The 60948-nt window shown below is 39.5% G+C and overlaps 1 protein-coding gene across 5 annotated transcripts; it reads left to right on the top strand.

The window, feature by feature from the left end:
- The first annotated feature begins 16390 nt into the window (after positions 1-16390).
- PCTP (phosphatidylcholine transfer protein) lies at positions 16391-41934 on the top strand. Of its 5 annotated transcripts, none has more exons than XM_008997329.5 (6): positions 16391-16607; positions 31938-32052; positions 35687-35766; positions 38322-38493; positions 39384-39451; positions 40659-41934. In XM_008997329.5, exons 1-6 carry the CDS (start codon positions 16467-16469, stop codon positions 40722-40724), a joined length of 642 nt encoding a protein of 213 aa, XP_008995577.1. In that variant the 5' UTR covers positions 16391-16466; the 3' UTR covers positions 40725-41934. The 5 variants fall into 5 exon arrangements, with proteins under 5 accessions (XP_008995577.1, XP_002748447.1, XP_008995574.1 ...); XM_002748401.6 differs by having other exon boundaries at positions 31935-32052; XM_008997326.4 differs by having other exon boundaries at positions 16391-16840; positions 31935-32052.
- The last annotated feature ends 19014 nt before the right edge of the window (positions 41935-60948 follow it).

Below are 60948 nucleotides of genomic sequence, written 5' to 3'. Positions count from 1 at the left end.
TTCCTTTTGTACCTCGACCATTCCATCACTGTTGCCTCTGTACTATCCCAGCACTGTGGTAGGGTGCTTTATATACAGTATATCTCTCCCTGCTATTACAGAAATAATTAGCTTCCAGATTGTGGTTAGCTGAGAAGGACCCCTGTTGCATGGAAATGTGGACTGTGCTTCTCCCTGCGCCACCATCAACCCCCACCCCCGACCAGCTGCAGCTGGCCAGGCTTTCTCGTTAACCATTTCATGCTCCAAACACTTAGAGTACAAAAGCACTTAAAAGCTGTAAGATTCTATGCAAAGGCATCAAAAAATCCTAGACGCATATACTGACAGTGCAGCGAAAAGGCTGGGAAATCTAATCTAGCTCTTTCACTTTAGTCTCAGGAATGGTTAAGTGACTTACTACCATTTTCTTTGCTGTTTCTAATCATCTCAAAAAGCCAATCCGAATCATTCTGTTATCTTTTTAGTGTATCATGACTAATCTTTATTTTCCAATCTTTCCTATATTTCATGGATCTGCTCTTTTAAGCTGAAAATAATAGGCTCCTTTTAGTACAAGGTTTGGAGATGTTTCATCTGAAAAACGTGATAGATGTTGTTTTTAAAACACTGAGTTCTATGTATCTGTTTTTACAGTAGCACAAGGTTTAGAGTCATTAACAAGTTTTTATTTTTTGCATAGATTTAGCTATGGGAGAATATATATCCATGTTCGGATTTACTATGGTATATCTATTTTAAATTTTCATTGAAAATTTCATTTCAATCTACTTAATTATTGTAGACTATATTAGAATTGAGTCAGTTTTCTATATTATCCAGTAAAGTAGATTCACTTTGAAAAAAATTTTCAATCTCCATTTGCTATATTTTTCCTAGAGGCATGTAAATTCTTATTTGAATATTTCATTTTTAGCTCATTTTATTAGTCTTTTCGCACGCTGCTAATAAAGACATATCTGAGACTGGGAAATTTATAAAAGAAAGAAGTTTTATTGCCTCATAGTCCAGCATGACTGGGGAGGCCTCAGGAAACTTACACTCGCGGCAGAAGGGAAAGCAAACATGTCTTTCTTCACACGGCAGCATCAAGAATGAGTGCCCAGTGAAGGAGGAAACTCCTTATAAAACCATCAGATGTCATGAGAACTAACTCACTCATTAGAACAGGATGGGAGAAACTGCCCCTGTGATTTAATTATCTCTGCCCGGTTCCTCCCATGACATGTGAACCACAATTCAAGATGAAATTTGGGTGGGGACACAGCCAAATTATATCACTTATTAATTTTAATACATCATTTGTTATCCTTTGAAAAAAATCCTTCTCAAGGCTGTTAATCTATTAATAACTTACAATTAAACTTTTCAAAACAAATTTTAAATAGGAGACTGCAGTGTGTAAAGTATATGTCAGTGCCTGACATAAGACACTGTAGTTTCCTATACCCACTAAAATTATGTGTTTTGACTTTCCCTATAAAATAATGCCAAACATTTCACGATGTGATAGCCAAATTGAAATTATGCTTCTATGATCTTTGAGAAATGTTCTTGGATAAATTAGTGAAAAGGAAATAAAAATAACCTTTACGTGCTAGGAAACCTTTCAACCTAGCTACGCACCAGTTTTACCCACTCACTTCCTGCTCTCTTCTGCGGCCTCTATCGACTACTGGCTGCAAGTCTGTGTTAAATTAGCAAATTTAACTGTTTCAAACATACAAAAAATGCAATTTCCCCAGCCTATGCCTGAAAGTCATAAAACACAAATTATTGCTTTTAAGAATCATGATGTCTTTTTTCTTTTTTTTTAGTGGCACCAGCAAAATCTAGCTACAATGTAAAAAATGAGATAATATGGATAAACCTAAATAGAAAATAAAAATCACGTTAACTGTCTTCAATATAACTATCAACACTTTTTGTATCTTCACTCCATCTTCTCTACACAATATGTACAATTCTTTTCTTATAAAAGTAGGATCACATTGTATATAATTTATGTAAACTTTCTCTTTTTGTATTAACCATCCATGACAAACTCTTTCCAGGTCAATAAATGGATCATCAGAAATGGCTACATCATGTTCCATTGCAGGAATGTCCTACAATAGCTTTACAGGCCAACATTAACTCTGCTTCCAGCTTTTCTTGTTGCCTTTTTAAAAAAATTTCCTCTCATGTCTCATCTTCTCCATGAAAATATGTTAGAAGCTAGGGCCAATGGTGATACTAATTAATTTTGGTGGCTACAAATGACACATATCTCAATACACATAGTATGTTGTTAAATACTTCTCCTGCCTCATTCCATTTCCTGTACTGCTTTTCCTTTTCCACTCAATTGCATCAAAATAAGCAGTATTAGTGCACATTCAGTGTGCACACAGTAGTGAACATTTTGTAAATATTTAAATTTTTTTCTCAATAAAATTCAAGAAGACTTTTCACCTCCAAAAATAAGAGTTGATAGTCATGAAGAATCTGAATACATAAAAATAATGAGAGAAAAAGATAAGGAATGAGGACTCCTAACCCAAGGGAGTTAGTTTATGCAAAGTAGAAAATTCCAGAGAATATTATGGAACTAAAAGAACACAAGCAAAGATGAAAACAGTAGAAGAACATTTTGAGCCAAAGGAATATTTGAATTTGATACTTAAAAAGATTAACTGAAAAGAAATGGGAAAAAAATATCCCCACCTTTCTAGGTATATCCAGGCAAAATTCTTGAATATAAAAGACAAATAAAACTTTCTATAAGAATTGCAACTTTTAAAAGCCTCATCATGTATTCTAAAAGGAATAGAAATCAAGCCATTTTCCTGAAAGCTGAATGCCAAGCAGTCAATGTTTACAGAATTTTGAGCATGAAATCAAATTAACTCATGAATAGTGAAGATGTAGTTCACAAGTACTCAAAGTCAGCAGTAAAGTCATGCTTTACAAACATTTTACAAAGGTAAACATGTAATTCTTTACAGAGAACATGCATGTTTTAAACCACAATAATACTAATCCAGATTTTTATTCCAAGGTAATATAAGCAAATCCAGGAAATGGCAGATGTTAGTGAGCGAAAGTATAAACTTTCTATATTTATTTTACACAGAGGAAGTCAGTAACAGTTTGTTTCTTGATACTAATAAGCATGATATATCTATTCAAAAACTAAAGGTAACTATCATATGCAGGAATAGGTAACTAAAATAGAAGACATATAGGATATTATATGCAGGAATAGACTGATATATCTTATGTAAGATCTCTTATATATATATATCTTATATAAGATATATCAGTCTATTCCTGCATATAACAAACCACCCCAAATATCAGTATATATATATATGTGTATATCTTATATATCAGTCTATTCCTGCATATAATAAATATACCACCCCAAATGTCAGTGACTTAAAAGGACAGTAGTTACTTATTTTGCTTGTGAATCTGTAATTTAGCTCAGGCTCAGTGGTGACAGCTCATCTCTGCTCCAAGTAGTGTCAGGCAGGGCAGTCCAACAGGATTGGATGGATGGGCAGGAGGATCTACTTTCACGAGGACACCTTTATATGGCTGGCAAGTTGGTGCTAACTGCAGCTGCGCAGCCCAGCCCAGGCTGTTGGTCAGGGGTCTAAGATGTCCTCCAAGACATCCTCTTCACAAGATGCTTGGGCTTTCTCCTGGGATAGTGTCTGGGTTCTGGGCTCTAAAATGACATCTGAGTTCTGACTTTGTAGGCAAGGAGTTTGAATTGTATTTAATGCACAGTCAAGTCACTGGAGAATTTTAGGTGGGAAGTGGCATGATCTCTGGGTTCTGAGAAAGCTCCAAAAGAAGCAGGAAGCTGTATCATCTTTTATGACCTAGTCTTGGAGGTCACAGAATATCTCATCTGACGTACTCAGAAGTCTGCTCCAATTTAAGCTAAGGGGACATAGGCTATATTATGTCCTATGTCTGGGGTGGTATATTATATACTGATATATATGATTTTTTTATGTGGGAAGAGAAATACTGCTGTGGCCATTTTAGAAAAGAACAATTAGTTTGTCTTCAAAATGCTAAAGAAAAAAAGGCTTTCTTAAAATTAAAATTAAAATTTTATTATGTATGTTTAGAGATAGGTTTCACTCTGTTACCCAGGCTGGCACCTGGGCTCAAGTGATCCTCTTGCCTCAGCCTCCTGAGTAACTGGGACTATAGGCCTGAGCCACCATGCCTGGCAGAAAAAAGTATTTTTAAAATCCCCAAATAGATGCCCTTGTTTGGCTTGGTGGTTATGAAAAATTCCTTGGAATAGAGGGATCGGGATTTGTATACCATTTGTAATATTTACTTTCTGTCTATCTGTAGAGATTCCTTTAGTCTTCTTAAATCATCTGTTAAATGGAAATACAGATACTTAACTCATTGGAATCATAGTAATATAATATACTTTTAAGCACTGAGCATAGTCACTGACACATATTACACAATCAATAAATGACCAATAAATGGTAGTTTTGTTTCCTTTTTTTTTTTTTTTTCTTGAGATGGAGTCTCACCCTGTCGCCCAGGCTGTAGTGCAATAGTGTGATCTCAGCTCACTACAACCTCCACCTCCCAGGTTCAAATGATTCTCCTGCCTCAGCCCCCCAAGTAGCTGGGATTATAGGCGTGCACCACAGTGCTCAGTGTCTTTAGTAGAGATGGGGTTTCACCATGTTGGTCAGGCTTGCCTGGAACTCCTGACCTCGTGATCCACCTGTCTTGGCCTCCCAAAGTGCTGGGATTACAGGTGTAAGCCACTGCACCCTGCCTAAATGGTAGTTTTTTAAAAGGCAAGAAAGGCGACAATACTCCTGTTTACATTGCTCAGGATTTCTAGCCCAGTGATTGTCAAGCTTGTTTTTATGAGTAGAACCTTTTGCCTCTCTGGCCAGATGCAAGGCATGTAATCCCAGCACTTTGGAAAGCCAAGGTGGGAGGATTGTTTGAGGCCAGAAGTTTGAGGCCAGCCTAGGGAACACTGGGAGATCCTCATCTCTACAAAAATAAGTTTAGAAAAACCTCTGCTTCTCGTGAACTCTTCTTCAAAGTCTGAATATAGAAAACCAACAACTTAGCTTTTATTTGTAAAGCAAAGATGAGCAAGCCTATAGCTCTCTACCTGCTAGTTTACCCTACCTGCTACAAAGACACCAAGAGCATCTGCTGAGACAGTATGAAAACTATTGGTTTCAGCCCAGCTCATTTAATAGCATGGGAAAGAAAAATGATTGGTACAGCTATTAGAAAAACTATCGTAAATTATCTCTTTTTTTCCCCTTAACAATCTGATTGTCTGTTTAGAAAACTGAGGAGAACAACTTAAAAACTAATAGAACTAACAAAAGACTTTAGTTTGGTGACTAATACATTCATCATTTATACATAAATATGTGTATATATCCACACACGTACATATAGCTGTAGATCCAAATCTCTCTCTCTGTGTATGTACATATATATATATATATTTTAGATATAGATCCAGAATTCTTATATTATTTTACCCAACAGATATTTGCATACTTATTACATGCCAGGCGTGTAGCTAGTGACCAGGGAGGCAGGGGTGAATGGGGGAGCAGGTCTCACAGTCCAGCTTATGCTTTAATGTGGGAGACAGACACTTAATTACTAACTAACTGAGATTAGTGTTGGAGAGCAATTAATATTTATTTATTTACTTTTTATTGTTTTCCTCCTACCTCCACTGGTGTACAAGTCCAATAATAAATGTTATAAATTTCATACAAGAAAAAAAGAAAAGGCTGAAATTTTAAACAAGAAAGAGTTGGGGGAGGGTTGGGATTGAGGGAGGAGAGTCTATGGAAGGCGTGCTTAAGCTGATACCTAAAGGGTAGGGATGGGTGAAGTGCTGAGGAGGACGGGTGAAGGGGAGAGAACAGCCTGGGGAGTGGAGGGGTTGAAAAGAGAACACAGGACTTTGTAGGCAAGGAGTCTGAATTATATTAAAGGCACTGCAAAATCACAAGGGAGGATTTTAGGGAGGGAGTGTCATGATCTCCTTAGCATTTTAACACAGCTGTCTGTCTCTGTGTAGGGAGTGGATCCAGCAGGGAGATGTCAGAAGGTCACTGAATCATTAGGGCAACATTGATAGTGGCGTCAGCTGGGTGGGCAGTCCAGATAGAAAGAAAGAAACAGATTTCAGCTATATGGGAAGTAGAAATGGAAAAATTGTTGACAAATCAGATGTACGGTTTGAAGAAAGCAGAAAAGTATAGTCGAAAGGTTTTCAAACTTCCAAACAAATCTGATTTGTCCTCATGGACATACAACCTTAGTGAAAAAGCAAGTAGAGGGCACCCAAATAAGTTTTCTTCCCTGGTGGAAGTGGTCTGTATTCAGTCTGCTGAAGTCACCCAGAGCATAGTGTACTTTCTCAGAGGAAGACAGCCAGGACTCTCATCCAAACTTGAGACCTCCATTATAAAGAGAAGGTTTTGGGTGCAGGAAAAAAGGCACTGATATTTATGCTGATTAGTATGAGGGTGCAGTTCTGTAGTCTGGGGATCACAGGCCAAGTGTAACTCTAGACTTTCGGGCTAAAATATCCCGGTGTTGAACTTGGATCTCCTGCCATGATGAATCAGAGAACGGAAGGGATTTCGTAATAGAATACATCCAGCTTGTCTGTGGAATCCCTTTACTGGAAGAAAGGTGAATGATGACTTTATTCTCTGATCCCTTCCAGGATTCAAACAAACCTAGTGTTCTGAACGGTCAATTTTATTTAGTAAGTTTCACATAAAGAGTTGTATTAACAGACAAAACTGTAAACTCATCTTTCCTAACATCGGATTTTCATGTTCTTATTTTACTTACATTAGCATGCTAAATATACTATGGAACCTCAGTTTCTATGGTTCTATGACAACATGGTTTAACTAACTGAATAACAAAGTTATTATCCAATGTATCCTCGTGCCTTACTTCCCTCATGTGTAAAATGAAAGTGGTAGACTCAATAACACATAACATGTACATAAAATAATTTCTCTAATTCGTTGTTTGTGTTTACATGGAGCATTGTTTAAGAATGAGATTTCGCATCTGATACATCTTTGCACTTTACAACAGCTATTATGGCCGTGAAACCATAAAAATTCATACTGAAGGAGCTTTTGGATGTAGCCTTTAATGTATTCTTTTATCTATTAGTGTACTCATTCATTTGACAAGTACGTATTAATGCTAAATACGTACTTGTCAAACGAGTACATAAATAAGAAAGAGACTACATTAAAGGTGATTTCTGAATTCTTTTTCAGCATGACATTAGAGTATAGTTTTATGGCTATCATAGTTCATAAAAAATCTTTTAGTGGCCGGGCGCGGTGGCTCAAGCCTGTAATCCCAGCACTTTGGGAGGCCGAGGCGGGTGGATCACGAGGTCAACAAATCGAGACCATCTTGGTCAACATGGTGAAACCCCGTCTCTACTAAAAATACAAAAAATTAGCTGGGCATGGTGGCGCGTGCCTGTAATCCCAGCTGCTCGGGAGGCTGAGGCAGGAGAATTGCCTGAACCCAGGAGGCGGAGGTTGCAGTGAGCCGAGATCGCGCCATTGCACTCCAGCCTGGGTAACAAGAGCGAAATTCCGTCTCAAAAAAAAAAAAAAAAAAAAAATCTTTTGGTAATGAAGACCTTTACAAATATAATGGGGTTAGAACCTATGTTCACTGCTTCATGCCCGCAGATTCGACATCCATAATAGGGGCCCAAAACAGGAGAAAGGGGCTTTAAGTCTCACAGAACTGACTCTAAACCTCAGCTCTGCCTTTGACCTGCCCATGAGACCTTGGACAAGTTAATTCACTTCTCTCAGCCTCAGTTTCTTCCTGTGCAACCTGAAGATTATACGAGAATTGACTTCGCAGTGGCATTGTTGGGATTAAATGAAGACACTTAGCATAGTTCCTGGTCCATAATGAGCACTCAGAAGGCTTAAACTATTAACTGACTGTTGCAAGTTATTTTATAAGCTTTAAAGCGTATCAAATGACTGGTTTTTCTTTGCTTCTCCATTGCCCTACCACGATAAAGTTCCAGTGCTTTTTTTTTTTCTTTCTTTGTTTCTTGTTTTTTTTTTTTTTTGGTTTTTTTTTTTTTTTTTTTTTTTTTTGCGATGGAGTCTCGCTGTGTTGCCCAGGCTGGAGTACAGTGGCGCGATCTTGGTTCACGGTAACCTCTGCCTCCCGGTTTCCAGCGATACTCCTGCCTCCGCCTCCTGAGTAGCTGGGATTACAGTTATCCTAGTGTACTTTACTAGGGGTAGACATTCAATAGTACAAGTTGAATAGAACTAAACTGATTTGGATGGCAATTGAAACATTAAAATCGGCTCTGCTGCAGCATTTAGAAATGCCTATCACGTGTTCACTCTCACTTTTCAGAGTGCTTTTGCTTGTATTATCTGTTTAATCACTGCAACAAATCCTCAAGATCAAGTATTATTATTTTTATAACACTGGTAAGTAAACAGGTTTAAAAAATTAAAGTGACTTGGTTGGTTCTTAAAGTGCCTAGAACTTGTCCTTGGCTCTTATCTTGGGAATCCACATACTAAACTGATTTTGCAACATGAAAAACACCTTTAGGGAAAGTGAGAAGTTCTAACCTTACCCAGATGTTTTCTCTGTGATAACACGTATTTCATTTATTTCTCAATTGCTTGGTGCATAGTAGCTTTTACTAGTAAATAAGAATATAAAGTAGCCTCCTCCTTAACCATGATTTCCTTTTCCCAGGTTTCAGTTACTTGTCAACTAAGGTCTGAAAGTATTCAATGAAAAAATTTCAGAAAAAAACAATTCATAAGTTTTAAATTGTGTGCCATTCTGAGTAGCATGGTGAAATCTTGCACCACCTCACCCCTTCCACATGGGACATTAATTATTCCTTTGTCCAGTGTATCCACTCTGTCTACATTAAGTGACTCACTTGCTGGAAAGCAGCCAGCTCAGTTATCAGATTGTCATGATACTGCAGTGCCTTTCTTCAAGTAACCCTTAGTTTATTTGATTATTAGTTATTGTTAATATTTTACTGTGCATAATTTATGAATTAAATTTTAGCATAGGTATGCATAGGTAGGGAAAAGCATAGTATATACAGGGTTCAGTAAAGAAAAATCACAGTGTATGTGGGGTTCAGTACTCTCTGTGGTTTCAAGTACTCACTGGGGTTCTTGGAACACCACCCCTGAGGATAAGGGGGGGACTACTGTATACTTTTAGTATTTCAATTTTTTAAAAAAACATTGATCAACAGGTAATGTATGTGTGTTCTCTATGTGTGTTCTCTATGCACTTAGGCATCTGTGAACATTCATTCATTCATTTTTTTAATAGCATTCCAAAATGGTGTTTTTAGTCTGCTTTTTTTTTTTTTTTTTTTTTTAAATTTTTTATTGGATTATAGGTTTTGGGGTACATGAGCAGAGCATGCAAGACAGTTGCGTAGGTACACACATGGCAGTGTGCTTTCTTTTCTTCTCCCCTTCACCCACATTTGGCTTTTCTCCCCAGGCTATCCCTCCCCACCTCCCCCTCCCACTGGCCCTCCCCTTTTCCCCCCAATAGACCCCAGTGTTTAGTACTCCCCTTTCTGTGTCCATGTGTTCTCATTTTTCATCACCCACCTATGAGTGAGAATATGTCGTGTTTCATTTTCTGTTCTTGTGTCAGTTTGCTGAGGATGATGTTTTCCAGATTCATCCATGCCCCTACAAACGACACAAACTCATCATTTCTGATTGCTGCATAATATTCCATGGTGTATATGTGCCACATTTTTCCAATCCAGTCTGTTATCAATGGGCATTTGGGTTGATTCCAGGTCTTTGCTATTGTAAACAGTGCTGCAATGAACATTCGTGTACATGTGTCCTTATAGTAGAACGATTTATAGTCTGCTTTTTAATTACAATTATACCTTTATTAGAATTTTTTTAAATTTAAATTATGCGTAATTCAAAAATACCAAAAAGAACAGATGGTAATAGAACATTCATGAACCCACCACTTAATATTATGCCTTATTTACTTCATAATTTTTTAAAGAAATAAAATATTACAGCTACTGTTGAAGTTAAGCTGGATCCTTCCTATTTTACATTTTAAACATTTCAGGGCACATGTATAGTTTATAAACACTATACATTTTCTTGCCCTATACATACTTCTGTGACCTGCTTTTTCAATTTAACAGTTTTCAAGATTTATCCGTGATATATAAGTAGATTTTTAAAAAATTTCGAAAGCTATCAGATGAACAGATTTATGTGTTTGTTTAATTATTTATTTGTTTACTCTGTGGTTGGTGGATATTTATGTCGTTTCCAAGTTTTTGCCACTAAAATAATGTGCATCCTTATGTAATATTATCAGTTCTCTCAGGCATACTCAAAAGCAGAACTGCTGGGTCAAACAGTGTGTGTATTCTCACATTTAATAGGTCTTGTCAAATTGTTTTTAAAACCATTGGCACTTTAAGCAGAATGTTTTCTGTTGGAGCTTTCATTTCCCTGAAAATTCACCAACACCTAACATCAGAGTTTAAAATTTTTGCCAATTTTCTGTTAATGAAAAGGTACAGTTTATTTTGCATTTCCCCCATTACTATGTAAGTAGAACAGCTTTTCCTTGTTTATATGATCTTTGGGTTTTTTCCACTGCTCATATTTTTAGTTGCATTATTTGGGCTTTTTTATTGATTTCTAAAATTATGTTGTATATTTTCAATATCGATCCTTGCTTGTCTGTGTAACAAATGTCTTCTACCAATCTATGTGATAGGTTTTAATTTATTTATAGTTTATAATTGAACAGGAACTCTTGCTTCTTAAAGTAGGCAATAATTAATCATTTATGGTTTGTCCTGTGTTATGTCTTTAAGAAATTTGTTTTCTAACTTTTAGGTCATAAAGGTTTAATCCTATATTATCATTTTAAAGTTTCCACATTTTGCCTTACGCAGTTGGTTCTTTATACATCTGAAATTTCCATTTGTGTATAATATGATACAGAAATATAATTTTAAAAATAAGGAGAGCCAGTTGTTCCAACAGCAGCTTTAAAATTGTCCATTTTTGCTTATATATGTTTCAAAATGTACATGAGTTGATTATGGATGGAAAGCTGTTACATTGGTTTCTTTTTAAATTATTTTTTCCCTACCCCTAGGTCATTATTGTGTTATTTTCTTTATGATAAATCCTAATATCTAATAGGGAATATTTTTTCTTTTTTCCCGCCTACTTTAAAAAATTGCTTTCCTATGTTCTCAAATTGCTTGACCTTTAACTCTTTCTTATAAATTTTAGAATTTATAAGAATTCTAAAAGGAATTCAAGTTCCTTGAACACCCTTTATGGAAATTTATTTAAATACCATTGGATTTATAGTTTGGATAGATAGAAATGGTGTTTAAAGCATTAAATATCTTAAGCCAGGTATATAGCATTGGTCAGAGGTCAGTGCAGAAAACACACTCTCTAGGTGTCTAAGCAGAAATAAATTTGATACAGGGAATTAGTTGTAGGCTAGTTCCTAGAGTAAGTATGTATTTGTTTTGTTTTTTAGTTTCCAAATGTATAGGGGGGTAGAAACTGGATATTTTTGTTTATTTGCTTCTTCTTCCCTTATTATTATTATTATTTTTTAGCATTGTCATTGGAGAACAATATTGATTCTTCTGCATTTGTTGAAAACATCCTTTGTGGGTTACAAGACTGCCAATTTTAATGAATGCCTTATGAAGATTTGCAAATGTTATGTGTGTTCTACTTATTGAGTATGAGGTTCTATATATGACCTTTAGATCAAGCATGTGAATTATATGCAGAAATCTTCCATATCTACCATTATTATTTGTCTGCTTAGTTGGTTTCCTAAAAAGGAGCCTTAAAATGTTCCACTGTAATTATTAATTTACTGATTTCTCCTTATGCTGATGATAATTTTTGCCTAACGTATTTAAGTTGTAAAATGAATAAATACAAACTTAAGCATTCTGAATACCTGAAGAGTTGTCCTTTTATCATTAACTCAGAAACTTCAATTAACTTTTTTAAAGTCCATTTAGTCTGATATTTTCAGAGCCACACAAGCTTTCTTTTGTTTCAGATTTACTTGTATATATTTTCCATATCTTTATCTTCACATTTCTGTGTAATTATGTTTTAGTTATGGCTCTTATACATACACATAGCTGTGGTTTACCTAAATTTTTATTTTGAATAACTTCAAATATGCTGAAAGGTTGAAGAAATAGAAAATGAAAGCCAGGCTACCTTTCATCTAAATTTATTGATTATTTATATTTGTCACTTTTGCTTCTCTTTCTATCTATATGTCAATTGCACTTTTTTAATGGAACCATTTGAATGTGAGATGCAATTATCATGCTGCTTCACCCCTAAATAATTCAGCATTCATTTCTCAAGAATAAGAACATTCTTCCTCTCAACCACAATATTTTTTGCACCTACAAAGTTAACAATAATTTTATAATATTTTATAAAAGTTGTGCATATATGAATACCTCCAATTATTCCAGAAATGTCTTTTAATGGCTTTTTCCTAATCCATGGTGCAAGATTTATGCATGACACATAGTTCCTCATTCCCTTGACTTTTAGAATAGTTTCCTCCATATTGAATTATTTTACTAGTTATTTTGAGAAATTTTCCACTTTCTGGATTTGTCTGATTGGGTTCTTATGGCTACTTACTAGTTAGACATTTTGGCAAAAATGTTTAGGTAATATAAACGTATTGCATCATATCATGGAGGCTGTGATGTCAGTTGTCCCACTCTTTGTGATGCAATCGATAGCTTGGTTAGGTGGTACCAGATCTTCCCACTATAAGGTTACACTTTTCTGCCTGTAAGTAGTAAGTAATCAATGGATGATGCTTTGCAATCAGATGAAAAGTTTAATTTCCATGACCTTTCACCCAGTGGTTGCAACATTCATTAATGATCCTTGACTATATCTATCAATTATTCATCTGGGGGTCAAAGAATGCAAGTTTTCAAATTTTGACATTCTTTTTACCCAAATTATTTGGCATTCTTTTCTAAAGAAGAAGTTTTCTCCTCTCTGCCTTCCCTATTTTTCTCCCCTACTTTTTTTTTTAATTGTGTAATACTGTGGAGACATGGATTTTTTTTTTTTTTTTTTTGAGACAGAGTTTGCTCTTGTTGCCCAGGCCAGAGTGCAATGGCACAATCTTGGGTCACTGCAAACTCCGCCTTCCTGGTTCAAGTGATTCTCCTGCCTCAGTCTTCCAACGAGCTGGAATTACAGGCATGCACCACCACGCCCAGCTTATTTTATACTTTTAGTAGAGACACAGTGTCATCAGGCTGGTCTCAAACTCCTGACTTCAGGTGATCCGTCTGCCTTGGCCTACCAAAGTGCTGGGATTACATGTGTAAGCCACTGCACCTGGCCTGGATTTTTTTTTAAGTCAATATTTTATAATCTATTACTATAACTATTCTTTGTAATCTCAAATTTTCTAAAATTTGAAGAGTGAGAACTCTTTCAAGTCAACTCCCATATCTATACTGTGGAGACATGGATTCTTTTTTTTTTTTTTTTTGAGACAGAGTTTGCTCTTGTTGCCCAGGCCAGAAATGAATGCTGAATTATTTAGGGGTGAAGCAGCATGATAATTGCATCTCACATTCAAATGGTTCCATTAAAAAAGTGCAATTGACATATAGATAGAAAGAGAAGCAAAAGTGACAAATATAAAAGACTCTATTTGTCTTTGAATGTCTCCTTATTCTCAGGCACAGCATGTTTTAGGCTTACTTTAGAAGTTCTCTGCTCAAGTTCTAGAATCAGTCTACTATGCAACTTAGGGCAGATGAGAATGCATATATCCTACGAGTAGACAGGTGTCAAAAAGGAAGAGCCAGAAGGGTTGATCTAGACATGACCAGTAGTTATTTCTCCTAAACTCATCAACTATAGTCATGAATGGCATAATAACATTTTGGTTAATGTTGAACTGCATATATGATGTTAGTCCCATATGATTAAGCACCATATTTGTATTTTACCTTTTCTGTGTTATGTTTAGATACACAAATACTATTGTGTTACAGTTGCCTTCAGTATTCAGTACAGTAACCTGCTATACAGGTTTGTAGTCTAGGAACAATAGGCTAAACCACATAGCCTATGTATGTAGTAGGCTCTATCATCTAGGTTTGTGTGAGTACACTCTATGATGTTTGCACTGGGATGCAATTGCCTGACAACATATTTCCCAGAATATATCCCTGATGTTAAGTAATGCATGACTGCATTTAAATTACCTGACTTCTGCAGAGCAGGAGTTGAGCAAATGAGTGAGGCCAAACATTTCCCTAATGAAAGTTCCTCCACAGGGACACATTGCGTGATGAGGTGGGGTGAGGACCAGTCATCCATTCTAAGAATATCCAAGAGCTGGTGTTGTTGGCTTTCATTCTCTCTTCCCTTTCTGAAACCTGGAAGTACCCCTTTTCAGCTAAGCTATGTATTTAAAACCGTTTTCAGCATGTTTTAGCCAACATTTCAATGTTTGAAGCCAGGAGCTTCAGCTGCCATTTTGCCAGAAGGTCTTTCAGAGAGTTTTTTTTCACAAAGGAAACGGGCTATTAAGGCAATTGCTCAAGAACAGGCCTTCCTAGATTCCATTCCAAGCCATTTTTAGACTTTGAGATACCACAAAATATTTCCTAACATTATTCTTTCGTTAACTGTAATAAAATAATTGAATGTCAATATCAACATATTCAAGTGTATATTTTTCTCCTGAGTTTAGTAGGCAACACACTTTAAACACATACAATAGATACAATTTGAATTGCATGCCTTATATCTTACGTCTTACATGATGCCATTTGTGCTCTCATGCTTGTCTCCATTAGCCTATTGGTATAGAGTAACAGAGCTTTACCATATCATAACTCTATAATGAATTCCTTGAAGATATCTGAAAATAATTCGTAGCCATTTTTTTTACACAATTGCTTTTTCAAGCAATGAATTTCCATTTAAATAAAATACAGATTTACCAAAAAAATGGAAAACTTACAAAGCATTATAAAACAGTGGGAAAGTATGTCCCTAAACTTTTGTGCATTTTTTCTAGGAAAATCTCACATCTCTTTTTCCACACCTATAAAACAAAACAGAATCAGCTCTGACCTCAAGAAAATAATAATTTATCTCTACTCTGTCTAGGCAACCTGCCAAATGTGATCATTTCCCTAATTGGAAATTCGCAGAAATGAAGAATTTGCCATCAACTTTCTTTCAAATAAGGAAAGAAAAACATTTCAATATAGTCATGCAAAACAAGTGAAAACTTTTATTGAACATTTTCTTGGACAAGCAATGTGCACAATTATTCTGCGTCCAATCACCTCCTCAGCTGTGACTGGTGGCACAATTGTTGACCCATTTTACAGATTAGGAAACATAAGTTTCCAGAGTTTATTGACACTCATGTAGCTGTTACGTCGTTTTGATGTTTAAATGACCTAATTTATTCAAAGCCAGGTACAACAGTCAGCTGGTGGGAAATACAGTATTACCCAAGGGACCTCAAAGGAACAAGTAGATGTTTGAGTTGCACAGTGAGCTAAATTATGCAAGCGGCAGAAATCCTAGGTGGATATTATGTTACCTTTCAGATCAGTTTCTACCCTGTAAGGTGGCAATAACCTTGCAGATCCATTATGGATTAGGTTTCTAAGCTGTTTTGGTTTCATGAACCTCTTGAGTTTTCTAGTGAATCCAATGGACCTTGTCTCAGAATAATGTTTTAAAATGTATAGCAGAAAGAAGAGAAATTACATTGGAATACAGTTCCAGCTGTTGACCCCCTAGGATTTTCCCAGCATTTCTACTCTGCCTACTTCTCCTCTCATGTCTACCAAAGAGGCTTTCTCTACTTTATTCAGAAAGGCAAAGGAGAGACACCCAAGCAGGTCTGTAGGTTATGGGGGTAGCAAGGAGTATGGCATCCCATACTCCTTGCTACTGTGGAGGTGTTTTTGAAGTGACATCACCGTCTCCCATCCTTTTCCCTTTCCCTTCCCTCTGGAAGCCTCCTCACTTCTCTAGCTCTTCCTTCCTTTCCCACACCAAGTTCAACTTTTCTCCTTTTACCTCTTGTCTATCTCCTCACCCCTTGCTCAGCCCGCCCACTTTTCTAGGCCCGCCCCTCCAGGCCGCCCCTCTGGTCTAGGCCCTCAAGCCGCGCCTCCTGTCTAGGCCCCGCCTCCTCCTCAGTTTCCTGCCAATGACGCTGGGGCCGCCCCGTCGCCCGGCCCCGAGGCCCACACCAAGCGTGTCCGCGGCCTGTCCTCCCGGCGGAGGAGCCTGGACTGCGGAAGGATGGAGCTGGCCGCGGGCAGCTTCTCGGAGGAGCAGTTTCGGGAGGCCTGCGCCGAGCTCCAGCAGCCCGCTCTGGCCGGGGCCGACTGGCAGCTGCTGGTGGAGACCTCGGGCATCAGCATCTACCGGCTGCTGGACCAGGTAGCGGCCGACCCGCTGGAGGATCGCAGGGCCTGGAGTGCGACGGGGTCGACCTCCCCGCCGGGAGTGCGGGGCGGCAGTCGCGAATGGGACAGGGGCGGGTCTTCTCCAGCGCAGGGAGGAGCTCCGCCCCGGCCCCGGCTCAGCCTCCGGAGCTTGCGCAGGTGCGGTGCCTCCAAGTGAGTGCCTCGTACAGATCCAGGGGAGTTGGAGTCATCGGAGTTCAGCCTCAGGTCAGGCCCCACGGGGGAAGTAGTTAGTTCGAAGTTAATGACAGTTGAAACGTGGATCAGCTGGTTCCTAGGCCTGTGCACATGCCCACAAGGGACGTTGATCCTCACTCTCCATTGCGTGCCAGTGGCATAGTGGGGGGCTTGGGGGGTAGATCATAGGGCTTGGAGAGAGGAGGAAATGAAACAGAACTTTTCAGGGACTGGATGTGCAGGTGGTCAGTGTTGGGGGTTGCCAAGAAAGTTCCTACTATTTTAGTGACACTTTCTTTCGGTTGTTGCCCTTTCCTTCTAAGGGGCACTTAATGAGTCCGAAGCATCAGGCAGAAGGAGTAACAGGATTGGTTATGAGGAGGAACATGATTGGTTATTAAGGTCTTTGGAACCAGGTAGCTATCCAAGTGGAACGCATTGCCCCTGAGGCCTGGCATCCAAGGCTTGTCATCAGTTGGTTTGTGCAATAGTCGCAGCATGGCAAGTAGGTTAAAAGTTGCCCGCAGGTAATGTGGGTGAAATTGAAGTTTCCTGACATAGGACCAGGGTATTACAGTGATCGAGCCAGGAGGATACCTCGTGCTCACCTGGTTAAACCCTACGTTTCATAGATGGAAGCAGCAGGCCTTGAGGGTGAAGTCACTCCTGAAAGGGTCCAGTTAAGTGAATAGCACAGGTGGGATTGTGGGGTTCATGATCTTGTGAATGTCAAACATGTGGTTGCTTTTTTAGGCAATTGCATTTTTGTTTACATCAAATATAGTATTTTTATATTTTAAAACAGAAAGCAAACATTTGCAATATTTAGAATTTGGTCATCTGTTAAACAGAAATGAAAACTCTGCCTACCTCACTGCAGGGTTGTTAGGGGGTTTAAATCCAATTTGTCAAGATATGCGTGAAAATCTGATAGTGTAGATAACTACAATGCACAGGACAGTGCCCCCATACCTCTCCCAGGAAGAATTATCCAGTCCCAAACTGTAATATTGCCAAAGTTGAGAAACCCAACTCTAAATAAATGGAGAATATAGGTATTGTGAAGAAATTTCCTGTCTAAATATGTACATATTTACTTTGGAGGCAGTCCATCCCTCCCCAGTTAGTGGGACTATAAAACATGCTACTTTGAATACTTACAAATTGGTAGGGCTAGGCTTTTCATAATCCAGAACACAGCAGATACTGCAAGTGGATAAACTGCCTTATTTACTTTTTTTCAATATACAGATGTTATATCTTGATGGATTACTCACTCAACAAACTCTGAATACTTGCTGAGTGCTAGGATCATTGGGTATAACAAGATAACCAAGAAGCTTACAGTCTAGAACAGGAAGAATTAATTTCTTAGGGTAACTTTAAAAGGTACCTCAGCTTGAAAATTGATGTATTTTCAGACAGTATTTTCTTTAATTTTTATTTTTTAGAGATGGGGCCTTGCTATGTTACCCAGGTTGGTCTTGAACTCCTGGGCTCAAGGGATCCTGCTGCCTCACCCTCAGCCTCCCAAAGTGCTGGGATTACAGGGATGAGCTACCACACCCAGCCAGACAAAATTTTTTATCTTCTCTGCTATTCCATTTCCCTTACCAGCCACATCAAGGCATTGGTCAAGTTTTGTTGATTCAACTGCTCAGACGTATCTAGCATCTGGCTTATTTCCTCCCATTTTCTTTCCTTTATCTTTGCTATTTTGGGTACTCAACACTCCTCACTTAGAATTGCAGTGACCTCTTAATTAGTTTCTTGGCCTACCACCTCTCTGCTCCTGTCTGTCCTACACATCACGGCACAATCAAACATCTGGGAAGCTGTGATCTTATCACTACCTTTTCAGTGACCTATAGATTGCAGAAATAGTAATAATCATCTTTGTAATAGTGAACATTTATTGCATGCTTTCTTATAATCCCAAGTGCTAAGTGTTTTACAAGTACTGATTTACTCAATCCCTGCATCAACCCTATGATACGGTACTATGATGATCACCTTTTTACCTATATGGAAATGAATGCATAGAAAAGTTAAGTTGGTTGCTCAAGATTCCAGCTGGGATCCAAGCCCAGGCCCAGCTGTCTGCCTCCAGTCCTGTGCCTTTAACATGCTTCTGCATTGCCTGTCCAAACAGAAGGCAAATGCTGCGTGGTGACTACACTGAATTAACTTGGTCTCAACTCACATTTCCATCACTCTCTCACATGACTTGTCCATAGACCTGACCTCTTCTCTAGCCAGACCAGACCACTGTGCCATCTTCCCTGTAGACAAACAAGGCAGTTGAGGTCCAGGGAAAGTCAGTGGCATATGCAAGGGACATGGCTAAGAAGTGGCAAATGAAACTGGGATTTAGATCCAAGTCCATCCACCCTTGAAGCCCCTACTCTTTCCCCAAGCCACACACCCTCTTTTTCTAATAAAGCTTCCCGCATGTGGGGTGGACCATCTTAGGAAGATGAGGTCCTCATTAATGGAGGTACAGTACTGTGTTGGAGAAAAAAACTCAAACTTAGGGCCGGGCGCGGTGGCTCAAGCCTGTAATCCCAGCACTTTGGGAGGCCGAGGCAGGTGGATCACGAGGTCAAGAGATCGAGACCATCCTGGTCAACATGGTGAAACCCCGTCTCTACTAAAAATACAAAAAACTAGCTGGGCGTTGTGGCGCATGCCTGTAATCCCAGCTACTCGGGAGGCTGAGGCAGGAGAATTGCCTGAACCCAGGAGGCAGAGGTAGCGGTGAGCTGAGATTGCGTCATTGCACTCCAGCCTGGGTAACGAGAGCGAAACTCCGTCTCAAAAAAAAAACTCAAACTGTTTTTTTCATTGTCTCAACATCACCAACAACAGTTAGCACAGAAGACTCCTGTGACCAAATGCCTGAGGATTTCTCCCCAAACACCAAGTAAGCAGTCAGTTTTGCGGTGGACACAAGCTAGGTATCCTCCAGTTCAGTGTTGACACTATCTACCCAGAAGTAGTGTCAGATCCCATAGGTTGAGGTCCCAGTCCCACAAGATGAACCCCCTTCCCCCTGCCCCTTGCAATGCCGCTTGAAAGCCCCAGGTTGTTTTACTTGTGCTTCTGACGAACTGGCTATAAATAGGGGATCCCACAGCTCCCTCCTTGGATTCAATTAATTTATTAGAGAGGCTGACAGAACTCAGGGAAACACTTGATTATGTTTACTGGTTTACTATAAAGGATATTGCAAAGGATTCAGATGCATAGGATGAGGTATGAGGAAAGGGGCTCAGACCTTCGCTTCCTTGGATGTGCCACCCTTCAGGAATCTCCATGAGTTCAGCTATCCAGAAACCCTGAACCCCATCCTCTTGGGCCTTTTAAGGAAACTTCATTGGCTAGGCATGATTGAAGCATGGACAACAGCATTGAAATGTGACTGAATGAAAAGGATCTGAGCTCATATTAATAGACTGACTGGGGAAACCCAAGAAAGCCTGTCCAGATTCTTCTGGCCTCTCCATGCAGCATTCCTTCTTCCAGGGTGTGGGGGAGGACCCTCCGTGGAATGAAGGTGTTATGACTCTTGACTCAACTCCTGAGGCCTAAAGTGCACCAACATACAAAACACTGTAACAAGGGCTATGAGAGTTATGAACCAGAAACAGTGGACAGAAACGTGTGTGTATGTGTGTGTGTGTGTTTGTGTGTGTGTATGTGTGTGTATTGGCTGTACAGTACTGGAGTGTGTGTGGATATGTGTGTATACACACATCTAGTACCATACATCCAATACACACCCCCCACACACCCATATGTATACACACTTATATATATAATGTATATTTATATACACACATATACATGTATGTGTATTTATTATATATATATATCTCATAATATCACAAGTACTGTATTCAGAAAGGAGACCGGAGAGCCTTTATTGAGGCTCTGCAATGGGTCAGATGGAATGCTATGAATCTAATCTTCAGTTGCTCCTCTGAAGATTCTAGTGACTTAGTTATGAAGTTATGGGCATTGGTTGGACTGATGGTCCTTTAAGGACCCGATTGTGCATGGTATGCTTGCCACTGTGTAGTATAAGCTGGTTGTGATGACCCCTTGCTTTGCTTCCCACACCCAGCATAGAGGTGCCCAACCTAGGACCAAAGCTATGTGGCTCCTTGGGGCTCTTGAACAGGATTTGAAAGAAGGATAGAGAAAAACAAAATTGTGACCATTATTTAAATGATTCTGTAACAAAGTTACTGTTACATGTTTTTTAAAGACTGAAACAAGAGTAGAGGCTCTTGAAAGAGATTTCAATGTAGCAAATTGTATTTTAAAATAAAAATAATATAACTGTGTCCCTTCTTTAGTTGACACAGATGATTCTGAATCCTGTTCTTGGACAAGAGGGCACTTTTGATGTACAGTATTTTGATAAAGTTTTTATTTTTTATTTTTCTATTAAATCACAACATTTTGGATTGGAAAGTTTCTTCTAAACCATGCTGCCCAACACCATCATCTTTTTATTTCCTTTACTTCTTCTTTCTTTGCCTACTCTGTTTCCTTCCTTTCTTCTCTTATTTCCCCTCCATGTTGTAATGATAATAACTTTATTTGAGGCTGCAAATTATAAATGCTGTCACATAAGTTTTCATTTGCCCTTCTACACAGATGTGGAAGACAGGCAAAAATGGGCTTATTTTACACATGGAAATAAGATCCAGAGTTGTTGAGCAAGCCACGTAAGACTTCATAACTAGTAACTGACATGAATGTCTACTATGATAAACTCAGTACCAAATACACAGCTTGCTTCAAAGCAAGAGCTGTGTTCTGTTTCTGGAGGCTAAAGCAAAACTAGACCAGGACTGCCATGGGTATTGTGGGAAAAGCATGGATTTTGGAGTCAGATAGTCCTGTGTTAGAATCTCAGCTCCGTTCTACTATCATTAGTTTATTCATTTAGGAGATATTCATCAACTGCCTCCCATATGCTACTGTCTTTGCAGACTGTGGGGTTAAGTAGTGAAGAAGGAAGATGGTGCTGCTGCTTCAGTGAATGAGCTTCTTGAACATGGTTCATATTCACTCGTAGTGGAAAATGCTATAAAGGGCTTTAAAGAAAATGCCATTAAGAAAATGAAGTGAGATAAAGGGAAAGAGAGATGGCAGGGCAGGGTAGCCAGGGGTGACGTGACATGTTTTAGATAAGTAAGTCCAGAAAGCCCCTCTGTGGAGGTAACATTTAGCTGATTTGAATAATGCAAATATCTGGAGGAGAAATGAATCCAGGAGTGTTTCTCAAAGTTCAAGCACATTGGAGTCACTTGGGGAGCTTTAAAAACAATTCCAAGCCCTACCCTAGGGATTCGGATTTAACTGGTCCAGGGTGGGGCTTGGGTGGTTCTTTTGATAGGCTCCCCCTTCACATAGGAGTTAATTATTTTGTCCTCTCTATGTTCATGTATGTTTGAAATCCTTCATAATAAAATGGTTTTATACACACATGTATATGTGTTTATATATATATGTGTGTGTATTATGAATGTGTATGTATATATATATAAGCTTCTTAGGAGATTCATGTGAGCATGCTGGCTTTTAAGCCACTGAGGTTAAGGGAACACTGAGTGCTAGTCCCTGAGCCAGGCTGAGCTTGCCTTGTTTTCCAGGAAGAGTCAGGAGGAGAGTGGAGCTGAGATTGAAGAGTGGCCAGGGGCCAGTCTCCACTTACTGGTCACGTGATGTTGATCAGTTACTTTTTCATTTTGAAACCTGTTTCCTCATTTGCAAAACTGGTATAATACTTACCTTTCAGGGTTGTTGAGAGGATTGAATGAAATGATATATGGCAGAATGGTTCTCAAACTTGAGTGTATATTAGAGTCTCAAACTTGAGTGTGCATTTGGATATATATAGACACATACACAGAAGCATGTATTGAGTGTGCATTAGAATATATGTATACATGAGCACATACACATATGTGTGTATATATACACACATACACATATACATATATATACACACAAGCATGTGTGCGTATATATATATACTCTAAAATTATATGTGTGTATAAATATTCTGATCACACTCATCAATGAATGTGATCCACGTTCTCATCAATGAATATGTTCTATGTTCATGTATGTATGTATGTATAGATAGATAGCTAGACAGACAGATACTCTCTTTTTTTGTGCATTGTATTTCTTTTTTTTTTTTTCTTTTTGAGATGGAGTTTCACTGTTGTTACCCAGGCTGGAGTGCAATGGTGCGATCTCGGCTCACCACAACCGCTGCTTCCTGGGTTCAAGCAATTCTCCAGCCTCAGCCTCCTGGGTAGCTGGGATTACAGGCATGCGCCACCATGCCCAGCTAATTTTTTGTATTTTGAGTAGAGACGGGGTTTCACCATGTTAACCAGGATGGTCTTGATCTCTTGACCTTGTGATCCACCCACCTCGGCCTCCCAAAGTGCTGGGATTACAGGCTTGAGCCACCGTGCCTGGCCTGTGCATTGTATTTCTAACCAGTTGCTGAGTGATGCTGAAGCTACTGGTCTGGGAACCACACTCTGAGAACCGTTGGTGGATGGGGAGCATCTAGCAAGCAGTTTTGACATTAAGAGCTAAAGTCAGAGGCAGGAGATGAGATGCAATGGGAATTGGAAGGCAAAAGTGAGACAAAAATATGTGTTAAGACAAAAGTAACATCCATTTTAGGACTCCCTCTTCCTGATGTTTAAGTTAGTGGCCACTCTGGAGTAAATGTGGTTCCCTGAGCAATGCTGAGATGTTCCCCTGGAGGAAGGGCCATGGATCACTTGGAAAACTCTTCTATTGAACTGCAGACAGGCCTTGCAGGAGCTTTGGGATTTGTTACTATGCCATTAACCACCACAGCATGCCCATACACAGTGTGAAACCAGCGCACAGAGGCTCACAGCTTCAATTTAGACAAAATAAATGTTGGACTGAAAAGCTCTGGCTGATGGCTTGACTTATTAAGTTTTTAGATCTAAATGCCTGGCACTGTGAGAAGGGACAGCCTAAATTGTGTTTTTGTCCTTGAATAGGGCTTCTAATCAAAGAGTTTGCTGAGGAGAGGACAGTACTTTCCCAGGGACTATTCTTTCCTGTGCTTTTGACCTACTAAAATACTCAAAGGCCAGCATGACTGGAAAACCTGTATTTGGGCAGGCTGGGCTGAGAGAAAGTTTGGCCTTTAGAGAGAAACACAGATTCAACTCAAAGGAGAACCGATTTCACTGTATAGATAAATGCCTACTCCTATTTCCCTGGGTGGGATAATAATCCAATTCACTTCATGAGCCACTTTATTTCAGGATTATAAAACTGTTCTGCTCCTTTCTCTCACCCTTCTGATTTCCAGCGAGATTGATAGAATAGTTCTTGAGCCTTGGTCACTTATGGAGCTGAAACCTACTAGTGGGCAGGGCCCCCATATCTCAAGGACACCCATCTGTGGCATTCTACATCCCACCAGAGACCAAGGCCAGCTCCTTCTTTTCTGTCTCCCTTGAGTGTACAACTGGATAGATGAGTAAGAGCCTCAGTTTTCCCTCTCCTCAATTCTCTCTCAGAATAAGCCTGTGCGTATGAGGCCATAGGAGAACGCTGGTCTCAAGATTCAGATTTGGTGGGAGGAGGAGAGAGGAAAAAGTAAGATGCCTCTCTTCTGTCTCCAGATATAAGGTCACTGTATGGCGATTACAGGAGGTGAATATTAATAAAACAAAACACTGATATTTCATTTGGTCTTGGGAGTCCCTTGAGAGGAGAGGTGACTTGTAGGGAAGACCGTAGGCATTCTGAATGCTTGGACATAATATCATACCAACATTTGTAGTGAACCAGCGGGCAAATCGGGGGCAATGCTGAATGGAGGTTCTTGTCTCCATAAATATGCCTTTTCTGGACATTTTGCAGAACATCTTTAAGCCTGTTTGAAAAGTGAGTTTACTGATGGTCCATACCTCGTATCATTATTTGGATTAAGTAGGATAATCCATGTTAAAGTACTTGGGTCAGTGCCTGCCATTCAGTAAATACTCAGTAAATATCAGCTATCAGTATTATTTTACCCAGCTATGTGCAACCCGTAGGGATTCAACTTATCACATTTTCTTAGAGAGGTCTTAAATATTAAATCAGATTTAGTCAACTGTCTGTCGAGTCTTTGGCACATACTTCCCAGCAGCAGCTGCAGCTTTGACTTCTGCCATTAGAACTGCTTTACTTTGGTGGAAAAGTGCTTACTTTTCATACCATCTGAGTCTATTACTTGCCACAAAGTGGCTGGACTTGGACAGCGTTTAGATAAATAGACTGGGGAGGCTTCCTGTCCCTCTGAGGAATGGAAATGAGCTCTTCCCTGAGAGGCAAAGGGAACTCAATGCACACTCATGAGTGCATTCAAGGGTTTGAGAATCTGTGATTCATCAAGACTGCCTTGTAGTTAGTGGTGTAAATTCAGATAAACACCATAAATTGGAGGGAATGAGTGGTGCCTTTCTCCAGGCCTGGTTGGGGGATGGGGCCTCTACAGGAGATTACTCTTGTGTGGGGATTGCCAATGTCAGTTGCAAACATTATGACATTTTGAGGCTTCTCATATGTAAATGCATAGCATCTCCTTCAGAATTTATTCTTCTCTGGGGACAAATAAGTGTACTATTGGCAATAATATTTCTCAGAATACTTTAACCCTGTAAATATAATTGAAAATAAATTGCACAGCTGTTTTTTCCACACATTTAAATGACCATTGGTAAGAAATATACCAATTTAGTGTTTAGACAAGTTAGCCAGAGTAATAACATCTCAAAACTTAGTGATATCAGTAATGGATTTCCTGGCCATGCATTCCCCTGTCTCCAGCCTCCATTTCTTCATTTATAAGGTGGACCTAATGATACTACTTTACAGGATTATTGCAAGTATTTGGGACCAAGCATAGCCTGGCTTAGAGCAGGTACACTGTAGGCACTGGTTTTCCTGAAATTGTACATTATTGTCCTGAATCCTAGTTCTTTAATCTGGAAAAAGGAGATCATCATACTTACCTTATTAATGAAATAACAACCTATCATATTAATGGAAACTATATCTAATATTTACTAAGTACTTATTATGTGTACCACATAATAGAACTTTAGATGGGTTATCTTGTTTAATCGTTGTGATCATTCCCAGAAGTAGAAATGTACTAGACCCATTTTATAGGTTAATAGGTGGAAGAGTTTAGATTCTACCCAGATGGCTACTCTGAGCTTATGCTACAACCACCATGCTGTCTTTTCTGATTAGCTTTTCTAATTTATGAGACAGTGTTTTGGAATAGTATATGGAAAAACTTGGCACAGTACCTCATCTGTTGAAAGTGATAATATTCATTATTTCTCTATATCTGCCTTTCTCCTGGATCTTTTCTGAACCCTTCAGAAACTGCATCTAAAAGAATGCCCCTTCTGGCCCTTTGGAGACTTCTTGGGCAAACACACCAGGCTTAGGGACTCAGGGGAGCATCTCAGTGGGAGGTTTGGTCTGTGTGGTCTGGAGCAGGAGTGCTGGCTTAGGGAAGGAATGGGTTCCCGTCCAGGCTTTGCCACCCACAGCATCATCAGCTGACTCTTGACAAGTCACTGACATCTTTTACACAGCTGAACTAAGGCCCCTTCCTGCTCTAAGATCCTATGTGATGGGTCTTCTTTATCTTTATCATTAGCTTGTGGTCTGGAATGATGATTTGGGGATGACATGCAGAGAAAATACAGCGAAATAAGGAGACATAGTTAGGGAATAGAAGAGAATAGACTAGGAAATAGAAGGGGCCAGTGTTAAATGACACACCATCTCTTTCTGTTTGTCCTGTTACTAACTAGCTGTAGGACTCAGGCAAGTAAGTTGGCCTCTCTAAGCATCATTTCCTTCTGTAAAGGTGGAGATAACACTAGCTTTCCTATCTGTATCACAGGGCTATCTTAACTGTTACATGAGAGAATGAATATAAAACTTTGGAGAGAGGACCATGCTTAGAAAAACAATTACTAGTATTACTGAAAGAATTTATAGCAGGTCAAAAGGATTAGAAAACTCCTTCCAATACAAAATCCATGACTTTTGTGGTATTGCTAATAAATCACCAAGGGAAACAGAATCCGATCTGCAGACAACTAGAAGCCTCTGCTTGATTTCTTCTTGGGATCAAGATGTAGTGAATACCAGCAGGTCTTCACTCTAGCTACTATAGCAGGTATATATATATAAAACATATATAAAAATATATATCTGCTGGTATTATATATAAAATATATAATATATAAATGTTATATATAAAATTTATGTTATATTTACTTATATATAAAATTTATGTTATATATACTTATATATAATATTTATGTTATATATACTTATATATAATATTTATTTATATATTTTATATATATTTATATTTTTTCTGAGTTACTTATTCAAAGGAGACAGTACTTTTTATAACATGGCATGTATGGTTTTATATGCCTCTGTACAAAATTAAATGTTATACCTCAATTTAATATCCATTAAAGCATCCATAATCTTTCCTTTTCCTTGACTGTGCATTTTAGCAGTTTATATACTTCTGTGCTGTTTTAATGAACTTATGTATAATTATATTTCTTGTAAATGTTTATAAGTCTTATCAGCACTATTCTGTCAGCCTATTTTTTTACCTTGATGTCAAATTTAAAAAAATAAATCTGGACTTAGTAAGGAGAGACTTGTATTCACGTGAATTATTTCGAGAAGTCAGGGAAAGAAGTATTACAGTAGGAAAAGTGCTTTGCCTATGAGCTCTAAAAGCATCTTGGAAGTTGCAGAGCTATTCTTTTATAAAGAGGAGTAAAGAACATTAGAAAGAACTGTATGCGGAGACGTGGAATGAAAAGATGGCATGATTGGATAGCAGATCACGGTACACTCTGCCCTGAGCCCAGCTTGTTTTTCAGGAGGGACTGTATGCTGGCTCAGGTTTAGGATGGGTCAAAGTTCAGGGGCCTGGAGGAAGGAGAAAAGTTCAACCAGTTGGGTTAACAAGCATTTTGCTCCGGTTGATCAGTGGGGTTGGGCAGCTTAGCTAATCATTAATAAGACAAAGAAAGGGACATTTGGAGGGTCTGTGTCTGGCCTTGTCATAGGTAAACAGGGGCATCCACGAGTCTTATCTAAGTCCTATGGGGAACGGTAGTGGATCTTTAAAGTAAACTTTATGAAACACAAAAGGTGGGGGGATTTCTTAGCTTTCACTCTGATCTAGGATGACAGGGTTCAAATAAAATTCAGCATTGTTGATAAGGACCACTATGTCAATTAGGATTGTTTTTAGCTACAAGTAATAGAAAATTGGACAATCAATGACAAACAGAGGAATATTTTTCTCACCTAATAAATTGGTCAGAGATCTACCTATTGGTAGAGTTGCTGTCATTGGTTTAGTGATCAGTCATGCCAGCAACCCTCTGAGTCTTTCTACTCTATTTCTTATTTTGATTGCCTCTTGGTCATAGGATAGTTCCAAACATCATGCCCACACTTAAAACAGGGAGAAATCACATGGCTACCTCTAACTGCAGAGGAGACCAGGAAGGTCATTAGCAGTTTACCTGTCCACAGGGGTTCTCTTAATAAGAAGGAGTGTTTACCATATCAAGTCTTGTTTCTTCTGGTTACTATATTCTGTACATGATATTGACTAATTTCCACCACCAACATAATCCTTCTACTGTTTGAATTGTAGGAAACTAAATGTCTTATAACTGGAGCGTTAGAAAAGTATCCAATGTATTTTAGTCTAGATAAGGAAATTGAGCCACTGTTAGAGGTGGTTTTCTGGAGGACCTTCAGGAAAAGCCAAGAATCTCTTGAGTAACCATATTTGGAATCTTTTATTCAAATGTTAGTAAGCTTGAAAAAATAAAGCAGCTATTGCAAAGGATTTATATCTCTAATTTTAAAGAGATATACACATTAGATCTTATAGTAGTAATAAAAACTTTGCCCAATTAGTTTTGTTTTTCATATCAAATTGTTTGTATAAACAATGGTGTCCAATGCTGGTGAGATGCTCCTTTGGAACTGGTGAGAGCACACACTTGGTGTACGTTCTGCAAGGTTTGTAGAAAGTATGAAGTGCTTTAAAATACTAATCTACATATCCTAAAATTTATCTCTAAGGAAGGATTTCTATTAAAAAAATAGAATTATGGACCAAGTATTCTATACAAGCATAAATATTCTGAAAATTTTTTTTCATAAAAATATTTAGAAACAGAAATACTTTTTGGAGAATATTAATTTAGGTATGAAGTCTTCATATCCTCAGTATAATATTTATTTTAAAATAAGAATACAAACTATTTACACCATACGATTTCCATTTGATAACATACAGATGTATTTATTTACTTGAAGGAAATATGTCAGATATTATCAGTAGATGTTTGTGGATTATGGGGTTGCATGTCACATTTTAAAAATTCTTTTTTTCATTTTCATAATCTTTCTAAGCACTTTATTTTATAAAATATGAAATAAAAATAAGTATTGTTGCTGAGATCCTTTTTAAGATGAGATAATGGATGAGAAAATGCTTTGATCCAAGAATTTGTACCAGGCTGCTCAGCACTTGAACATTTTATTGATGAAGTAGGAAAGGTGTTGCCATGTTATTGAGCATTTTGTTCCTCTGGAGCTCTGGCACTGCTCAGTTCTGCCTCAGAATGTTTGAAGGAAGTTGTCACAATAGTTCATTCTTCTGGATTCAGGCAAATCATGGTTGTTCTATTTTTCTCTTCCTCGAGAACTTTCTGTTCTTTTTTTCTGTGCCATATAACAAAATGGAAGTCACTAAGGGTTGTAACTACATTCAGGAGAAGAAGGGAACCAGTTTAAGGGAAGGGTGTGCCTTACTTTATGCAGATATCCAATGCTAAATTATTTAAAGGTTGGGGAGGTCATTATCTAAACACATAAGAATTCTTTTTGCTTAGAATGTGTAGAAAACGAGGCCTCAATATTCCTGAATAATTGCTAGTTGTCTCCCTTCCAAAGCTTATTGATGAAAACAAGTGTGTATGAGTGTAATGTGTAGGTATGTATAAATCCTTACTAAGTTCGTGTGTGTGTGTGTGTGTGTGTGTGTGTGTGTGTGTGTGTAGGAGGAGGCAAGAAAGATAAGATGTTTATCCTCCTGACATTTCTCATCAGACCCTGAGGTCTGACCTTCTATTGGGGCATCTGTGGTATGGCACATAAGGAGTTCAGATAGACTAATTTCATATTTGCTGATTGAAAATTAATGGTTTGAAGCCACATGCACTTAGAGCTGGATGATTCTTATGGATTCAATTTCATGTTCATTTTTTGCCAGTACTTTCACATACATCTGAGATTCCTAAGCCGGGATGTATTTATCCCTAGGTTATACCACAGGAGGCAGAAATCCGTTAAAGCTTCAGGATCTCTAGAAAGATTCAACATGTTTATTCCTTGACTTCCCCTCAGTCCATGGCATGGTGTTTAAGGAGAGGGAGCCATTCATGCATGATTAGCCAGTAACACGGCCTTAGTACACGGAAGCAAGAGTTCATCCAAAAGTTCATTTTTATTCATTTGTTTCTTTGCCTTTGTGTTGAAATTAATCTAAGAACCATTGCTTTAATTTTAACAATAGAGCCTTTAGGCAAGGCAAGGGTCAGGAATGGTAAGTTGCCACTGTACAGGGAGTGAAATGTGTGCTGGGGCCAACTGTAGGCCAGGACCCTCATGGACAAGCATATGGCTTACCAGGAAAGCAAGGGAACTCCTTTGTACTTTGGAATCTAGAAAGGCCCTTTTCCAAACAAAAGGAGCTTATATGATTTGAAGCAGATTTTGTTTTGTTTTTATTTTTCAGTCTTTATTACAGAATCAAAAAGAAGTGGTTGTTGACAAACTATGTCTTGGAATTGATAAAACAATGTGCTGGGTTTCACTATGCCACATGGCTATTTAAAATATAATCCCTCTCAAGAACTGTAGCTGCCTGAGTGACACCCTTACTTTGATGCTTAATAAACATCTTAAATTCAACTTGTTCAAAAGAGAACTCTTAATTACCTCCAGAGCCCACCAATTGCCACTTCTCCAAGTTTTTTCTATTTTAGAAGATGGTGTTCTCATCTGCCTACTTTGGGTTGTAAGAGTTATCCTTGATTCTTTGCTTTCTCTTTCCCCACAATCTATTAGCAATTCCTTTCGACTTTATCTCCAAAACATATCCCTAAATCACTGACTTCTCCCCAGCACTGGTGTTAACTTCCTGTTCAAATCACCATCATCTCTTATCTGAACTATTGCACTGGTCTCCTAACCCATCTCCTTGTTCCCGTATGGTCTATTTTCTACCAAGCAGCAAGAATTGTATTTTAAAAATTAATTTGATTACGTCTTTCTTAAACTGAATTTCTAATCAGATCTGGTCATCCCTCTGTTTAAAGCCATTCATTAGTTTTCTATAGCAATAAGAATGAAATCTTTACCTCGTACCCTGGCTTACAAAGTCCTCTGGGGCCAGCCCTCACAACCTCTCTGACCCTCAGCTCCTGCCACTCTCATTTTCATCCAGAGTTCTCCAGATCCCAGGTTCTTTAAAGATGCCTCCCCGTCAATCTGAGGACCATCCTTCTACCAGCAATGGGCTTTTCCTATCTTCCTATGGCTGGCTTCTTCTAACATTTGGAGCAAGATGCTCTGATAAATGTTAACTCTCCTGATCATCTGATTACATAGATGTCCTCCCCATCCCTGCTCCTGCAAGGCATCATTTATCACACAACCCTTCTTACCCTATTTAAATTACCTGGATGGCACTTATAGCTATCTCTAGCACCAATGCCTACCTGAATTTAAGATCCCTGACAGCAGGGCCTGCACCTGCTTTTTTAACTTTGTGTCACCAAGACCACAGAGGACGTCAGTGTTTGGTGTGGCAGAAACCCCATCATCAACTGCTTTTCCTATGATGTGGAATCCAGCTTTCTCTCAACTTGGGAACCAATAGACATTTCTACCTGTTCCATTTTTATAGCAGACTGGACTTTATGAGTATAAAGTCTTTGGTGTTCTGGAGGACTGCTCCCCAACTTTACTGGCAGATGTCTATATGGACGTAAACTACAGAAAACAGTGGGACCAGTACGTTAAAGGTAAGTGATGCTTGCTTTTTTTTTTTTTAATCATTAGAAAGTAGATCTATTCTAACTAGGTGCAGTGATTCATGCCTGTAATCCTAGCACTTTGGGATGCTGAAGCAGGCAGATCACTCGAAGCCAGGAGTTTGAGACCAGCTTGACCAACATGGTGAAACCTTGTCTTTACTAAAAATACAAAACTTAGCTGGGCATGGTGGCACATGCCTGTAGTTCCAGCTACTCAGGAGGCTGAGGCATTAAGAATTGCTTGAATCTGAGAGGTGGAGGTTGCAGTGAGCCAAGACTGCACTTCTACCTGGGAAACAGGGGGAGACACTGTCTCAAAAAAAAAAAGTATAATCTACTTTTATTTATTCTTGCCAGTAGAAAAAATAAATTTAACTTCTACTATCTAGTGCTTCCTGTTAAATTTTGGCACAAAAGCACTTCAAATGTGGGACTGAAATGTACTTTTGCTCCCACATGGACTTGCTCATTATGTAGTCTGAAATCCTCCCCACAGTTTGCTCTTGGGACTCCTTTGCCCCAAGAACAAACTTTTAAGTTGTGTGATCATCCCATGTATCTAGGTTGTCATGAAAAGTTTCTTAGAGGTGGCGTCCAAATTTTGGTTTGAGAGTTGAATTAAAATTTTCCAAACAGGTAAGAATACATGTATGTGTGGTGAGAGAGTTGAGGGGATGGCTGGTTAAGGGCATTCTAAGCCCAGGGATCAGCATTAGTAGAGTCAGGACAGCAGGAAGCAGCATGTTCAATAACCACCAGCAGTTTGTTGGTATTGGGTTGGTGGGAGTAAGAGAACCTACTCTAGGTCTTCTACTACTGTTTGTACTAGTTCTACTACTACTGATAGTACTAGTACTGCTAGTACTAGTAGAACTAGCTAATAGAACTAGTACTAGCAGTACTTGAAGAGCTAGAATAGGTTCTACTACGTGAACTAGAGCAGAGGTTGGGTCGAGATCCTCCAGGGCCTAGAATGGCGACCAGGCTACGGGTCTTCGATTTTGCCCTTTGAGTGATATAGTTATGAAAGACACTACACAGGGAATTCTTTTGCCACTTAGAGCTGGGGTAGCCTCTGCCAACCCAGTCATAGTGGAATGGAACTGTGGAACTAGACAAAGGCACATAAAGCCTTTAGTCAGGACTCTTGGTTGCAAGTAACAGAAAGCCAACTAATGAAAGTGTAGGAAGAGGAAAAGGAGTTTATTAGTTCATGGCATTGAAGATAGTCCAGGGGCTTCTAGCTTTGAGGGTAGCTGCAACAGGGAGCTTAAATAATTTCATCAGGATTGTTTCTTTCTCCATCTCTAGACTCTGTATTTTCCTGTGTTAACCTAATTTCTATGCAGACTTTTATGTCATGGCCAAGATGTCCACCAGAAGATCCAGGCTTATATTCTTTTATTTTTTTTAGATGGAGTTTCGCTCTTGTTACCCAGGCTGGAGTGCAGTGGCACGATCTCGGCTCATGGCAACCTCTGCCTTCTGGGTTCAAGCAATTCTGCATCAGCCTCTCAAGTAGCTGGGACTAGAGGTGCACGCCACCATGCCCAGCTAATTTTTGTATTTTTAGTAGAGACGGGGTTTCACCATGTTGACCAGGATGGTCTTGATCTCTTGACCTCATGATCCACCCACCTGGGCCTCCCAAAGTGATGGGATTATAGGCGTGAGCCACCTCGCCCCGCCCAGGCTTGTATTCTAACCATACAAATAACCCCAGAGGAAAGAGAATTCTACTTTTCTAGGGATGGCAGCCAGATGCTAGGATTGGCTCTTGTCAGCTCAGCTTGGACTTTGTGCTTATTTTCTGTGGATGTTCATTATGGTTTTGGGTAACTTAGTGTTTTCAAATATGCTTCCTATTTAGGGGACAGTGGGATGCTTACCTATCCAAGGGAACAGCCAGACAGTGTCTTTCCAGGTCTTCCTTGCAGCCAAGATACAGTCATGTGACATAGACTCTGCAGTAAGACCCACATATGGCTTCAGTTTGGAAAAGAGCCATGCGAGGAAGCAGGCAGCATGGAAGATCTATTTTTCAGTGACCAGTGAAGGCATCTGACTTTAGGCAAAACAACTGCTGAGCTTCTGATGTTTGCTCCCCAACATCCTCATCTTTCACTCTGGGTTCTGATCCAGTGGAAGCAGCAGTTAGGCTTTGCTGGAACAGTCTTGAGGTTGTAGATCTCACTCTGGTCCATCGGAGAGCTTTACTAAATCACTTTTTGCTTTTGACTTGCTAGTGACAAATGATGACTCTGGCCAGATCTGCCATCCCTGAATTAGTCACCATGGCCATGCCTTGCTCATTTTCCCGGCCCTGAAATTACTCTATTCAGTCTTGCTGAAACCAAGTAGCTGAGAAGTAGGGAAAGGGTAATGCCCTGAAGGAAACTTGAGATGCCCAAGGGGGAATCAATGCTGAGCATGCAAAAGCAACGAATGTCCACGTCTCCCTTTCCTTTAAGGGCTGTCGTCCTCCTCCTGTGACATTAATTGGTTGGCAAGCTCCTTAATCTACAGTCTATTTCTAATGGATTTTCTCTCAAAAGCTAAATTATCCCTCCTTAGCATCTCCTGAAGGGACTGTGGGCTCCTTCTCTAACTGGAGGTACAAAGAAACTTACTGCAACAGCCTGGGGACGGAGAGTAGTGTGCATGTCATTAAATTTCTTTGCTATCTCCCTCCAAGAATTGGCTGTTGTTTGCACATAATAGTAAGATGGAAGAGATAATAGGGAAATTTGGCCACCCTAGCTATGGCATAGTATATAGAAATGTGGGAGACAAGAAAAAAACTTGGGGTAAGCCACAGTTCTGCTGCTCTCTAACTATTTAGGAAGGACTTTGCCCATTCTGGAACCTTCATTTCCCACCTATGAATATGCTAGACTGGGCGACTGAATTCCAGACTAGCTGTAATGGGTCAAGGAATCCTAAAGGGAAATAGAAGGGCTCAGAAGCAAAACTATTGGTACTCTAGTGACATCTGGTGGCTATTCTGATTTTAAAACCTCTGACTTTTTTGATGTCTGATTTTCATTGCATTCTATCAAGAATATTGTTTATGCCATACAATAGACAAGATTTGTTGGCCTCTGTTATTTGTGCTGTATTTTTCTATCCACTAGACTCTGTCCCTGGGCAATAGGCTTTCAGTGGAAATTAATCGGTTTGATATTTTTCTAGAATTCTATACCTTATGAGTTAGTGGTTTAATCATACCCTAAGAAGTCATCTTTTTTTTTTTTTCTTGTGATGCGGTATCATTCTGTCACCCAGGGTGGAGTGCAGTGGTGCACTCATGGCTTGGATCACTGCAGCCTTGACCTCCCAGGCTTAGATGGTCCTCCCACCTCAGCCTCCAGAATAGCTGGGACTACAGGCATGCACCACCTGGCATGGCTGGCTGATTTGTTTTGTATTTTTTGTATAGATGGAGTTTCACCATATTGCCCAGGCTGGTCTTGAACTCTTGGACTCAAGTGGCCCACTTGCCTTGGCCTCAAAACGTGCTGTGATTATAGGCATGAGCCACCGTGCTTGGTCTAAGAGGTCATCTTATTAGTTGTAGCTAAAAAGGCTTCCAGATGCATTAACTTCTTTTTATTTCCTTTAGAACTCTATGAACAAGAATGCAACGGAGAGACTGTAGTCTACTGGGAAGTGAAGTACCCTTTTCCCATGTCCAACAGAGATGTATCCTTTCCACAAGGTACTAATGCCCTGGCCCTCTAAGTGTTTCTGTGTTCCTCAGCTGTAGTCTATTGCAGAGAAGTAGAGCTGGTTTCTCAGCAGGCATGGATAACATTTTCTCTGATTCTTGCAGTATTTGCTAAAGATATTTCTTCTTGTGTGGTATTTGGAGATCTGAGTGTGATTTCTGAGCCCGACCACATGGAGTGTTTATAATTACAGTCACTGGAGAGTCACTCATACTTTCCTAAGAAGTTTCCTTAGGCCTTGAAATTGTAGGGTCATAGAATTGGGGACCTGAAAGGAACTTTTTATAGAGAGTGATTGATATAGCTCCCTCAGCCTACAGAGGAGAAAGGGGCTCCCAGAGAGGTGAGATGATAGAGGCACACAGGTGGTTAGCGGCGGAGCCGGTACGGAACTCAGGCCCCTGCATTTTCAGCTCTGTCCACCACCCCCATCTCAATTGACCCCACAGCAATCCTTCCTGGATTGTTGGCTCTGGACATTGACCCTAAGTTTCTTCCCCTGAATATCCTTGTTTATGAAATGAAGCAATTGAATGAAATGCAGGGAGGCTTGGCTGGCACTATAAGGTTTTCAGAACCCCCTTAGGACTAAGGTTGGGGCTAGGATGGAATTTTTGGGGGTGGGTAGGATGGAGGTAGGATAACTCCTAGGTATGATTTTATCTCCTTCACCATCCTCTTCAATCCTAGCAGCCAGGTGTTTCACAAATTCAGTTTCCATATAAGATCCTTTTAGCAAAGGAGCTCATGGAGTAAAAAAAAAAAAAAAGTTTGGAAGCCACTGAATCAGATGAACTGCCAGCGCTTCAAAGGCGTTCTGCCAAATATTAATCACTATATCAAGGTAATTCTTTCTCAGTGGAGTATCAGGTGATATCTATCACATGAGCTGAGAAAGTTGGGGGAGAGAGTGGGACAATATTTGCTGCAAGGAAAAAGTAAAAGTTTAGGAGAAAGAAAACCAGAGCCAAAGCAATGTCATCTCTTTCCTGAAACATTTAAGAACTTTACTCATCAGTTGGTAAGAGCATGGAGCAATCGTCTGTCCAGTGTAAGGGTGGTGCAACAGTGGGTGCTGGCAAGACACTGAGGTGGGGCTGGGCGTGGTGGCTCACACCTGTAATCCCAGCACTTTGGGAGGCTGAAGTGGGCAGATCACTTGATGTCAGAGCTCGAGATCAGCTGGCCAACATGGAGAAACCCTGTCTCTTCTAAAAATACAAAAAAAAAAAAAAATTAGCTGGGTATGATGAGCACCTGTAATCCCAGCTACTCCAGAGGCTGAGGTGGGAGGATAGCTTGAACCTGGGAGGCAGAGGTTGCAGTTAGCCGAGATCGTGCCACTACACTCCAGCTTGGGTGACAGAGCAAGATTCTGTCTCAAAAACAAAACAAAACAAAACACTGAGGTGGGTGGGGCTTAGACGGTTGCTGTGTTATAGTAATTGTGTTGTGCATAGTGACTTGTTGATTATTTTAGGCTTTTGATTCCTTTGAGTGCAAAACCCAAAATTCTGTTGTATGAAAGTGAACTAACAAACTAAATATCTGAGCTCTGTCCAGCTATGAACATCTAAGTTTTGGAGCCAGATCTGGGATAAAAATTCAGGTTGCATCACTTCAGCTGAGATGTGGCATTTTTAGCAAGGTATTTTACCTCTCTGAACCTCACTTTTGTCATCTGTAGAATGGGGATACTCATACCAAACTCACAGGGTCTGTGTAAGGATTGAAATTGAACCTATATGTCAAGTGCATGATGTTATATGATAAGAGCTTGATAAGTAGTGATTCCTATTGTTTCATAGACACTCATTATTCTCCCTAGAATAGTGTTGTAGACTTAAGGGTTCTTCTGTCAAGGTTGATGGACATGAAATGGCTGTGTTATTCTTGGTGAACTAGTGTTAGCCCAGAGAGGATGTATGCCTACGAAATATTCAGTTAGTCCCATGTCTTCCTATGGTCATTAGTTGTGACATCGCTAGACCATTTTCTAGGCATAGAGGTCGGTAACTAGAGCACTGGGTGAGGCCAGAACCAAGAGGAATGGCACCATTGTCTACTGAGTGCTTATTCTGCCTGAGTCTTTCTCCAATGCCCCCACCAAGCCTGTCTGGAAGGCAGTGTTACTCCCTTTCCTACACAGGGAATCTGAGTCTCAGCAAGGCTGCATAGGCAATCTAGAATCACACAGCTGATAAGTGACCATTCCTCTGTTACCTAGCACCTTCTTGGAGAAAGGAAAAGTGATTTCCTCACATAATTAAAAGCATGAAGGGATGACTCACAGGCAAGTAATGCATGCTCTCTGGTGAGAAAACTAGGTGGTGTGAGGCACCCTCTTGCAGGGCAGGTAGGGAGACAGAGCAGGTAGGGAGACAGGGCAGGTAAGTGAACTCGCAGTAGAAGGGAGCAAATGCCAAGTGGGAGGCACAGAATCACCTCCCTTTGCTTCCAGCTTGTGGCACTTTCCTTCTGTCTGTCTACAATGCTGGCATTGGTGTCTTGCCTTGACTGGCCACACAGTATGTCTACCTCCGACAGCGGCGAGACCTGGATGTAGAAGGGCGGAAGATCCATGTGGTCCTGGCCCAGAGCACCTCTGTGCCTCAGCTTGGCGAGAGGTCTGGGGTGATCCGAGTAAAGCAATACAAGCAGAGCCTGGTGATCGAGAGTGATGGCAAGAAAGGGAGCAAAGGTAAAACCCACGGTGCCTGTCAGTGCACCCAGCCAGGGGTCCCCACGGGAGGGCCAGGCTGATGGAAGGGCATGTCAAGTACATGAAGCATATCCCTGAAGGTCAGAGGACAGGCACAGCTGCAGAGCAGACCAGGATCGGCACCTAGAGAGAGCCTCATTCCACCCTGACAGACTTGAGTAGAGCATGAGGTTGATGTTTAACTTTGACCCAGTCTATTTTCTCCAGACGGCATTGTCCAGATGAAACCAGACCATTAAAAGTAAACCAGAGAGTTTAGATATTCACTTCCAGCTGGTCCTGTGGATGCATACGCTGGGCCTAAGGGTAGGCAAGGAGGCTGGCAGGTCTGTCTTAGAGGTCTCAATTCTGGCTCAGTAGAAACTCAGAGACTCAAGACCTGCCCAGCTTGAGTTCCAGCTCCCAGGGAGGAGAGCTGCAGAGAGTGGGGCTTGAGGCCACCTGCTTTCCCAGAATGAGTGTGGCCTTGTGTCCTAGGCAGAAATCTGAACTATAGTTAATGGTCACCTTGAATATGTCACCTAATTTTTATGAGTCTCTGTTTCATCATTTATAACATGGGATTAATTTTACCATCTCCTTGGGATTGCTAGGGTAATTGCATGAGAGGCCATATCCACATGTCCAGCACTTGCCTGGCATTTAATAAATAGCAGCAAATTGTGCCTGTGGCTCTGTTTTCAAAAGTGCCTATATTTATGCCGTAAGGGAAGCCACTGGAGAGAAGTCCGTCTGAATCATATACTACCTCTCTCTGCAGTTCCTGAGCTTGAACATGAAGATGTAAAGTTTGCACAGTTTTGTTGCTATATTTTTCTGTTTTTTTTTTTTTTTCCTTTTTCTGAATTGTCCTTTCTTTCCCTCTCTAGTTTTCATGTATTACTTCGATAACCCGGGTGGCCAAATTCCGTCCTGGCTCATTAACTGGGCTGCCAAGGTGAGATCCCAGGAGGTGGGGCAGGAGGTGGGGAGTGTGTTTGACAAATGTTGACTTAGCCCATGGGGCTGTCAGGCTGAAGAGACACATTGTCTCAGGCGTAATGAGGCTCTTTTATGAAGAGTTTGGTTGAGTGACTCTGGTTGGGGCTGGGGTTGCCCACATCCAGGACGGAGGCCAGGACAAAAGATAAAGAATTGTCAGCTTGGAATGCCAGCCTCTCCCTGCTTGTGCCCCAAGACCCCACCAGAATCACTCTCTGGAACCTCCGGACAATAGTGTGCTCTGGGAAGGGACAATAGTGCCTTTGGAGCTTATATTCCTCTGCTTATGGGAGAATAAGACTGACCTGGCTTGGAGACAACCAGATGTGTCCAAGTGGTTGTTGTTGCTTTTTTTTTTTTTTCCTGTAAGGGGGAAGTGTAGTGATAGTTTGTATCACTAGAGACCGCCCAGGAGCCTGGCATTATGGGAACCATCAGCCTGCTTTGCACAACATCTACCTACTAGAGAGCTCAGCAGATTCCTTGGGAGAGTGAAAAAGCATTAACTTTGAAGTCAAACAGATGCAATTCTGAATCCTGGCTCTCCACTGACTGTCTTGCTTTATTTAAGGAAGCCACACATTTTTTCCTTTCTAAAAATGCAGATAGATGTCTTCTACTGCATAGAGGAGGATTAAATAAGACAATATTTAGGAAAAATTTTGCCCAATGCTCAACATTAACTAAATAATAATACATCCTACTCCTTGGTCCCAGTCCTTACAGTTTTCTAATTCTGTAAAGCAAGTCCTTTCTCTCAGTTCTTTGGAGGAATACAACAATCCAGCCGAAGCTGATTGCTTGTGTTTTCTTTCTCTCCTTCTCTCTCTCTCTCTCTCTTTCTCTCCTTCTTTCTCTTTCTTTCTTTCTCTCTTTATTTGAGAGAGAAACACTGTTTCAGAAACATCTTTGCTTTTTCCTAGGAAAAGCTAACATATAAGGCAATGCTTGCAAGAGAAGTTCCTGTGGACTGGTCTTACTTTTGTCCTGGGTCTTACTTTTTGTCATAAGATGTTGAAACAACATTATGTTGAAATCCAGTAAGGGAGCCTATTCATTTTCATTAATCCTAAAGCCAACATTGTTTATCTTCTGCCACATCCCAAGGAATCAAGAGCGACCACTGTGAAGACATAGAAATGACAGTCTCATTTCCCTTGCAGAATGGAGTTCCTAACTTCTTGAAAGACATGGCAAGAGCCTGTCAGAACTACCTCAAGAAAACCTAAGAAAGAGAATTGGGAACGTTGCATCCATGGGATGACGTCTCCGGAAGAGCCACCACCCACTGCTGCTCTGCCTTCCTCTGGTGTTTCCATCTTCAGAGGCTTACACATTCTACTATGTCCTTCCTAAGCATGTTCACCTGACAGGGAGCCCACTCACCTGCTTCCTTTCTCACTCCTGCATCCTGGGGTGGGCTGCCTTCTTCTATAATTCAATATGGGGCAGATTAGGGAAACCTTTGCTTGCTTACTATTAGGAAGAGAATTCTTCAGTAGGGAACACAATCATTCCATTGTGCCATTTTATGGGGATGGGTGGGCAGAGGGACACAAGAAAATGTAAGAATGACTATCTGGGGAGGCTGGCTCCTTTGCAGAATGTGATTTCTTCCAACTCAGGAGGGGCTGCTGGAAGTGGTGTTCCATTCGGAGCTGACTTTCAGTGCACCCACACTGGATGACATGTGCCAATGGCCTTATGCTTGTGGAGCTGGTTAGGCTGGGATTTGAGGTGATAATCCAGTACGTCTTTCCTCATTCCTACTTGTGGAGGATCAGTAGCTGTTATGATGCCAGACCATTTGGAGAAGTATCACAGGCCTGACTGGACACATAATGTAACAACCACTTTTTCCTTATCACTCATGTCTTTTTTTTTCTGTCTCTCTCTTCTATATGCCACTGGGGATACGCTGCCTATACCTCTCAAGCTTTGCATTTTACTGGAAACTGAGGCATTGAGGTGGTTGTGGCAGCTAGCAAAAGCAAAGATGCTTTTTGCATAGCCTTGTGAAAAAGTGTCTTCTGTGCAATAAGATGAATTTTCCTTCTAGAATATTTAGAAATGTAGAAGGGATAACAGTTCACAGCCAGGTAACATTTAATTGGTGGCTTAATGACTCTGCACCTTTTTCTCAGGAATTCTGCTGAAGTCGTCTGCCTTTTCTACCACCAGAAAGACTTTTAGTTTTCTATGTTTTCTCCTGAATTTTGGTAGGATAAGATATTTCTATAGTCAAAGGCACAGCCTTGATGTCCTCAGGGAAAAATTTTAATCACTGTATGTAGTGACACTGAACCTCGATTCATAACAGAGAAATTCAGGATGTAAAGCCATAGAAAGGGATTTATTAATGTGGGATACCTCAGACTGTTTGTTTTCTCTCTGGAAAGAAAAGTGTGTTCTATAATGAATAAATACAGAGCGGTTTTACTTGTCCTGTGTACTGCCTCCTTCCTACCTTCTCCCTTTTGTGATAATGCGTCAGTTAGATCTCCTTTATTTGCCAATTATATTCAGCCTAACTTGTAGACTTGAACATAAAACATAATTCTGGGCTTACTTATATGCAAGGTCAGATGTAGGTAGCTTCAGGTAGGGACCAATGCAGGTGCTCAAACTGAGACTAGAGTTCAGATCTCTGAGGTATGTTTGGTACTGGTCTGCTTTTGCTGGTAGGATTGTCGCTAACAGCAATAGGTAGGTTGGCATCTTCTTAGGCTCATGCCAAGCAAAAAAAAAAAGACAATGTTTCTTTCTCATAGAACCTGCACTATTCCATAACCTAGAGTCCCACTAAATGCTGTGCTTATCTATGCCCTGCTCATTACAGTCATCTGGATAGAATTATACAAGTCAGTGAATGCCTAACATTATCTTTAAAATATCGTTACCAGTAATGTTGCTGGAATCCATTCTAGATAAACTAAATCTGAATGCCTCATGTTACAGAAGTCAAGTTGAAATCTTATGTATAGATTCTTTGGAATAAAAGCACTGAGATTATAGTCACCGAAAGAGAGCTGGCATGAAAAGGTGTCGTGTAAACCGTTTCTTTAAATAACATTAAATAATGTGCTAAGAACTCTGAAAATACTAAGAATGTTGAGTTTCTAGGTAAGGCACTTATTTGAACAGGTCACAGTGTTTGCTGTTTGCTTGAAATAGAATTATGACTTGTGGCATTTTTACTTGCTAATTTGGAGTAGTGGACAGTCCTCACCAGCATGGATTACAAAGTTATATAGGACACTGAGAACTCTTGACTTATAATAAGTGCCAAAGGCAAAAAAAAATGGAGAACTGATGGTTTAGGGCTTTACTTAGGGACTTGCACCTGAGTTTTCAGGGTATGGTTTTCTGCAACAGCTAGATGTATCACTTGGAATTCGTAAGTTATATTGTCATTCCTCTAGCCCCCTGTTTTGCTTATTTTTCCCATATCTGCCTCTCCAACCAGATGACAAGCATTTTGTGGATAGAAACAGTTATTTCATGTTAATTACTGGTCCTTGGGGTAGTATATAGTAGGCACTGAAATGGTGACTAAATGAGTGAATAAATGATTTAGAGAAAATTGACCAAATGACATGAACCTGGAAGACTAAACCCATCGAGATACAGAGGCTCAATCCCCATGGATTCAAGCCAAATTATTCCCCAAGTCAGCATTTTGCAGGGTTGGTGGGGGGCGGGGGGGGCGGTTCTAGATTTCCCAGGTTCCCAGTGGTCCTTCCTTGAAAGTACTAATGTCCTCTCTCTGTTAAGGGGTGGCTTTGCTGGTGTGGCTATGGGTTATATTTTAATGTTACAGAAATTGGCACAGTCTGAAATGAGTCTGGCTGAGATTAGTCAGGATTCCAGTTGAAATTTACTGGCGAAAGTAGCACTACTGTTGGAGCTAAATTTTTTCCACAGGCAAATTATTCACACTGCATAACAACTCCAAGTTAATGACCACCTTGGAACCGGAGGAGTTCCAGCAGAGGGTCACTTCCCTTGAAAATGTTCCTATTTCACAGCGAGGGGCCTGGCTTGACTCTCTGGCTGAGATTCCTCACCCAGAATCCCCATCTATAATGTCTGCCCTTCCAACCTCCCACTTCCTAGCTGGACTTGCAAGAGATGAAGCAGGAAGAGCCCCATTCAGTTCTCACATTTCTAGTAGCACCACCCAGTCAGCTCAGAGAACTATCTTTAAATGCATCGAGACATTTAGTTCTTTAACAGATATTTCTCAAGAGGCTGGAGTCCGTCGGCATTGGGATAGCCATGGCAGTTTGTGGGAAGAATGAGAGGAATATGGTGCCTGCCCCTAAGGAGCTTATGGTTTAATGAAAACCCAGTGAACAAGCTGCTGAAGGATGATAAGTGCTCAGAAAAGGAAAATAAAGGGTGCTGTTTAAAAAAAAAAAAAGTCACTAACCAAGTTTGAGAAGCAGAGGAGAATGTGTTGGAATTGGCTGGGTGAAGGTTGCAGAAGAGAGCTGTTCATGATAGAACCATTTGCACAAAACCTCTGGGGAGGAAGGATCAGCAGGAGAGTCCATCACATCTGAAGAGTAACAGGAGGCCGGTGTGGCTGGAGCACTGCCTTGAAGGAGAAGCCTCTTGTATGTGGCTGGAGAAGTAGATAGTGAGGCCATGGGTCCTGAGAACAATGGCAAGGATTTGGGACTTTCTCCCAAGAGCCCCAATAAGCTTTGAAAGATTTTAGATTGAGGAGTGAGCTGAAAATACATATTCTTAACACCACTCATTTTTCTCCATGATTCCCCAGCATCTCGGACAGCCTCTCCTGTAGCACTGTGTGGGGCTATCCAAGGTCCCTTAAGCCCTATTACTTTGAATCCTCTCCAATGTCAGGCAGCATGCAGAGTAGCCCATGCTTAAATCAAGTTTCCAAAGTGGAACATCAGCCATTGAAGTTTAACTGAAAAACAAAAGGCTAGAGGGAGGGGACCACCTATGCCCATCCCCTCTGTCTCTCCTGGCCCGTGTTGGGGTGCAGCATGCCCTCCCACACATCTGTGTCATGCAGCCCCTCAGAGCAGAGCTGTTTATAGGGCCAGAAGTAGGAGAGCAAAAAAAGAAAGGCATAAAAAATGTAGGCAGGTCCACTTTCCCCAAATTCCTTTTTTTAAATATTCATCTTTAACTATAAGTAAGAACTTTTTTGTTTGCTTGAGAAGACAGAAGCATAACAGATTGTTTGTTTAGGTTGCAGAGTTTAGAACCAACGAAATGGAGAACTTCAGCGAAATTATTTACATTGCTCATCTACTTACATATGTTTGCATCCATGTGTGTCTCTTTGGATGCACATAATAGATGCTGCGTTTCATGATATAATAATGGAACAACAAAACAGTGCACTATGTAAGCGACTTTCTAAGTAAGTTTACAGTATGATATGCCAGGCCCATTGCCAGGCAGTGGAGCACATAAAGGTTGGATGCAATGACTTTAGAATTAGTAGACAATAGATTCTGTAGGACAATGAGCAGTTTGCTACAAGCTCTTAAAGTATTACCTTTTCCTTCCATCTGATGGTGGTCACATCCTTTCTCATAAACACTTGTGCACATATTCCATGTCCTCTGCAGCCTGCTATAATTCCTGAATGGAAGAATCTGCCCCACATTTACGTATTCCACTGCTTAGCAATGGACCTGGCACATCATGTAGAAAACTTGGAAAGTCAGGCACATAGCATACTGCTTAGTTGTTGTGTTATTATAGCTTATGATTCCAAAGTCAGTGCATTTTAGCTGAGTGCATAGCCACCAGCCACCCCTGCAGTACAGTGTGGCCATGGGACCTAATTCTGGCCAGTATCATATGAGCATAAATAATAGGTGCCACTTCTAGCTCAGGATCTTAAAAGGAAAAGGTAGGAACTCAGCTCGTTCTTTCCCTCGTCACCATGTCTGGGAAATGATGTGCACTGGAACAAATGCCTTGGATCAAGGATGAATGCCTAAGATTAAGGATGACAAAATAACCCTGCCTCCCTTGGACTTCTGCAGGAGAGAGAAATACACTTTTTTCTTATTTAAGCGATGACATCTAAAAAAAAAAAAAAAAAAACCAGCACGTTTGCCTATACCAACTCATGAATATCTCAAAGAGAGTGTCCCTTTCGAACAGGAGATCAGGAACCAGCTCAAATGTCTCTTCATCTGTAGATCTTGGATCTCCTGGCCTGTCCCAAACACTTAATAAGTGGTCAGCAAATCTCTGACTTGTTCCAGTTTCATTTAATGTGGTCAATAAATGTTGGCTGTTATTAGCAGTTACTCCCAATTGTACATCTCTATCTGCCTCCCACTCTCCTGCCCCATGCTTTGCCTCAGGCTATTCTTTTTGTCTGTATAGGAAATCTTCCCCAAGTTTTGTGAAATTTCTGTCCAGATTGAAGGCTTACATAGTGCTAAATAAATAAAATCCAGCACCTTCAGACTGGAGCAATTCCCACCTCTATTAATCACCTTTGAGAGATGCTGTATTAGTCCAGGTTCTCCAAAGAAGCAAAAGCATCAGAATATACCTCATCACGCACCACATCATGATGTCAACAACAGACTGCATTCCAGTTCATACCACCAACTGCAAACAAACAAAATAAACAAAACACCCCAACAATATGTGTGGCAGTGGTCCCATAAGATTATAATCCTAATTTTTACTTTACCTTTTTTGGATACACAAATGTGTGCCATTGTGTTTGAATTGAATTGCCTACTGAATACAGTAGGCAATTAAAAGATGTTGTTTAGCTCTGTAGCCTAGGAAACCAGGCTATACCATATAGCCTATTTATGTAGTAGGCTATACCATCTGGGTTTGTGTAAGTATACATTATGATGTTTGCACAATGACAAAATCACCTGACACATTTCTCAGAATGTATCTCTGTTAAATAGCACGTGTGTGTGTGTGTGTGTGTAATTATGGAATTGGCTCATACAATTATGGAAGCTGAAAAGCCCCAAAATCTGCAGGTGGCAAGCAGGAGACCGAGGAGCCCTCATGGTGTGGTTCCAGCCCCAAAGCCGGCAGGCTGGAAACTCAAATGATGTTTCAGTTCAAGTCTGAAGGCCAGAAACACCAATATCTCAGCTCAAAGCACTCAGGCAGGAGGCATTCTCCCTTTCTTAGAAGAGGGTCAGCCTTTTTGTTCTATTCAGGCTTTCAGCTGATTGGATGAGAACCTCCTACATTAGGGAGAGCCATCAACTACTCAATTCAAATATTGATCTTGTCCTCAAACACCCCTACAGTCACACTCAGAATAATGTTTCACCAAATATCTGGACAGCCCATAGTCTAGTCAAGTTGTCACATAAAATTAAACATTATTTTTCGTGAGAGCCCAGTATTCTCAGATAAGGAAAAAGATTTAGCATTATGAAGCTCTTACTGTGTGCTAGGCACTAGAATCGATACTTTACTTACAGCTTCGTCTTTGGTGAGATAGGAAATACCATCTCCAACTTACTGATGATTAGTATAGGCTCAGAGAGGCAAAATAATGTGCCTAAGGTAACTCGGCTAGTTAGGTGGTAGACTGAGAACTCAAAGCCAGGCTTCTTTAATCCCAGATCCCATGCTTCCATATTTCCCCTCACATCCCAACCCTTTCCATCAGTATTTCATGCTTGTTTTTGCATTAGTCATTGTACCAGTTGTCCTTTCTGCCCAGAATGCCCTGCTCCCTGATCCACACAAGCCTGAACTCTTTAAATCATGTGAGTCATTGTTTAAATGTCACCTCCTCTGAGAGGTTTGGCAGTAGAAGACATTTCCTATTTCATTACCTTGTCAGCATCGCATGTGATACTTTCTATTAAATGTATTTATTTTTTGTTCATTTATTTCAGCTCCAAAAGGGTACAGAACTTTGTCTTATTCCCAAGTTACATACTCAATACATAGAGCACAAAAATACTCTAAAGTGTCTGCTGCAGGACTAAATGAATCAATGGTCGGGCAACAACCTCAAAGTCCTGTGATCTCAATTTGACCAATAATGCCTGAAAGATGGGTCAAAAAAATGTATTCTTAATCTTGTGTTCCACCTAATTCTACCAAAGAGGGAATATTGAGGACAAATTAGTTTTCAGTTTTTTTAAAAGCTAGAATTTCTTTGTTTTCCAGGGTTTTTTCCTTATTAATTTTTTTGATTTTTCATTCTGATTTAACACCTTTAGAGAGCATATACTAGCCCCCTAAAAATCTACTCACCAGAATCATATTATTGATATAACTGGGGGAAGGGAGAGAGGCTGGAGGCAAAACAGGGCTAGAAGAGAAGATCTTTTCATTTGCAGGCCAGAATCCTGAAAGAAGAAAACCTGTATCCCCCAGGGACAGATATGGGGAGGGGGCTGTAGGCGGAGGGACAGCACACTGAGTTCATTTTCTCTTATCCACCTTATCCAGTTCCTTTCTAGTGGTTCATAAACTGAGAAAAAGTCAATGGAAACCAAGCAGGACAAAAACAGCACTTAAAACTTCATGCAAAGCATACAGCAACTTTTGTTTTATGTCAAACAGCTTATGAGGGGCTGGATCTGCTTTTAAGTGGTCATGGATTCTGCTTACCAGTGAACGTGGTGTTTCATTTTCCAAGGGAGAGTGAATGATATTCTTCATTAGGAGCCTATATTTCAGACCTGGTATTGAATAATTACTGGACTGTTGAAAGCTTCCAAGTAGGAGTTTGCCCTTCACTACATGATGGTTTGGCTCATGTTCCCATGTCGGCTACTTTAAGCTGTTGTAAACAGCATTCGTTTTCCATTACAAGCTAGGAAATGTGACTTCAGCGACGGTGCTGAGTCCCTGGAGAGCGCCTGCCAGGGAGGCCGTTTCCTCACCTCTCATTTTAGTTTGTTACTTGATGGCGAGGTTGAATAATTGCTGAAGCTCCATGTCTTCCCATCCTATTCTGTTCCACTAACTTATAAAACAGCCAGTGACCCGCTTGAGGACTAGCGGATCAACCAGATGTTTCCTGAGCAAAGACAGTATGCATTTCCCCTTGCACATCATCTTGTGAGAGGGGAGGGCTGGTGGGGCACTCATGCCGTCTGACATCATTGGGCGAGGTGGCCTGGGGGAGAATTTCAAAGCAAAGGAGCTTGGCCAGGGAAGAGCTCAGCTGGCAGCTGTGTGCTTGGATTAACTGACCCAGATAACTAGGGAGAAGGAATTGGCGATCTAAGTGTTTGTTATCCAGCAGGAAGTAGAAGGCGTCCTTTCCACTCTCTAAATATCTGTGGCTACAGGATACCTTCCCCCAATGGCTCCACATACACAGTCCAGAATTGCATCTACCATATTTCTTCCCATCCCAACTTTTTATTTTTCCTGGCTTTTGTATAAAGTTGCCTTGGCACAAGCTCAATCTATTGCAGTGAATAATAACAATATCAATGAGTTCTTCTTCCCTAAATGAAATTGAGGGAAGAAATCAATTGAGGGAAGAAAACAATCTGATTTCAAATCATCTCCTTATAGATCACTAGCTTGTCAGAGTTAGGGTGTTAAGAACCAGTAAAATAATTTTTTCGTAATACAGGGAACAGCTGACATGGAAGTGTCAGGTTCCCCATAGAAAGGTCATTAAAAATAAGACAGCTAAAAAGTATATACAATATACTATTTACCATCACTATGATTTCACAAAAGAAAGGCTTAACCTCTTCTGCTCCAACCCATCCGAAGTCTTTTCTTTTCACTTATAATCAAATCCAAACTACTGAGACCTAAAGCATTCCATATGACCTAGAATCTGACCCATGGCTGCTCTTCAGGCTCCACCTCCTCCTTGACTTATTCCTCTCCTGCCTTCTCTCTGTTCCTCAAACATACCATGGTCTTTGCATTTACTGTCCCCAGCATCTGGAATACTCTTCCCCACGTCTGTATATAGCACACTGCCTGTGGTAGGCAACTTTCTGACACATTTCCCAATGATTTCCAGGTCCCAATATTCACTTCTTTGGGTAATGCAGTCCTCTGTATGTGGGGTGGACACAGTGACTTGCCTCTAAAGAATAGAGTAGGCCGGGTGCGGTGGCTCACGCCTGTAATCCCAGCACTTTGGGAGGCTGAGGCGGGTGGATCATGAGGTCAAGAGATTGAGACCATCCTGGTCAACATGGTGAAACCCCATCTCTACTAAAAATACAAAAAAATTAGCTGGGCACAGTGGTGCGTGCCTGTAATCCCAGCTACTCAGGAGGCTGAGGCAGGAGAATTGCCTGAACCCAGGAGGCGGAGGTTGCGGTGAGCCGAGATCGCGCCATTGCACTCCAGCCTGGGTAACTAGAGAAACTCTGTCTCGAAAAAAGAAAGAAAGAAAAAAAAAAAGAATAAAGTAGAGTGAGAGTGATGGGATGTCACATCCAAGATTAAATTGTAAAAGACTGTGCCTTCGTCCATTCTTGCTCACTTTCTCCCTCTGGCTCATCTCACTTGCTTGCTCACATGAAGCAAGTTGCTAGTCATCAGTGCCCTATGGAAGGTCAATGTGACAAGACCTCTGGCCAAGAGCCAACTAGGAGCTGAGACCCTCAGTTCAGCAGCTTGGGAGGAACTAAATCCCACCAACAACCTCCTGAGATTAGAAGAAGATCCTTCTTAATAGAGCTTGGCAATGACTGCAGCCTCAGAAGACATCCTGATTGCTGCCCTGCGAGACAGGCTGAGTCAGAGGACTTAACTAAGCCAAGTACAGGCTCTAGACACATGGAAGCTGAGATATTGTTTTAAGCCAGTAAGATCTATGTAGTGATAGATAACTGATGCAATATCTCTTTTATTTGAAACTTTGCGCAAATGTTTTCCTCTTTAGTTTTTCTCCTCTAAAACAAACCAAACCAAACAAAATGATCATACATTATTCTCTCACACCTTACCTATTTTTGTGTCCTTCATAGCAATTATCACTACTACATTTATATCATAGATTTATTTGTTAGCGATCTTCTCTATTGGAATGAAAATTCAATGAACAAAGAATCTGTCCTTTGGCTGGTGAACAAGATAAACATGCATTTGTCCTGATGATACTTAAGTTTATTTGACAAATATTGATTGTAGGGCTACTTTGTGCTAGGCTCAGTAATTATAGGTTATTTGTTCCTGGTTCTGTGGCATCCAGGCTAATAATCTTAGTACGTTGGCTGAGCTGTTTTGTTTTATATTTAGCTAAGTTGCTCTTTGATAATGCACCTTTCTGTATCTTTCACGGAGTGTTTGATTAAAATGCCATATGTAGACCGGGCACAGTGGCTCATGCCTGTAATCCCAGCACTTTGGGAAGCTGAGGCAGGCAGATCACTTGAGACCAAGAGTTCAAGACCAGTCTGGCCAACATGGCAAAACCCTTTTTCTACCAAAAAATTCAAAAACTAGCCAGGTGTGGTGGCACAGGCCTATAATCCAAGCTACTCGGGAGGCTGAGGCATGAGAATAATTTGAACCCGGGAAGTAGTGGAGATTGCAGTGAGCCAAGATCACCACTGCACTCCAGCCTGGGTGACAGATTAAGACTCTGTCTCACCAACAAAAAAAAAGGCCATGTGTGAATGTGTGATAGAGTCAAGAGTAGAGCTTGGTATACTCTTATGAAGTCCATTGTTGAATAAACATAATTATTTGAAAAATTCTCATTTTATGCTATACTGACATGTGCCTATCTGTTACTTTTGTCTATTGGCCTGAGATTTACTCTCAGAAATAATATTAAAAGTGTCTATTGTTTTTTTCAAATCCAGTTAAAATTGTTCTGTTAACTCTATCTCTTTGGGTATAAGTTCTGTTTATCAAGTTTATTGCCTCTTTTGTGCAATAAATTTTTCTTGGCTGTTTAGCGTTTCTTCATTTTGTGGTCATCTTGGGCAGTTAAGATTGCAAGTTTAACTTTCTGCTTATTTGAGAGCAGATCTGAGAGCTATCACTGTGGCTCCCTCTCGACCATTTCCAATGGGAGTAGTAGGGCTCCTGGTACCATCGGCCATGCTTCTAGGGATGGGATCCTAAATCACTCGCACCTAGAAATTGCCCCATCTTTCTGTCTCAAGCTTCCACATTCATGAGCGAATACATCTCAAGGTAGATTCATCTGTTTCAGGTATACGTGTGTATGTGTGTGCTTGTGCATATGCATGTGTGAGAGTGTGTGTGTGTGTGTGTGTGTGTGTGTGTGAACTGGTTAGTCAACCTGGCCACCTCACTGCTCTTCTCAGAGACCTGGGACATAGACAACCTCTGAACATGGATCCTCTTTATTGTTTTCTCATTTTTAACAGCTGCACTTTCTACAAATGTCCCAAACTACAACTTTTTCTGCAATTTTATCTCACGAATTTTCGTTTGTTTCTGGACCACAAAATGTAACAACTCTTATATTTCAATCCTTGTGTTTTAATTCTTATAAATGTATTTATACATGCATTTGTGTGTAATCATATTTTATATTTTAAAGTATATAAATTATAAATATATATATTTGAGATGGAGTCTTGCTCTGTCACTCAGGCTGGAGTGCAGTGGCACCATCTTGGCTCACTGCAACCTCTGTCACTGAGGTTCAATCAATTATCCCTGCCTCAGCCTCCTGAGTAGCTGGGATTACAAGTGCACGGTACCACACCCGGCTAATTTTTGTGTTTTTAGTAGAACTGGGCTTTCACCATGTTGTCCAGGCTGGTCTCAAACTCTCGACCTCAAGTGATCCACCCGCCTCGGCCTCCCATAGTGCTGGGATTACAGGTGTGAACTACCACACCCGCCCACGAATATATTTTTATTTTATATCCATATGTATACGTGTATATAGGTTATCTTATCTACCATCTTGAAACCATTATGTCCACTGTCTTTTCGATCTGTTAACACTTCAAATATTTAAAGATAATTATCACATTCTCCATTGTTGTTTTCTCCTTAGTCTAAACATCCTCAGTTCCTTTAACAATTATAATCTATGGTAATTTTCTGATCCTTTATCACCTAAAATTCCCTTCTCTATTCCTCTTGAGATTTAGCATTTATTCAAGAGCACTGTCATATAATATGGCCCGCAGAGTTGAGAGGGATACTCAGAGTACAATGGGACTGTTACTGCTCATACTCTTTTTCTACTAATGCTGTCTAAGTCTGGTTTATCTTTTTAACACCACATATTTATACTACTGGCTTGCAATAACCAATTTCCTTTCTACCTCTCTTCTGAATTTTATGTATCTAAACTCTACCAAACAACAGATTCCTTATTCTGTACTTGTGTAATTGACTACCAACCAAAATGTAGGACTTCGCAGTAGTTCTTACTGACTTTTACCATGCTAGCCTTAACCTCTCCACAGCCTTTTGTAGTGTATGTCAGAGTATGTAGCAAGACAAGCTTCAGTTTATTCTTGTCTTTAGCAAACTGACAACCATCTGATATACTGATATCTGGTGAATTGTGACTCTTTTCATCTATGGAACACCTTCTGCTATGTTGCTAACTGATTAGAGGGCATACTATTAACTTTTTTAGCTAAACCCCATTTTTACTAGCTGGGATTATATTATTTATTTACTCAACAAAGATTCATCAAGGGCTAACTCTGTGCCAGAAACCAAGTTGAGCATTGGCTATACAGAAATGAAACAAACATCATTCTTAACCTCATGGAACTTATGGTCCAGTATTTACATATTTATAATTATGTATAGGCTTATTGTATGTATAATTGCTAGTGATTATATAGTCAGAATTTTACTGAAAAAAATGCTAATCTGGATAAAGCAAATATAGCAAAGTGTTTGTTATTGAATTAGAGTGATGGGGTACACTGGTCTTTACTGTACAATTCTGTCAACTTGAAAATTTTCATGCTAAAGTGTTGGGGAAAAATTTGCCTGTCCCTCATAAGCTGTATTTCTTTTATAGTCCTCAGCTGTGGAATGGTATATGTCCCCCTTTTAAACTCTTTTGATTGTTTGACTTGCTTTTTATGAACTTCAGGATACTCCCACCTTTTTTTCCCAGGGTTCCTGGAAGAGATTGTAACATAATAGAAAGAATACTGACATTGGAGATGAACTGGGACTCAAATTTTGAGCCTGGCACCTACTGGCTTTCTTGCCTCTGAATAAGTCACTTAATGTCTTTCAGCCTCAATTTTTATAATTCCTAAAATGGAGTAATTATATTCACACTTTGTGTGAAAATCAAGTAAAATTATGTGCGTAATCACTTAGCATATTTAAATGCACCCTTCCCTACTTCCATGACTTTATCCATCTATCTACCTACATATCACCATTATTTCCTTTCTTACAAATCAGAATTAATTGGTTAGTGCCCAGTGATGCTTTTATTTCTTTCCTCTTTGAAAAATTCTCAGAAACTCAGATCCTTAATGCATTATTGAATGCTTTTGTTTATGAAATATGGTATCAGAAGTTATGAATTCATCCACAACCTTCAAGTTTCCTTTTTGTTCAGATATGGGATTAATGTTAGAAAAGTACCATTAATATCTTAGTGATCTGTAACTGCTGTTAAGTTGTAAATGCTTTATTGCCAATTCCTGTCTTGATTTAGTATGTGTATGTTGTTGTCTGTGTCCTAGTTGCTCTGTCTGCAATGTTATTTCCTTTCTTCTATTTTTGCAAAAACCTTGTGCATCCTTTGAGAATAAGTGCAATGCTGTGTCATCCTGTGAAGGCTTTCTAAATCCCTTTCTTCAGGTCTTACTCAAAATATTCTCACTGCACCATCTTATGTCTTAAAATAGCTCACATAACTTACCACTAGATGGTAAGAACTGTGAAGGTAGAAAAAAGAACTTCTTCAGCTTTCTATCCTTATTGCATGGGACTGGAAGCAGCCAGTAGGTACTTCTTAGAGATAATTCGTGGATGCCCCAGTAGGTGAATGATTAGAGTTCATCATCCCTGGGCCTCAGTTTCCTTCTCCAGGAAATAAGATAGGTCACCCAGGTGACTTCAAAAGCCTATGTAAGTAAGCACTGAAATTTTATGATTCTTAGTCTTTGTATTATGTTACTCACATGCAGTATACCTTTTTCATTTCAAGTATTGGTCTTAATGTCAGAGCTTTCTGTACGAATCTGGAGGTTCTTAATTTTTAAGTAGTAAGGATAGATGCTCATACATTCCTTCTCTGTCCCTTTGCTCTGATTTGCTCAGTAGCTTTGCACCAAAGGTATGGATGCGTTGAGGTGTCTAGTTCCCCAACATATCCTTCAGTCCAAACAGACAAAAATGCATCTCCCCATGCGCTTCAACCTCACCCCACCATGCCCTCCATTTTGCAGATTACCTATTTTAGAGCATCTCTTCTGTCCTGTGTCCTAGCTCTCTGAAGAAGGCCAAGTTGATTCAGATATCCTGGAGTCTGGTGGGTCTCTGGATCAGTATTAAGATGATGCTGCCCTCTGAGTCTTAGACCCTTTTAACCCTCAGCATCTGGTGAGTTTGAGTTGCTGATTATTCTCACCTGATTATACTGGACAGTCAGCAACACTTGGGGAGGACAAGGAGGCATGTTAGGGAGGTGCAAGATCTCATATTTTCACCCGTTTCCTGACCCTTTAAGTTCCAACAAATCTGAACATACTTAATGTTCTGAATTCTCTATACTCTCACTCACCCCTTTTCCCTCCACTTAACAAACACTCTTCAAATCTTCTCTACCTTTTTTGCCTGATGAAGCTGATTCATCATCTGAGGCTTAGTTGAAAACCACTTCTTATAGAGAGAGTTTTCTGATTCTCCTATTATAACTCTTATTAAACTGTTTGGCGATTGTCTATTTACATGATTTCTTCACTTAATGGATGCTATTGTCCTAGAGATTAACACAGTACCTGAAACACGATGGTTGCTTCATTTGTCTCTATTAAATAAATTAATGAGGATGATAGTTCCTGCTCTTATGAAAGAAATTAAACTACTGTAGGATGCACAAGATAAGCACACAAATAACCAATATATTAATGCCTCTCATTTTACAACTCTTAAGGATCCTGTGGAGGTAGCATTGTTTCTACCATTTTGCAGAAAGAAAAATGCAGCCTTAGAAGTTCTAGCAATTGTCAAGTGATTCTACAGCTAGAAAGTGCCAGAAATGAATTTGAATGCCAGCCTTCACAGTAGAAGCTAAGAGTTCTCTCCATAACATTGCAACAACATGCAGCAACTGTTGCAAAATTGGTACAAAAGTTAGCTGCATTGCATAAATGAGAGAGTTCAGTCCTAGATAAGATGACATTTGAGCTTAGATCTGAAAGACAATAACTTGTTAAAAAAGATTTTCAATTGTGAGAACAAAACCAACCTCCTTTTGCATTATAATAAATTAAACCAATACAGCCATACTTGATGTAAAAAGTGAAAGCTCATTCCCTTCTTGCTCTAATTACATTCCCAAGACATAACCATCATAAAGTCTATCTATATACATGATATGGTGGTTTTATATTACTTAAGTGAAATCATACTCTAAATGTCCAACAGTCTTCTTCTCCTTTTCCTTTTTTTAAAGGAAGTCAATACAACTTGGACAACCCTCTATCAAGTATATTTGCATCTGCCTCCTGATTTTTAGGTGCTACATTTCATTTCTCTGAAGGAATGTTCTATAATTTGTTTAACCAGTCTCATATTGTGGGCATTTAAATGTTTTTTTTTTTAATTTATTTTCTCCCTTATAAATAATTATATAATAATTCTCCTTGCATATTTGTCTCTGAGTTCTCATTAAAGATTTTCTGTCCATCAATTCCTAAAAGAGCATTTCTTAAGTTATGGGTCATATGCAATTTAAATTATAAAAGAAGCTGACAGAATTGCATAGAATGTGAAAAAGTTGAAATTAGAGGGCAAAAAACATTCAAGGTGGAACAAGTCACATAAATAAAGGCACCTAAAAGCATAAGTCACATTCCTTTATTTTTCCCAAGAAGTTTTCTCATTTTGACCCTTTGTGTGAGCTCTAATGACAAATTCCAGCTCCTGCCAAGAGACCACAAGCTATTTGTCAGTTTGTCTTTTTATTCTCCTTCTTGTCCCTTCAGTGATGAAGTCCCCAGAGGTTAAACACTCTCATTATTAATCTTACCACAAGAATCCCAGAAAACCAATGTTTGCTGCCCTTTGGTTCTTTATTTTAATGACTCCTCACCACACACAGACCCCTTATTGTGTTATTCACAACTTTCCAGATGAAACCAAAGGCTTGATTCAACTGTAGTCAAAGAAAATGAATTCTCCACAATTCCACACACATACACACACTAACCCTCCTCTTCTCACCAGCGCCTGAAACTTAAAATTGAATGAACATGACATGAGATGTTTCAAAAGAGCTATCCCCCTGCCATCAGTTTTATTAAAGGCATAAATGTGCAGTCACATTTAATGGTGTTTATTTTGAAACATGTGATGTTTACCCTTGAAAGCCTATTATGCATCTCTCACCTTACAGTGAACAAAAGGGCATTGTAACTTCATGTAGTTTGACTGCTTGCTCAAATTTAGGTCTGCACTCAAATGAGAAAAATGCTTGAGTATCAGTCATCTTGGAATCCAAGGGACTTATTCATAGAGCATGTGGGGCTCTATTCATAAATGATTTATGTCTTTGCATAAAGGGGAGTGGGGGTTGTATGTGTTGCCCAGAGAACCATCGTCTGCCTTTCCTGGGTAATTTATACAAGATCAATATTTATCAAGGTGAGCCAAGAATTGTGCCGTAACTCTCCAAGAGCCAAATACTTCATTTACAGTTCCTTCACCCATGGAAGGGAGTGTGACAGATTGAAATGTTTGCATAAAAGCTACTTAAAGAGGTTCTCACTTGGTCCCTGTTGCTTTAAACGCGGGATGATGCCTTGCAAGAAATTGCAGATTTCTCTCATAGATGTTTCTCAGTGACTAACACATAGTAGATGTTCAAAAAAGAATTTGTTGAATTAATGGCTAAAGGGAAATAAGCAACCATAATAGAAATAATACTATTCCCAAAGAGAAAGAATGCTTGCCCACTTTGTTTATTCTGTTAATAAATATTAACTGAGCATCCATCAGATATTTTACATTGAATAAAGACAGTTATTACCTGGAATGATCTCCTATACACATGTGTAAACACTTAAAAACCTGTTAATGAAATATTATGCTCCATTAAAGTTCCAAAAAAGTGTTTTGGTGACAAAGGATCAACTAATTCTGCAGATGCATCTAGAAAAGGGTAAGTATAAGTTGGACTTAAACATAAAGTGAATGAGTAAAGGAACTTGGGGGAGAAATAATAGTATGAATTAAGGCAGCATGAAAGGCCTTTGGATTGCAGGAATGGGTATATATGTGGCCATCAGAGATTAGAGTACTTGTGTGAATAATAGTAAATAAATCTGAAAATTTCTATTATCACTGGATTGTGAAAGGCCTAATACACTCAACCAATGAGCTATTGCTTTGTTTTGTAAGCAAAAGGAGACTCTCATAAATTTTTAAACATGGACATTCCATGGTTGGATTTCCCATAGGGATGTATCTCTGGTAGCTCAGTTTATACCATTTACCATCTGTTGGAGATGAAAGAGAGGAGATGACAAGTTGGCATAAATTTGTTTCTCTCTGGTAGTGTCTCTTTGAAGTACTGTTTTGAGAAGATTTTAAAACGGCATCTGGACTCATCGGGAAAGGCTTCAATAATGAAGAAATGATGCCTATCATGAGTTTAAGAAGGAAAACAGGGAAAGTGGCAGCAGACATAGACAGACATTTGCCATCCCTGAGTTAGCAGGATGTTGGGAAGGTCTAGATGAGGTATCATTAGTTTTTAATTAGGACAACATTAATGTATGGGAGATGATAGAGGTAAATTGATATATGATTATGATCTGTGCACACATGACTTGATGAATTATGTGCAGTTTAAAATAGAAGAGAGGATGACTTTCTGAAGCTTGCAGTTTAAGATAGATCTTGAGAATAACAACCATAATTAATTAAGATAAGGAAAAGTAAATCCATAGTGGTAAAGAGGAAAAAAGATGATTTCTGTATAATTTTTACACTTAATGAGTGTAAAAATGTCACAAAGTGTCTGTAGTATGAGTTTGAATCCCAGAGAATGCTCTAAAATGAAGATTTAAGCCTGGGATTTATCTGAATATAGGACACATGTCATGTAGTTCAGGAATAATGTTACTGAAGGAGACGTCCAGTGGAACACCAGCATTCAAACAATGGATAGAAGAAAAGGAAGATCCATGGGGATGATTTCAAATTTCCAGAAAGAATATTTCCAATTCTAGAAAATGTAAAATCTGGCCCTCTGCCTTTCATTATCATACACAAAGAAAAACAAAAGGGATTTCTCCTTCTGACTATGATGACTAGCTAGCATCTAAGCAGTTACCTTGCAGAGAATAACTGGAAAAGCTAGGTTCAATTTTTTAAAAAGATGCTTTAAACTATGGGAGATTTACAAATAAAGTGATAACTTAAGGGACTAGAAAACCAAAGAAGAAGTGCAGAGAGATGAACCTAATGTTAAAGCTTTATATTTCCTCTCAAAATTTTTGCGAATTTATAAGTGAAGACAAAAAAGCCAAGAGAAAGCAGAGCTTATGTAGTCTCATGGGGCTGTGAAGCAAAATATGGAATTTAGAACCACCAAGGATAAATTCCTGGTAAAATACCACAGGTTTTCTATTGGTGCCAGGGTTAAGGCTGGTAAGAGGCAAATGAGGCATGTATGGTGTAAAATTTTAGGAGGCACTTACCTATTAAATCATGTGCCCTAGATGGCTCACTTGCCTCATGTTAGTCCTGACTCACACTGGGACACTTGGAAGGTTATCTATAAGTATGGACAAACTGGAAATAGATCACCCTTTATAAAGACCAGCTCTAAAAGAGTGGGAGTCAGAATTGTATAGAGACCTGCCTCTAGTATAACTGCCTGAGAGAAACAAAATTGAGTCCTCTCTGAAGGAAGAAAATGTCATCCAGAATTTCAAATTATTTCTACACTTTTTTTTGACACAATGCCTTTCAATAAAAAATTTACCAGGCATGCAAGGATATGAGACCTAGCTATTAAAAAACAAAAATAAAACAAGAATAAAAGCAGACAAGAGTGCCAGACTGGTAGGACATCCGGATATTAAGTTTACAAGAATGAACTTTAAAAAAACTGGGATTCATGTGTCCAAAATATTAAATGAAAAAATGGAAAATTTTAGCTGAGAATCAAACTCTATTAAAAAGTCAAATAAAATATGGACCTGAAAAAATAAAACTGAAATTAATAACTCATTAGTATATGAACCTAACAGACTAAACACAATGAAGTGAGAATGAGTGTAAAAATATGAGTTGGAAATATACAGATAGAATAATAAAAAGAATAATGGAAAATATAGAAAAGGGTCTAAGAGATAAATGGGAAAAGATAAAAATGTCTAAACTACATGTAACTGCAATCCCATAAAAGTGAAGAGGGATAATATAGCAGAAGCAATATTTGAAAAGATAGTGGCTGAAAAGCTTATACAGTCACTGAAGGACATTCACTACAGATTCAAAAAGTGTTACAAACACCAAGCAAAACAAACAAACAAACAAACAACAAAAATCCTTCCAGAAACTACAAAGAAATTCACATTTAAATTCATCACAGTAGTTACCGATGAAATGAAAGAAAATATTAAAGGCAACCAAAGGAAAAAATGATACATTAGCATTAAGGAAAGAATCCTAAAACTTACAGCTAACTAATAAGAAATTATAAAAGCCAGGGGATAATTGAATGACCTTTTCAAAATACTAAAAGAATAAAAAACTACCAACCTAAACTTCTATACCCAGAAATGTATTCTTCAAAATTATTGGCAAAATAAAGGTATATTCAGAAAATTCAAACTGAGGGAATTTATTAGCAACAGAGTCATAATACATAAAATACTAAAAAAAGATCTTTGGGTAGAAGAACAATGATTTCAGATGAAAAAGAAAAATGCAGAAAATAATGAAGTACAACATAAAGATTACATTTGTGCTTAAACGTAAATGAGTATTGATTGTATAAAACAACAACAGTAACATTATATAAGGTTTACAATATCTGTGTAATCAAAATTAATGAAAACCCTACCACAAAAGACAGCAAGGGTAAATATATTTTAATTTTTTGCATTGTCTTGCAAGTAATACAAATTTATATTTATGTTAAATATTCATAAATAAAATGTTTATGTTTGAATCTCAAATATATATATTAAAGAATTTGTAAAAGTATTAGTAAGCTAATGGGAGAAAATGCAATAATATAGAATACTGGATTAATGCAAAGGCAACTAGAGAGGAGAGAGAAAGGGTGTAGAAATTGATTTAATGCCAAAT

Source organism: Callithrix jacchus, chromosome 5 (assembly GCF_049354715.1).
Source record: "Callithrix jacchus isolate 240 chromosome 5, calJac240_pri, whole genome shotgun sequence".
NCBI lineage: Eukaryota > Metazoa > Chordata > Mammalia > Primates > Cebidae > Callithrix > Callithrix jacchus.
Note: the sequence above shows the minus strand (reverse complement) of the source record. Positions and strands in the feature narration are given on the sequence as shown.

Excerpts from the sequence above, each read along its gene's own strand:
- PCTP (XM_008997326.4), top strand. The coding sequence starts at position 16,694 with ATGGGACAGGGGCGGGTCTTCTCCAGCGCAGGGAGGAGCTCCGCCCCG. Across the intron at positions 16,841-31,934 it reads TCATCGGAGTTCAGCCTCAG|CAGACTGGACTTTATGAGTA; the intron begins GTCAGGCCCCAC and ends CCATTTTTATAG. Across the intron at positions 32,053-35,686 it reads GTGGGACCAGTACGTTAAAG|AACTCTATGAACAAGAATGC; the intron begins GTAAGTGATGCT and ends TATTTCCTTTAG.